The 60,948-nt window shown below is 46.5% G+C and overlaps 2 protein-coding genes across 2 annotated transcripts in view; one reads left to right on the top strand and one right to left on the bottom strand.

Annotated features, from left to right (window-relative positions):
- Window positions 1-389: 389 nt before the first annotated feature.
- Window positions 390-58,511, top strand: Srebf2 (sterol regulatory element binding transcription factor 2). The gene is made up of 19 exons (XM_041671906.1): window positions 390-642; window positions 23,301-23,735; window positions 24,685-24,866; window positions 26,595-26,741; window positions 28,674-28,895; window positions 29,169-29,283; window positions 29,433-29,614; window positions 32,633-32,825; window positions 33,318-33,499; window positions 35,942-36,218; window positions 37,678-37,847; window positions 44,838-45,006; window positions 46,179-46,296; window positions 47,068-47,177; window positions 49,021-49,153; window positions 50,695-50,863; window positions 52,765-52,950; window positions 56,427-56,538; window positions 56,953-58,511. Exons 1-19 carry the CDS (start codon window positions 555-557, stop codon window positions 57,171-57,173), a joined length of 3,411 nt encoding a protein of 1,136 aa, XP_041527840.1. The 5' UTR covers window positions 390-554; the 3' UTR covers window positions 57,174-58,511.
- Window positions 58,512-59,347: 836 nt separating this feature from the next.
- Window positions 59,348-60,948, bottom strand: part of Shisa8 (shisa family member 8) — a 6,171-nt gene continuing 4,570 nt past the window's right edge. The window contains exons 3-4 of the mRNA XM_041672335.1: window positions 60,940-60,948; window positions 59,348-60,751 (exon numbers count right to left, since the gene is read on the bottom strand). The exon at window positions 60,940-60,948 is cut by the window's right edge and continues 138 nt beyond it. Of these exons, the coding sequence (XP_041528269.1) occupies window positions 60,357-60,751; window positions 60,940-60,948 (404 nt within the window). The 3' untranslated portion in view covers window positions 59,348-60,356. The remainder of the gene's footprint in view (window positions 60,752-60,939) is intronic.

Raw genomic sequence — 60,948 nt, 5'->3', positions numbered from 1 at the left:
TGACGTAATGTGCTCACCGCGTAAAGGGGGCTGTGGAAGGTGATGCCGGGCAGCTCTGCATTAACCCTTCTATTTCCGGACTCTCGACGAAGCCGCTTCTGGAGCTGATCCAACGGGAAAGTAGCGGCTCCTTTAAAGCAGAGGAAGGCTGGGTCGAGGGCCTGGCGGCTACTCTCCGCTGGCGCTGGGAGGCCGCGAGGGGCGGAGCCTCGCTATGCAAATCTGAGCTGCTGATCGATGACGCGCCATCACCCCACGAGCCGCTTCGCGCGCCCATTGGCTAAGGGGAGCCTGGTCCCATTGACAACAAACATGGGGGCTCGGGGGGGGGGGGGGGGGGGGGCTGGGGGCGGGGCTGCGGTGGGCGCGGCACAGGGCGGGGCACCCCGCCCCTTCCGTGGAGTCGGGGCGCAGCTCAAACATGGCGGCGGCTGGCACGGGCCGGTGAGGCGGTACCAGGTGGGGGCTGTCGGGTGTCATGGGCGGTGGCGGCGGCACCGCCTCCGCGTCTCCCTGAGTCGGACCTCACGGGGGACTCTGCGCCAAGCCGGGCGATGGACGAGAGCGGCGAGCTGGGCGGTCCGGAGACCATGGACACCCTGACGGAGCTGGGCGACGAGCTGACTCTGGGGGACATCGATGGTGAGCAGCGGCTGGGTGGGAATGCGGGGGCCGCGCGGGGAGGAAGGGGTTACGGCGGCGCTGGCGGGTGCGCGTGCGCCCACCCCGCGACCGCCCCGGCGTGCGCGGGAAGGAACCCGCGGCCCGAGCTGCCCCGGCGGCTCCCGCTTCTTCTCCTTCGAAGCCTGAGCCCGGGCCGTGGCGCGGGGCTCCCGGAGGATGACGAGTCCTGGGTGCTGCGGGGCCTGAAGCGGGACTGGGGGCGTCGCGAGTGCTGCCGGAGGAGGAAGCCACGGCCGCCTCCCTCGCGCGCCCACACGCGCTCTGGTTTGTCCGGTCTCGGTCGCCGGCGTCCCTCGTCGCACCTGTCACTCCCTGCTTGGCCACTGGAGCGGCTTCGGGATTTCCCGGACTGGGCTCCTAGGCTCGGCTCCCCGCGCCCCTGCTCTTTTCGCGGTTGACTGACAGCCGGGTCTCCGGGCGCTCTGGAAAACTTTGGGCAACAGCTGCGAAAGCAAGTTACTGATGGAGCGGGCAGAGTACGGCGGCCTCGGATGGAGACCCGGGCGCTCCTGCTGCCGCTCTGCAAAGGGAGTTGAGCAGCAAGAATTTTGAGTTGTGGCCCCCTCGGGTACAGACTAGGGAGCGGGTGGCCTTTGTTTCGGCAGCCTTAACAGCGAAGTGGACAAACTGGTAGGAGCCCAGGGATCCTCTCTTGCAATTCTCTCCCTTTTCAGCCGCGGGAACGAAGGTTTGGAGAGGGTCCCAGACTTGCCCGCGGTCATCATGCTGGTTAACAAAGCTCAGTTCTCTCTGTTCCCGAGCCAATATTAGTTTCTTTCCACTCCACCTTTGAGGATTTGAATAGGGTAGTGATTTAGTAATTCTCAGTAGTTGGGCGCCTTTGACATTCCTGGTCCCAAATACTTTGCGTTATTTCATTTAGTCCTTGCACAATCCTGGGAAGTAGGTATCACTCTATTTTTTTTTTTTTTTACAGGAGTGTGGTTTAAAGTTCCTTACTTTAGTGAGTCTGGAACTTCTAAGCAGTGACTCAGTTTATTGGAGTGTTATTACTTCTAGAATCTACACCCTTGCAGGCAGATAGGGTGGCTACATCCTCATTTTGCAGATGAAAAAACAGGTAGAAGGAAGAAAGAAGTAACAAGTTGTTTGAAAAAAGATGCTTGCCTCTTTCCTGTTTTGTTTTTATATCATACCCCCCCCCTCCCTTTGGTTTGCCCTTACTTTTTATTCTGGTCATCCAAGCAGTGTGACAAGACCCTGTAATTGAAGTTCCACTTTTGACCGCAGATTCTTCCACTAAGTATTGCTAAACACAAAGATGGTTAACAAATGGGAGGGGTTGGTCCTTGGGACACAGGGTAGCTGATGTGTTTTGACGTTCAGGTGCAAGACACAGTGTCAAGCACACACACACACACATTCTCAATCCTTATAATAGCCCTTTCAGGTAAAGATGACCTTTAGACCAGTCAGCTCCCCTCATGGGTGCTGGAACCGAAGCCCATGTGTTCATTAGCTTACCAGGTGTTCCGCAGTCAGAAAGAAGGAAGCCTGAAACTGCCTGCTGTCAGGGGCCCAAGAAGAAATTCATGTGGTTTTTTTTGTACTTACATTTTATAATGACTTTTATTTGTCTTAATTTTTCAGTATGTTAAATTACCTAGTGGTTGATACTAACGTAGGTTGTTAAATCTGTGTCTAAATAAAACATATGCTCTATGAAGTACAGCGTTAGACCAGTAGTTTCATAGGCCTCTATGCCAGTGTTTCCTTCAAGAACGATAACTTACGATAACTCATGGGCTGGCTTTGGTGGCTTGGTTGTAAAGAGCCATAGAAGATAAGAAGGATCATGTTTTATGGCCATGGGATGGAGGTGAGAGCTGGGTGCTGAATAGCCTGCCTTTGCATAGGGCAGTAAGTGAAAGTGGATGAGGAAGGAAGCTGGGTGAAGGCTCCTTTACCAGGAAGGTCTCACCGATGAGACAGCCATTGACTCTTGAAAGACAAGATGAACCAGTTGGACAGACTAAAAGCCATCGGTCTAGAGGCAGAAGTGTCCCTTGAAACCCATCTGTTCCCCTTAGCATGTTACTAAGGCAAAGGAGAGGAGGGAAAGGACCTTTTCTTCCCATAGTTCTTTGTACCTAACAGCACTTGGGACAGTGAGAAAGTTCACTAAGTATCACTATGGAATGCCTGTATGACATGGGACAGGATACACATGATTGGGTATAGTTTTGAGGGTTTGAGTAGGTCAGGGTGACCAACCATGTGCTCTAGGATGAGGAAGAAGAGAGATTATATGAATGCATTTACTTCTGTATGGAATTGGGGTGGTTTACAACCATGCCTGCCCAGCTCCTCCGGGAGCTATGAGTCTGAGACCAACAGGGTCTCTACTTTCTCATACCTTTCGGGTTTTGTTTCATTTGAGTAAAATCAATGGTCAGTGACTGGGAATGTAGCTCTGTGGTAGGGTGCTTGCCTGGGATGTGTAAAGTACCCAGTGCTGGAAAGACAAACATAATGTGGGTGAACATAGTGGCTCACAATTACAACCTCAGTTACTTCAGAGGCAGATCAGAAAGTTTGTGGCCTCATGTTCCAGGACCAGCCCAAGCAACTCAGTGAGACCCTCATCTCAAAATGAAAAGTAAAAAGAGGGCTGGGGTCTAGCTCAACAGTAGAGCTCCTGCTTAGCATACATGTGGTCCTGGGTTCAAGCCCCAGTACTATCGGAAGCAGAAGAAACAAACAGTTGTAGCAGGACACTGTGTGATAAAATGGGGCTGTCTCACAGAGAGAGACTGGGATAACCTAGTTTAGACTGGGTAGTAGAGGAAGCCTCGTAGGCTATCAGTGCCATTCTCTCTGAAGCAGTGCCAGTCACGATTTTTATGTGACATCTCAGGGTTTTTAAACATCTTTTTTCTTTGTGTGCATGTGAGTTCAGGTTCAGCTGTGCCCTGGTGTTTTGTGGAGGTTAGAAGCACGAGTTCAGGTATCAGTTTTGACTTTCATCTTTGAAACAGGGTCTCTTCATTTGACACTGCATACTCTGTCTGGCCTCCAACCTTCCAAGGATTCCCCTGTCCCTGCATTCCATCTTGGTGAAGGAGGAGCACTGAGATTGCAAACTTGCCTTGCCATTGGTTGTTGGGATTTGAACTTAGGTCCTTACATTTGTGTGACATTTCCCCAGACTTTTTTATTTTTTACATTTATTTATTTGGTTTGTGGGTGCGCATTTGCCCACTCATGGGCCCACATTTGAATGTATGGGACCAGAGGACAACTTTTAGAGTTGATTCTCTCCCTCTACCATGTAGGTTCTGGGGATTGAATTCAAATGATCAAGTTTGGCAGCATTCCCCCTTACCCACTGAGCCATCTTGCTAGCCCATCCTCTTAAAAATTATTTTTGAGAATTCCATACGTATATACAATGTATTTTGATCATATCCATCCACTGAACTCTCCTAAAACCTCCCCATCACATTTCCTTTCCAACTTCACATACTCTTTCTCTTTTTGAATAACTCGATAGTCCAATTAGTGCTGCTCATATGCAAGTAGGGGTATCATCTGCTGTCCCCTGGAGCATGGCCACCTTCCAGGATCCACACTTTCTACCCCATCAGCTGTTTCCTTGTTTATTTACTCTTTGTTTTTGAGACAGTGTCTCACTCTGTAGCCTTGACTGGCCTAGAACTTGCTATGTAGAAGAAGCTAGCCTGAAACTCATCAAGATTGCCTGCCTTTTTCTTTCAGGTCCTGAGATTAAAGGCATGTGCCACCAAACCCGTTTTGTCCCTCTTATTTAAAAAAAAATAATAATTGATGTGATTGGTGTGAGAGTGTCAGATTCTCTGGAACTGAGTTACAGATGTGTAAGCTGCCGTGTGGATGCTAAGAATTGATCCCAGGTCCTCAGGAAGGGCAGCCATTGCTCTTAACTGCTGAACCATTTCTGTAGCCTTGTCCCTCTTATTTTTAATGATGAAAAAACAAACACCTAAAACCAAAACTTGTCAAAGAACCACTTGTTTGGGCCCATCTTGTATATCTTGCTTCAAATTTGACCTTGGCCTCCAGCCTGAGTTCTGCTTCAGAGTAGGGTCTTTGAAGATATCCATGTTGACAGCAGCCAGAAGTCAGGCTGGAAAGATGGCTCAGCAGTTAAGAGCACTAGCTGCTCTTCAGAGGACCTAGGTTCAGTTCCTAGCATCCACATGGTAACTCGCTGCTGTCTGTAACTCCAGTTCTAGGAGGTCCAATGCCCTCATAGTATACAGACATACATGCAGGCAAAGCAGCCATATACATAAAAATAAATTAACAAATCAATTTTTAAAAATAAGTGTGAGGAGCAGCACTGATAAGTGTATAAAAGAATAACCAAGGTACTTAGAAATAAAAGGCTGCTAAAATTTTTTTTATAATTAACATTATGTGTAAGAAAATGGTGAATGAGATCCACAAGGTGAGTTAGGACTAAACTGCTCTAGATACAGGGTTTTGTGGAATTTTAGGAAGGCAACTGTTGAGCATTTCAAAATAGAGATAACTCTTACCATGATTAAAGAATTTCAACTCGGGCTGGAGAGATGGCTCAGAGGTTAAGAGCACTGGTTGTTCTTCCAGAGGTCCTGAGTTCAATTCCCAGCAACCACATGGTGGCTCACAACCATCTTTAATGAAATCTGGTACCCTCTTCTGGCCTGCAGGCATACAGGCAGACAGAATAATGTAAAAATAAATAAATTAATTAAAAAAAAGAAAATATAATAAAAAATTTCAACTCTTTTAATAAGAGTTCCAGGTGTAAGGTGTGACCTCTTTGAAGGGTTGGCCCTGAACACAGAACGGAGGTAAAATTGTAGGGTTCCATTGAGGCCTTGAGCATGGGCCTTTGAGGAAGCTTAGAAGGTCGCTCCACTAGGAAAGCTGCTGGGGAGGTGATGAAATTTAGTCTTAAATGGGTTTAAGTGGGGATTAAGCACAGTGTAGGAAAGGGGAAACGTATTCAGAACTGGTAATGGAGGTTGATAGGAAAGAGGACAACTGAAATGGCTGAAAGAGAAGTGTAGTAAAGTGTAGCAAAGGTGAACAAGAAGAGGTGAGCTTCCCGAAGAGCGGTCAGTGTCAGTGTGGCACAGACACAGTGCTGCAGAGGGCAGCGAGGATGGCAAGGCCATAAAAGGAGTCAGAAACTGGGCAGGAGGTCAACCTGGGGTAGAGGCTTCCTGTGGAAGGGGAGGAGTCCAAAGCTAGACAGCCCAGTCAGAAATGAATGGGTGAGGGGGAAGTAGAGGCAACTGTTCACCTTTGGAGAAGGTTGAAGAACTTTTAGAAACCGCACCTAGGGCCTTGTGCATGTGAGGCAGCCACTCTACCACTGAGCTATATTCCCAGCTCCGTTTCTACATTTTATTTTTAAATGGGCTCACTAAGTTGTGAAGGCTGGCCTGTCTCAACCTGCAGAATAGCTAGGGTTGCAGACTTGTCACCACCAAACCCAGCTTTACTTTCCTGTCTTACGAGTTGTCTGCTCTAAACATTTAATGTAAATGGACCCAGGGCCTGTAGCTTCTTTCACTTAGCACACATTCATATTCATCCATGTTGCAGTGCAGTGTTTCAGTATGGCTCATCTTGCTAACTCCCTTGTCAGCTGCGGTTAGGAAGAAGCAGCTGAGAACATGTGGTTCTCCGTGGACATGTATGTCTGTTTCTGTCCATGTCTCTGGGCTAGACTATCTGCACTGTTGTTTATTCATTTAACTCACTTTCTTAGTTTCCTGGGTTAGTTATTTGTTTCTTGGAGCCCTCCTTTTGTTCGGCCATCTCCTGGGTAAGTCAGCTACTCTTAACCAACCTACAGAGTGATGCTGATGTTCCTGTTCCCTTGTTCTTGGTTTGGGGTAGTGGTGGTGTTTGCTTCCTTGTTTTTACAAAATACACCCAACTTCTCAAGGTAATTTGTTGTTGTTTGATCTTGAGTTTAATATAGCCCAGAACGGTCTCGAACTGTCAGCCAAGGTTGGAACTCCGATCCACTCAACTTCTGACTTTGGACCCCTCCCTTTATATCTGACTGCTCTACTGAAGGTTGACCAAAAGTTTTGGAACCACAGGCATGGCTTAGAGGTAAATTTTTGAGGACTGGCCTGTTTAAAAATACATAGTCAAATCTCATTCCAAATTAATAGTTTGGCTAGGTTTAGAGTTTTAGGCGGAATTTTTTTTCCACAAGGTCTTAACTGTGCAGCCCTGGAACTCACTGTGTTGAAGAGGGGAATGCTGGGATTAAGGGTATGAACCACAACTCCCAACTAAACATAACTTGTTTTGAGAACGGGTCTTGCTTTGTAGCTCAGGCTGGGCTTGTGATATCTTGGCTAGGCCATCGGAGAGCAGCAGTAACAAACACACTGAGAAGCCTGGTGTGACAGGTAGGACAGAGTTTATGTCGGAATTTTGAAGAGGCTGATTGTGTTCTAGCTCCTAGAAGTAGAGAATTTTGATCCTATTGTATAGCACAAGTTGGCGTAGAGCTCATATCCTCCTGCCTCTGCTTCCCTGCGTTGAGTGATGGCATTAAACATGTGCACTGCTGTCCCCTTTTAGCCGTGTTGATGTGCTGGGAACTGAATTGAGGGCTTTATGCCCACCACGCTGCACTGAGCTACAACCCAGCCCCCATCTTGACCCTCTGCACTTTAATTCCAAAAACTCTTGAGATCTTGCTGTTGTCCATACCTTGTTTATTTTCCACATGCTTTAATCTCTTCGTCTCTTCTGGTTACATTTTCTGGGGTTTCTCAGACCACCAGACCAGTGTCCTCTTGAGTGTCCCCTTTCTCTGTTTGACCTCACTCTTGTTAAACATTTTCTGTGTTCACACCCAGGCCTTTGGGCTAATAATGTCCTTGAGCATTGCCTGTCTCTGATTGAAGTCTTTAAAAATGCTTTTAATTTTTTTTATAGTTTTCATACTTTTTAGAAAGTGTGTTTTTGCTTCTATCTCAGTAGATCTTAAGTTATTACCTAAAAAGGAAACTCAAGCAACTGTATGTCAATTATAATTTCCTGGGGCTGGGTGTATAGCTTAGGGGTTCATCCTCAGCACCACGTAAAGCTGTGTGTGGTGGCCTACTTCTGGAGTCCCAGCACCTGAGAGGTGGTGTAGAAGCAGCAGAAATCCCAGGCTAGCCAGGCTATAGAAGGTCCTGTCTCAACAACCAGCAGCAACAACAGAATAACCCAAGTAGCAGACTGTCTAGATCTGTTTGTACTCTTTTGTTTGTTTGTTTTTATTTTTTGAGGTGTGGTTTCTCTATGTAATCTTGACTTTCCTAGAGCTCTTGAACTGAGCTGGCCTTGAACTTAGAAATCTGCCTGCCTTTGCCTCCAGAGTGCAGGGGATAAGTCTGGCTAGCCAGAATGCTTTAAGTATATACACAGTTGTCATATTTTCATGTACAAATTGTCATATGGTTTCTATAGTTGCAGTATAATAGGTATATCATTGAGTATAATCCAGCCAAATTAGACAACTTGCATGTCTTTTGCTCTGTGGAACATTTTCATTATTTGTAATCTCTCATTGTCATAAGTGCTATTGCTGGGAACACTTAGGGAAAGTCACTTTGGAGTTAGTTCCTGCGTGTGTGTTTCCCAGAGAGGAAAAGCTGTAACCTTTGCACTTTTCAGATCTTTCCATTGCTGCAGATTACCATGGTGGCTATTTTATTTATTGGGGGTAGGGAGGCACTACATTTATATGGATCAAAATTTTAAACACATATAAAACAGGACTGTGGAAAGTCTTACTCTGTCTGCTAATCTCCCTAAACTACACCTCCTCAAAAGTAATCACAGGGGCTGGAGAGATGGCTCAGTGGTTAAGAGCACTGACTGCTCTTCCAGAGGACCCGGGTTCAATTCCCAGCACCCACATGGCAGCTCACAACTGTCTGAAGATCCAGTTGCAGGGGATCTGACACCTTCACACCAATGCACATAAAATAAAGTTAAATAAACTGTAAAAAAAATATTTAAAAAAAAAAGTAATCACATAAGAGCTGGAGATTGGTCCAGTGGTGTAAGCACTGTTCTTCCAGGGGACCAAGGTTCAATTCCCAGCACGCACATGAACTCCAGTTCTAGGAGATAGTACCCTCTTCTGGCCTCTGGAAGTAACTGCATACACATGGTCTACAGGCATACATGCAGGCCAGGCATCCATAGAAACACAAATAAATCTCAAAAATAATTTTAGTTTCAGGGGCTGAAGAGATGCTTCAGAGGTTAAGAGCACTGACTGCTCTTCCAGAGGTTCTGAGTTCAATCCCAGCAACCACATGGTGGCTCACAACAGTATGTAATGAGATCTGGTACCCTCTTCTGGCCTGCAGGCATACATGCAGGCAGAACACTGTATACATGATAAATAAACAAATCTTTAAAGAAAAAAATTTAGTTTCTTTCACCTTCTGTTAAACGTATTATAAGGACAAGCAGAAAACAGATGAGATGACTTAACAGATGAAGGCGCTGACTGCTGAGGACCTGAACTCAATCCTCAGAACTCCAAGATAAAAAGAGAACTGACTCCTGCAAGTTATCCCTAACCTCCGTGTTGTGAGTGTGTGTTAATACACACACATACACCCTATAAAAGAAAAAAAAAAAGGTATGGCAGCACTCAGGAGGAGAGGCTTGCAGGTCTCTGAGTTCAAGGCCAGCGTGACCGCTTTTCACCAGAATCTTCAGATAAATTAGGAAATGTCCTTTTGTGTTTTTTCTCATAATACTTTTAAGAAAAAAAGAATCTCTCTTGAAGGACTAGAGCAGTGGTCCTCAACCTGTGTGTTGTCACCCCTTTGCCAGGGAGGAGAGGTGGGGGAGGTGTCAAAACAACCCTTTCACAAGGGTTGCCTTATACCATAGGAAAACACAGATATTTACATTGTAATTCATAACAGTAGCAAAATTACTGTTATAAAGTAGCAATGGAAACTTTATGGTTGGAGTCACCACAGCATGAGGAATTGTTTAAAAGGGTCACAGCATTAGGGCGGTTGTGAAGCACTGGGCTAGAGAGGTGGCTCAACAGTTAAGGACTGTACTGCTTTTACAGAGGACCTGAGTTTGGTTCTTGGAGTCCATATCAGGTAGTCTTTGCCTGCTAGTAATTTGAGCTCTGGGAGTTTGGGCAGGGAGGGGGGTTCTATGTCCTCTTCTAGCCTCTGAGGGAACCTGCTGCACTCATGTGCACATACTCATATACAAATACACACTTACACAATTAGAGTTCTTAAAAATTTTTGTTTTAGTCAGCCTTGAAGTTGGGCTTGGTAGTGCACACCTTTAATCCCAGTACTTGGGTGACAGAAGCAGGTAGGTCTCTGTAAGTTTGAGTCCAGCCTGGTATACTTACGGGTTCTAGGCCATCCAGGGCTTACATAGTGAGATCCTGTCTAAAAAATAATTGGCTTTGGTAGTTTTTGTGAGCTAGTTAGGGGCAAGCTTTCTCTTTATTTCTTGGACAGGGTTGGACTACAACTTGAGATAGCTGTTTTCCATGGTGGTGTTTTTGTGTGTGCATAATACACATACATAAAAATACATAAAATTGTTTAAAAGATTATTTTATTTGTTTATATAGTGGAAGGGCATATGTGGGGGGGAGTCAGAGGAGTTGGTTTTCTCCTTCTGCAGTAGGTTCTTTATTTCAACCATGTGGGCCCCAGGGTTATCAAGCTCAGCTCTTCAGGCTTGGTAGCAAGTTCCTTTATCTACTGAACCATCTTGCTGCCCCAGGACCATTAATTTGTTCTTGATTGTAGATACTGACTTTGATGTTCTCCAGGTATATGTGACTTGTTTCTTTCCTTATTAGTTATTAGCCATCTGCCTTCGTTTGCTTTCTGTTGCTGTGATGAACCCCATAACCAATAAGCAACTTGAAGAGGACAGGCTTACTTTGCTTACACAGCTGGAGCTGGAGGCAGTAACTGAAGTGGAGGCCATGGAGGAGTACTGCTTACTGACTTGCTCCCCTGAGCTTGCCCAGTCTGCTTTATTATACAATCCAGACCTACCTATCCAGGGGTGGTACCACCCACACTGGGCTGAGTCCTCCCACATTAATCAAGAAAATGCCCACAGATTTGTTTACAGGCAGTCTGATGGAGGCATTTTTTTCATTTGAGGTTCCTTTAGCCCAGATGACTGTAGTATGTGTCAAGTTGACAAAAACCTACAGCAAACTAACCAGCACACTGTCCCTGTAGTCACATCTGCATGTTGATCTTCAGATTTTAAAGTCACATGTAGGCAGCAGTCACCATGTGCTCAGCACCACGTCTGTACAGACCTTTTCAGAGGATCCATTTTATACTATAGACTGGAGTGTGACACTCTTGAAAGGCAAACAGAATCCTTGATATCAGCATGAATGTGTTGGCCCTGAGTTCCAGGCACTGTTCACTCTCCTCTATATTGTCTTCTAATACAGTTTTGGTTTTAGTCTTTTCTCTAGTTCTCCAGTAACTTAGGATCTGAGCCATGCCACACAACTAGAAAGTGGTCTGTGTCCAGCTGTGTCCAGTTCTAAAACCGGTGTATTTTTCCTCTGGTCCATGCCACCTTCCTATCTGATGTAAGCAGGCTTCTGGATTACAGAAGCAAAGTAATGTGATGGAATTCAAATAGATAGATGCTAGCTAGATTCTCTGGTCACCTTCAGGGGACATGTGCAAAGTCCTTGGGCAGTTGGAAGTGACTTCCCCTGGGTTCCCTGGTTCTTCTGTGCCTGTCTGTCTGTCTGTCTTTCTAAAGATTTATTCATTTATTTGGCATGCAATGTACTGCTGGCGAGGAAGGCACCAAGTCTCAGTACAGGTGGTTGTGAGCCACCGTGTGGGTGCTGGGAATTGAACTCAGGACCTCTGGAAGAGCAGTCAGTGCTCTTACCCTCTGAGCCACCTCTCCAGCCCTTCTGTGCTTTTCTTTCATGCATAGGGTGGGGGTTGAAATAGCTGTACCTTGGGTGCTTGAGGTGAGCTAAATGCACATAGTGTTTGTTTTTTTTTTTTTTTTTTTTTTGCTCTAATAAGCATAAAAGAATTGAGTGATTGGCTCCAGAGCCCAGGGCATTTTTAGAACAGTTTAAGAATTTTTTTTTTTTCCTTTTGAAAGGGCTTTTGCAAGTAGAGTGGGTGGAATACAGGAGGAGTCACAGTGTGGTTTTCCTCCACAAGACTCATGGGTTAAACTTTTTGACGTGGTGGAATTTTTTTAGAAGATGGCATCATAGCCTGGGTCTCCAGGTAAAAGCTCTTTGGGGAACTCCTGCGTAGAAACTAATCTCGAGTGCTGGCACAGACTGGAATACGGCTCTTTCTGCTTTGCTTTAGCCTTGGAAGTTGCTAGTGACACTCACAATCTTACTTTGTCATCTGACTGGGAACAGGTCTGTTGGGTTCAGGGTCTGGTTTGGAATGGTGATGAAATTCTGAGCTGCAGAACCAGATGTGGAGCCGCATTGTTGCACCCTTCTGCCTAGCCCTGGCTCTTGCCATCCCACAGCTGCAGGGGAAATAAGCTGTTTCCTAAGTGCTAACATTCTCATGAGGCCTTACACTTTACAGAAGTCCTCCTAGGAGCATTTGTCTGTCTAACAGTGTTGTGAGATTGATTCTTGATTTTTATCCCCGTTTTTCATGGCCATTTATAACGACTCTGTAAAAGAGGAAGAAAATGATTTATCCAGTATTTTCTATGCTTTCAGAATGTGCCATTCAGCCTCTTCCTTGCCCTGTGAGTATGAGGTAGGAGATGGCCTGTTGTAGGAAGCCTGGTTATCTAGGAACCTTTTCTCTGCTCAGAAGTTGCAGTGAATGAACACCATCTACTCATCACCCAGTGCTAGAGAGCATTTGAAATTAATGAAACAGTCCCTGTTTTCAGGGATTTTTTTTTTTTTTTTGATTGCTGTCCTCACAGTCCAAGCAGACATCCAAATGTTCACAAGGGGAAACTAACAGGTGCCATCCCAAGAACTCCAGATGTTTGAAGCACTAAGGAAGGAACATAGGAAGGTCTTCACAGGGACTTTGTCCTTTGGCCTAAGTTGTGAAGGGTGAGTGAGCAGATCTGCTCTTGATAAACTAACTGTTAATCTTCTCAGTTTGGGTCAGGTTCTTCTTTACTTCAGTGTCTTTATCTGGCTAGCTTGAACTAAAAGTCAGGATTTGTTTGGGGAGGGTAGTGTGTTTATTGACCAGAGAAGTTCTAGAAAGCTGGGCTTGGGAAATGGGTTGGAACCCAGAGAGGCTCAGGAGCCCCAGGCCCAGCCAGTGTTAAGCTACACAGCAGCCTGCTTAGGACCCCACCCCACCCCATCATCTTAATGATGTGTTGTCTACTTTCCTGGGTCATTCCCTGGTAGGAGCCTTCCTTAATTAGAGCTAACTGTAGGAAGTCTTGTCAAGACATGCCTGGTGGGCATTCTCCAAAGGAAGATCAGGGTGTATGTGGGGGATACTGGCTTGATGGTGGGCAGAGTAAACAAAACAACAGCTGTCTGTTGTGCTTCTACTCTTGATGGTGGCATTAAGGCCTTTTATATTTTATCTGTAGGCAGCTCCATCTATCCCTCTTTCGTTCTATGATCTCTGTACTAGCAACTTGGAGAATATTTCCTGGTGCTGTTTTGTTGTGTCCATCCCGTCCCCCACCCCTGTGACAAATTGTTTTCTTTTCCTTGAACATTCTTCCATCCCTTTAACTCCTAAAACCCTTTTTATCCTAGGTTTAGCTTTCAGTCTTCAGAACATATTGGTTCTTTACTCTCGGGCAGCCTTTTCTTTTTGAGGCATTTGTCTGTTGTCCCCTCTAAAGTTTGTGGGTTTGGTTGAGTTTCTGTCCACGTTGAGATTTTCTTGAACGTGCTAGGCAGGCATTCTACCACTAATACCACTAAGCTACAACCCTAGTGTGTCCTCCACCCCACCCCACCCCAGACACTGTCTTACTATATTGGAATGGCAGCAAATTCACAAACCTCTAGTTTGAGTCTCCCCAATGCTGGGGATTAAATCCAGGGCCTTACCCTTGGTAGGGAGGCACTGGATCTGAACTACGTCCCAGCACTTCTGAGAGTGAAGGGCAAGAACCAATACTTGTTCTTTCTCTCTTTGTCTCCTTTCTTTTTGTCACTTTTCTTCAAATCTTTTCCTTCCTATTTTCATGTCTTCTAAGATAATGAGGTTTCTCTTTGTATCCTCAAAGAAAGGCTGGTCTTTCCTTACCATGCTATCTTAGCCTGAGTGTTGAGATTACACTTCAGTACTTTTGTCCTTGCTCTATACAGGGACTCACACAGGTATTTGCATAAGATCCCCCAAGCTATCAACACATAGTAAACATCATAGACAAGTAAGGAGGGGATGTTTGTGTACAATTTAATGACCTACTTTGCATGTATTTTTGGCCTTAGTTTTAGGGAGATTTGAGAGTGTGATAGTGAATGGTAGAGTCTTGGTGTCTTACATTTTTCCTTAAGGGTTTTAGTGCTAATAAGGGTTGGGGTCCTTTGCTTTGTGGACTCTGCCCCCAAGACCACAGTTCAGGTGAAGTGGTTTGTGACTTACTTTTTGATGGTGGGTCATCTGTGATTGTGAAATATGAGGCCCTCTTAGAGCACAGAATCGTATAGGATCAGTTCTTTGAGTATCTTGCTCAACTTCTACTCTGCTGTTTCAGGAGCATTAAAGAGAGCTGTGTAACACTAGGTGGGGGCAGATAATGAGCTAGGAAAGACAGGAAAGGCCTGAGATGATGATGTGTGCTTTCCTTCCTGAGCTTGGGTGTTCACTCTGCTCACTCATCAATGAAGCACTCACTAGTGTCTGCCCTGTCCTTCTGCTACTAGACTTGGTTTGGTGCGATCCACGTGATAATGCAACCAGAGCTTGATTTTAAGTCCCAGCTCCACTACCTGCTGGTTGTGTGACAGTGGCCCAGTTACTTAACCCCTATGCCTTGTTTTCCTGTCTGAGACATGGGTGATGACAGCACCTGTCTCAGTGTTGGAGAGCTCGCACGAGGAAATCCATGTGAAGTGTTGAGTCCTGCTGTCATATGCTGGTTTTGCTACTCCTCGTACTAACCTGCCCAAAGCCATTTCTTCCGATTGCTGTACTCAGAGTGCAGACACGTCAAAGAATAAGTGGAACATCATGGGGACAGCTCTTGAAACATGGGGTGCCAAGAGTCTGGTGTCTCCTAACAACCTTAGGTACGAACTAGAGTGCCTGCATTGGATTCTTGCACGGGTGGGAACTCCCATGAAGCATTCTAGAATCCAGCTACTGTAAGATGCGCAGTCCTAGTGAGGGAGTTCTTCCAGAAAACCCCAGTGTATATGTCTATAGGGATAACTTTTGCAGTTGGGTGCTTGTAGGGAAAAAGCAAGACTTCCCCAAGAAAGGCTTCCACCCATATCTATCTCTCTTCTCATTTATATGCCTGAGGCTATGTGTAAAACTCCTCTGGATTTAAACTTGTCTTCTTAGGCACAATCAACTCCACATTTAAGCACTTCAGAGCCAGGCAGTATGTAAAATGCCTTACGCGTCAGTACTTGAAAGAAGTACCTCGTGGGGTGATGTTGAAAATTATATAACAATGTGTGTGAATGTGCCTAACAAAGCTTTACAAGCAGAATAGCAGTGGTATCGCTAATGAGGTGGTTTTCCAGTATTAAAAAAAAGACATGATTCTAATAAACATATCCAAACATACACAGACTCATGCACAAACACTGGTAAAGAGCCAACAGTGAACATGCAGCGTCTTTTCAGGCAGCAGACCCCTTTACAGTCTGTGCTTTGTGCCCAGCCCAGCATGTTTACTTGGCTCACCACCACAATCTGCCACTTGGAGGCATTCATTTATTTATTTATTTAAAGATTTATTTATTTATTGTGTATACAGTGTTCTGTCTGTCTCCTTGCTAGCTATATGAGGACACCAGTCTCATTACAGATGGTTGTGAGCCACCATGTGGTTGCTGGGAATTGAACTCAGGACCTCTGGAAGAGCAGACAGTGCTCTTAACCTCTGAGCCATCTCTCCAGCCCCCGGAGGCATTTATTTTTGTGGTTGATATGTAATAGGATCTCAGGTAATGTTTATTCCATGCATACCTTCCTTGGTTTGTTATCTACTAAAACTGAAGGGGGCTAAGGAGAGGCTGCTTTGGAAGGAAAGCTTGTCAGAGCAGATGATCTCCTTTATAGGCTAAGGATTTGGGTAGGAAGGTGTACCTATAAAAAATTACAAACCACCAGGCAAGACTATCTCTTCTTTGTTTCCCTCGATGAGTCAGTTACACACATTTCCTAAGATTGATGGTCTTCAGTTAGCTTGTGGGGAGTTGTTTTTATGATGCTGAAGATGGACCCCCAGGCTTTACTGAGCTACACCACCCAGATCTCTCCCACTTCCAATATTCACAATATTCAATCAGTACCGAAAACAGTATGTGCGTTATTTCCTAAGCACCTTCCGACACACCTTCATTTCCCCTTCACTGTCACTCAGATCTGTAGTACATCTTTCTTCCAAGTTGTAATTCACAGAAATGCAAAATATAAGTCATATTTGGGAGCCAGGTATGGTGAGGCACACCTCGAATTCCGACGCTCATCAGGAGACAGAGGCAGGGGAATCTCTATGAGTTTGAGGCCAGTCATTAGAACAGCCTAGAACAGAGCAGGTTCTAGGACAGCCATTAACAGAGACACATTGTCTCAAAACAAAACAAAATAAAAAAAAAAGAGATAAATAAATGGGCATTTTGGAAACCAGGTAGAGTGACACATGCCTGTAATCTTAGTACTTGGGAGGTGGGGGCTGAGAATCAGGAGTTCAAGACTAGCCTGGGATAAATGAGACCCTTTCTCAGTACCCACACCAAAAAGGAAGGGGGGGTCATGTTATCACATTAAATGAATTTGACTTGAGTTGTAATCACCATCTATACACTTACATAAAATATAAATATTATTTCTAATTAGAAAATAAAATTTGCTTTTAGATAAAGTGTAATGGCTTTTTGAAAAAAAAAATTATTTACCTACTTATTTATGTGGGAGGAGCACACGAAGGTCATAGGACAACCTGCTGGGGATGAGCACATGAGACCATAGGACAACCTGCCGTATGCATTCTAAGGGTCAGCTTGGGTCATCAGATTTGGTGCTGCGCCTCTTTACTCACCGGACCATCTTGCTGGCCCTCCTTTTATATAGAAGAACGAAGTTGATCTCAAGCAGAAGTCAGGATATGGCGGTCTTGCCCTGAGATTGACTGCCTAACCCTAAGCTATGCAGAAAGGGAAGTGGGTGTTTTTCAAGGGTAGATGAGAAACTAGTGAGTGAGTAGTGAAACCTTTAAGAGTTGGAGAGAGTGGGGCTGGAGAAATGGCTCAGAAGTACTTACTGCTCTTCCAGAGGACCACAGTTCAGTTCCAAGCGCCCACAATAGTTTGTTCACAACTACCTGTAACTAACTTGAGCTCAAGGGAATCTGACTGGTCTCTTCCAACACCACATAAGGTAAACACACACACACACACACCTTTAAAAAAAGAAAAACTGGGCAGTAAGTGTCACATGCCTTCAGAGATAGGTGGATCTCTGAGTTTGAAGACAGCCAGGCTACATAGAGAAATCCTGTCTCGGGAAGAAAAAAGAAAAAAAAAAAAGGAAACCAGAGGAATTGGTAGGAAGCTCTGAAGCTTGTTTTTAAGAAATTTGATTTCAACCTAGAGAGATGGCTCAGTGTCAAGAGTGCTTGCTGCTCTGTAGAGGACCTGAATTCAGTTCCCTGTACCCACATGGCAGCCAGCAACCATTTGTAACTAGTTCCAGGGTATCTGATGCCCTCTTCTGGTTTTTCTGGGCATCAGGCATACGTGTGCAGGGAAAAAAAAAAAAAAAAGCCAGCCCTTGCTGTTTTTGTGGCGGACCTGGGTCTGGTTCCCAGTACCTACATGACAGTTCACAACAGTCCTTAGCTAAAATTCCAGGGGACTCAATTCCTTCTTTTCTCTAGGCACCAGGCACACCTTCAGTGCACATACATACACTCATTGAAAACAAACACTCATGCTCATAAAATAAAAAAATTTTTAAAGTTTTAAATATGATTTGAAAGATGATTCTACCAATCAGATACTCAAAGCTGATTGCTATTGGACAGGAGACTGGTTGAACTCAGCGCAGGGTGTAAGAGTGGAGTGGTAGCTGCTGGGGAGGTGTCTGAAAACAACACCTCTGGTGGGGGTGGAGTGGGATAGAGTGTTTTATGCGTGTGAATGTGCTGTTATGTACAAGCCAAAGCAGGGCCATGTCCATGTCTGCCTGTATTGACCTCTTACTAAACTGGGAGCCAGGGGGCTCTCCAGTCCATCTCTCTCTACCTGCTAGTTTTAGGGCAACAAGCACACACATTCATGCCCAGATTTTATGTGAGTGCTAGGGATTTGAACTCAGGTCCTCATGTGCACAGAGGGAGTACTCTTACAAACTAGGCCAGGCCTTTTAAACTTTAGTGCAGTATATATGCAAAGGAATGATTTTAGCATGTTACGAACACAAGCATTTGAGAACCTCTATTTCCCCACCCCATTTCCTTTTTTGGCTTCTTTGGCAATTAAAAAGAATTCACTCATCTGTCACTTAAAAGTTCAAGATAACTAGCTGGGCATGGTGGTACACAACTTAATCCCAGCACTCAGGAGGCAAATACAAGTCATCTCTGAGTTTGAGGCCAGCCAGGGCCACGTGGTGAAACCCTTAATCCAACACATTACGACATGGATGACCTTGGGGTAACCTTGAACTCCCTCTGCCACCTTCAGGTACAAGATTGCAGGCCTGTACCACCGTGCCCAGCTTTTCGTGTTTTTTTTAATCTTATGACCCTGATTCCTCTTTCACATAAGCCCTATGCTTATAAAGATTACTTTTTCAAAATTTATTTCATTTGTGTGTGTTGCATTTGTGTGGGTACACATAGAGGCCAGAAGAAGGTGTCAGAGCCCCTGGAGTAGGAGCTGGAGTCACAAGTATTTGTAAATTGTTCGATATAGGTGCTGGGAATCAAACTCGGGTTGTCTGGAAGAGCAGCAAGTGAGCTCACAACCATCTGCAACGCCAGTTCAGGACATCTGATACCTCTTCTGGCCTCCTTGGGCATGATGTTTTTACACTTGCTGGGACAGATAGATAGGCAGGCAAACACCTATATGCATAAAATGGAATAATAAAAATTTGATCTGATAATATTTCAGGTTATTGTATGTGTACTAGACGCTGTGTGGCTAAGCCATCCAAGATAATTTATGTTGCTTCTAGGTCATAAACTCCATAGAGCAATGAACTTGTGTCTCTTTGAAGCATGAGACTTCTTGAAATTCATGGGTGGTAAACAATGCCTCTAGTTTTGTTTCCTTGCTCTTAAAGAGACAGAACCCAAATGTAGTCTCTTGGTGCCCCAAGCAACTTACCTCTAAATTTCAGAGACAGCTAAGCCTGGGAATATGGTGTGGAAGAGAGTGAGGTAAGCTTGGGTATGCTGGTCCACTTCTGGGAAGCCTTTTTGCCCCTGTGCTCTGTGAACTGCAACTGGAACACAAACTCCATTTTCACAGCTTCATAAAACCTTTTCCCAGGCCTCCCTTTCCAGGTCTCATGGCTCTCTATGGAAATGAGAGCCCATATAATTGCCTGACATAAAGCGTGGAACAGGAAACAGTAAAGAGACATTACGATGCTCCCACACAGTGGAGCGTGGAGCTAAAGAGCATGACTGTTCCTTCCTGGAGCCTATACCTTAGCTCACTGGAGTCCCTCCTGGTGTCTCTGTATGGCGCTCTTCCCCACAAGCACTCATCTTTCCTTACTACTTTGTTGAGGCCTGCTCCCCAGCTCTCTGGAGATGGCATCCCTGGAGCTCATGTGACAGTTAAAGGGTTTTACTTTAAGAAAAAAATCATCTGCCTATATACTCTTAACCTGCTTTGTCAACTAAAACCTTGTGACCTTTGCACACCAGCCTATATATCCACCAAGCAAAGTGTTTTGGAGAGCACTTGATGGAAAACCAAGTGGGCACAAGTGCCTGTGTAGTGGGTGCTCGAAGGGTGCCACTAACGAGGGACTTCATAAGGGCCTGCCCCTTGTAAGCACTTTGCACAAATTATCTTATTACTCCTCAGAGCAAAGAATCAAGTGTGTGTTTCCCAGACAGCCTTCTGTTGTGAGAAAACTGAGTATAGAGAACTAATTTGTCTTCACAGCTTCTCGGGCTGCTGTCCTAAGACCCAGACCCACATAGCATCAAAGCCTGCGTCCCTCCATCAGATTGCTCTTTCATGTTGGCTTTATATTGTCAAAGAGTCAACAAATTGTTAGGTTTCTCTTGATGATTTTTTTTTTAAATAGAAGACTCCATTTAATAAAATCCCAACCCCTCTGGGGAAGAATGCAGTGGAAACCATACAGCTGCCTCTTTGGATTACTAGCTGTTAATTTTCATGTTTACATTTATTGATGTTTTTGTGTGGGGAAAGGTGGGCATGTGCCGCACAGCACACATGTGGGGCCAGAGGACATCCTCCTTGGTTCTTTCCCTCTAGCATACGGATTTCCAGGGATCGAACTCATGCCGTCAGGCTTCACAGTGGCTTTACCCCCGAGCCATCTCTTGATGATTTTCTCAAAGTTTCTATAATCTCATGTTATGCTTGGAATATTTGAGCATTGGATTTGTATTTGGTTCATATTTTGTTATGTTATGCTTGGAATATTTGAGCATTGGATTTGTATTTGGTTCATATTTTGTTCTGAGATTAAGGATGGCTCCTAGTTAAATTGTGTATAAGGAATTGGCCTTAGTTGACAGAGCTGGAATATCTGTCCTCTGCGTGTTTCTCTCACCCACATCCAACAGGCTACTGATGGCAGAGCAGAATGATGAGGTGTTCATAAGTACTCACACTGTGGGAAGTTAGCATGATTGAACAGTTATGCCTCATGGTTAAACTGACTGAATCCTTATAGTGCTGCAATTGAAATGCTAAGCTCCAGTTGCTCAATTTGGACCACACTAGGAATTTCCAGTAACATGCTAACATGTCCCACATATGACTCTCCTACCTCAGACATCTCCCCAAAGGCCCCTCCCTCCTTTAAAAGACTTGAAAAGGACTTGCTGGTAGGGATTTGGGGCAATGAATGGAGATGGTGCTTTCCTGTTTGGGTGGCTGGTTTTGTATTATGATGATTATTATTTGCATTATTATGTGCATTATTGTTTTGTGTGTGGGTACACATTCTATGACACGTGTGGAGGTCAGAGAATGCCTTGTGAGAATTAGTTCTTTCCAACCTGTGGATTCTGGGAATCAAACTCAGGTTGGCAGGATGGGTGGCAAGTGTTTTTCCCCACTGAGTCGTCTTGCCAGGCATGGTGGCAGTTTTGGTTATGGTGTTTTGTTTGGTATTCAAGTCAGAGCATCAGTGGCCAAGAGAATTTGGAGAGAGGGGTTCTCGAACACTTGAACATCTCTGTGGTGACCACAATCACTAACTTCATAGGCACACATTAGATATTAGAAAAAGAAAGAAATGAACAGTGAAGTGGAGATCTGAAAGTAAGTAGGCCAAAACTGAAGCTCCAGGCATCTAGTAAGGAGCAACCCTAAGGACAAGAAGCAGCCATGAGAACCAAGTGGGTCATGGAGTAAGTAGAGTTTAGGTAAGCCTTTACAGGCTTGAGATTTTGAGGGCCAGGGATTCAGGGGTTATAGTCACTTGGAATCTGATCTAGAAAGGAGAGCATGGTTTCCAAGTGCACATGTCTTCTTGGCCTTACTGTCTTCTTTCCCAAAGGGAAAGGACATAGCCAGAAGTCCAGAAGGGCCCTGAAAAGCATGGGATCTGGTGCAGGACCAACTGCTGTGCCTTGGCCTTCAGGCAGGGCTCTGTGATACCATAAGTGAATGAAATAGTACTGCAGAAAACTGGATCTGAACCTGGCTGTGTACTGACAGTCACTGTTACCATGTGCTAGTTATTTCCAGGACTTTATATATGATCTTTGCATCCTTTCTTCCCATAAAAATTCTTGACTGTTTCACTGCTTCAGACATAATAGCTGAGCCTCTTGCCTCTGCCTCCTGGGTGTAGGAATTACAGGCATGTACCACCAGACCTGTGGTTACTAGGCTACCAGTGACCACCCAGACATGTGCCTTGGTTGGAGCAGTGACCAGAGCTTGTCTTTTGAGGATGAAAGTGGTTGAGAAGTAGAGTTCTGGTACAGCTACAGCCCCATTAGCTCAAGCCCTGCCACCAGGAGCATTCCTGAGGCTGGAGGTTGCTTCATGGCCAAGGTGACTGTACTCCAAAGTTTTATGACAGTGACAGCCACCCACACTCTGCTTTAGGGTGTGGGTTATGTAGACCCATCCTGATCCATTTCTGCTTTCGTCTTAGAAAAGTCATTTCAGTTTACACTTGTAATCTCGCACTCAGATGACAGAGGCAGGAGGATTGATGCAAATTCTAGACCAGCTTAAGGCTATGTAGCAAGACCTTATCTCAGAAAAGATTCGATTCTTTTTTTTTTTTTTTCCCGCCTTTCAGACAGGATTTTTCTGTGTACCCTGGCTTTCCTGGAACTTGCTCTGTGGACCAGGTTGGCCTCAAACTCAGAGATCTGCCCTGTCTCTGCCTTCCAAGTGCTGGGATTAAAGGTGTGACATTAGATTTTCATTCCCTATATTTTCTTGTTTTGTGTTACGTTGCTTATGGTATCCAGAACAGAGCCCAGAGCTTTGTACATTTATATAACTGCAGAGTGCCACTCCCAACTCGAATACATCAATTTCTTTTTTTTTTATTTTTTTTTTCATCAATTTCTTAATCAAGTTTAAAAGTTAATATTTGTGGACCTGAGGATGGAACCTAGTGACAAAACACTTGTGTAGCGTGCACCAGGCTCTGAGTTCATTTCCTGCACCTCAAAAGAAGTTACTAAGTAGTTAATAACCTGAACCACATAAAGGAGAAATTGGCTCTCAGTTCAGCTGTTAGTCAAGAGCTCTGAGCAATAAGATTACTCCTCTCTGCCCACAAATTATATACAAATCCATAGGAGTCATTAAAAAAAAAAAACAAGTAAAGGTGCTTCTGTTCCATCAGCCTATTTATTGTAGTACACCTGTCTGTAATCCCAGAGTTTGGGGACTGAAACGGGGATTGTGGAGTTTTGTTTGATTGGGTTTTTTGTTGTTGTTGTTGTTTTGGGTTTTTTTTTTTTTATTTGTTTTTTTGAGACAGGGTTTCTCTGTACCTTTGGTGACTGTCCTGGAACTAGCTCCTGTAGACCAGGCTGGCCTCGAACTCAGAGATCCGCCTGCCTCTGCCACCACCGCCCAACAGGGGGATTGTTTTGATTACCAGACCACCCAAGTCTACTTAGCAAGACCCTGTCCCAAAAGACAAACCTAAAAAGTACGTATTTTGGGTAGCGATAAAATTACTCCTTTTCTTTGTTCACAGAAATGCTACAGTTCGTCAGCAATCAAGTGGGAGAGTTCCCTGATTTGTTTTCAGAGCAGCTTTGTAGCTCCTTCCCTGGAGGTGGTGGCAGTGGCAGCAGTGGCAGCAGCAGCAACAGTGGCAGCAACAGCAATGGCAGAGGCAACGGTGGTGGAACCACAGATCCTGCAATACAGCGGGCATTCAGCCAGGTCCCGTTACCTACCTTTTCCCCCTCAGCTGCCTCCCCTCAAGCTCCAGCCCTACAGGTCAAAGTCTCTCCTACACCACCAAGGGCAACCCCTGTTCTCCAGCCCAGACCCCAGCCCCAACCCCAGCCTTCAGCTCCGCTTCAGCAGCAGACGGTAATGATCACACCGACATTCAGCACTGCTCCACAGACGAGGATCATCCAGCAGCCACTGATATACCAGAATGCAGCAACCAGCTTTCAAGGTGACTCGGGTCAGACAGAGTCATCAGTTGGTTCCACAGCCCGTGCCAGTGTGTAGACAATGCAGATCTACCATCTGAGAGTGATAGAGTATTTCAGTGTGGTCTATCTGGACAAGTTTCTGATCATAGGCAGAATGGTACAGTGACGTGTCTCCTTCCTCAAAGACCTTATGCCCGTTTAGACCTACTTCAGAATCCAGCAAACATGGTAGATGCAGGCTTGTCCTGATAACTAGAGGTGGAGTCCTGAATAAAATTAGGTCTGAAACATACATAGTTAGCCATTAGATCTGGGCATCCACGGACGAGAACCATTCCCTCAACAAATAATTCCTAAACAAGCACTGTGGAGACAAATATCATTTTTCAAATAGGTGCTGCTTCTCTGAATAGCAGCCCTCACGGCGAGCTCTCAGTATATGTTGAGCAAGTGAGTGACTGGAGCACTTGTTCTTTCTGTGGTGTGCTATCTCCAGTGACAGTGGGGAGCTCTGGGTGGGCTCAGGATTCTTTCAGTTTGAAGACTCACGTAGTTTTCTGGTGGGTTTGAGACTTTGGAGGAGACAGTATAGCAGAAAGCAGAGACTATAATCCCAAAGCAGATTTCCCATTTAGAAAGGATAGGAGGCAATGAGACTCTGGGGGGTTGTTGGTTCTCAACGTCTATTAACTCCATTGTGGGTGCAGCCATTTGCCAAGTAACTTCCCTTACTTTCACTCCGGCACCCAGAGTAATAAAACAATTTGTACTCATTCTATCAGAAATTGATGCAGCCCTCACGGGATGTTCCTATTCTCTAAACCAGCTTGTAAATGGCTGTGCACATCTTCTTCAGCAGCAGGTGGGGAGTAGAAGTCATGATGAGACACTCCATCCTCAAGTTATGCTGCAGCTACAGGGACACGATGCATTTCTTATCCATGTAACTTTTTCTTCTCTTCCCCAAAGTCCTGCAGCCTCAAGTCCAAAGCCTGGTGACATCCCCGCAGGTACAGCCAGTCACGATCCAGCAGCAGGTGCAGACTGTACAGGCCCAGCGGGTATTGACACAGACAGCCAATGGCACACTGCAGACCCTTGCCCCAGCCACAGTGCAGACAGTTGCTGCACCCCAGGTGCAGCAGGTCCCGGTAGGTAGCGTGGAAAAAATTCAAGGAGGAACTGGGGGTGACTCTGAGCTATTCTTTGGTAGAAACTCTGGCATGCTAAGAAGGGTCATCAAGAGTGTATACACAACAGCTGGGAGGGCTAAGAAGGGAACCTGGACTGGATATACCTGTGAGTATAGCAGAGACCAGAGTGAGCCCCACCTATAGATACCCTCTGGCATCCTTGGGGAAGGCGGGGATAGTGACTGTATGGTGTTGACACATATGATGGGTCTAAACTGGAAGGAGGGCTCATGAAGTGGCTCAGTGGACGCAGGCACCTGTTCAACCAAGCCTAAAAACCTGAGTTCAGTCCCCAGGACCTACATAGTGGAAGGAAGAACCAACTCTTACAAGCTTCCCCAACTTCTGCACCTGAGTTGTAACCCCCTTATCCTCTCCATATCTTTCGTTTGTTTTCCCTATTCTGCAGTGGATACTAAGTGTGTGTGTGGGGGGGGGGGGCAAATGTGTATTATTTTTGTAATTAAAAAAAAGCATGTTTTAGGGGGCTATGGAGATGACTTAGAAGGTAAAATTACTTGCTCTTGTAAACATTAGGACCTGTTTGACTTTTGTTTGTGTATTTGGTTTAAGACACGTTCTCTCTGTGTAGCTCTGGCTGTCCTGGAACTCACTCTGTGGACCAGGCTGTCCTCAAACTCATAGAGATCCACCTGCCTCCGTCTCCCAAGTGCTGGGATTAAAGGCAAGTGCCACTACCGCCACAGCCACATCCATCAAGTAATGTGTTTGCATCCTCAGTACACAAAGCATGGCTGCTTGTGCCTGTAAACCAAGCTTTGGGAAGGGGTTTGAGACAGGCTATCCTGAGCCCACTGAGAGTGATAGCCAAAATGGAAGCTTCTAGTTCACTAAGAACCTGCAAGACAGTAAGACAGAGAGAGCTCGTGTGTACTCTCAGATAGATGTATGTATCTGAACATACATGTGCATTCACTTCACACATAAAAAAAACAGGCTATATGCAATATAGTATCTGAGCTGTTTTCTTACTAATAAATGAGTCTTTTTATTACGTTTTAAAATACTTACGTTTATGTGCACACATGTGGAGGTGAGAGAACAATTTGCAGGAGTTGGTTCTTTGATGGCATACAAAAGAGTTCCACAATAGTCCTCTGTGTGTGCTGGGACCTGGAACTGAATCCAGCAGCTCTGAGGCCTGCATACATGCTTTTCTTCTGTTTTTATAGTATGTAAAACCATGCCCAAAGTGGGTGGGTCTCTTAAAGGCTATTGGCTGAAGGAGTTCCACAGCAGTTCTCTCTTCCCACCTCGTGAGTTCTGGGGGTCAGAGTCAATTCATCGAGCTTTGGTGACAGGTACCTTTACCATGGAGCCATCCCGCTGGCCACAAATTAATTTATTGTAAAAAACAAACAAAACCTAGGTTTATCACTTTTAGTTCTTGCCCATGTACCTGGCTGTCCTGGTTCTCTCAGCTCTACTTCCTTGTTCTGTCCAGGTTAGCAAGTCTGAAGCCTTTAAACTCTTGAGCTGTCCCTTCAACAGGGGATGCAGACTGCACAAAATAGCCAACTTCGGGAATTGTCTGTAGGGGATTTCCTTTTTTGTTTGTTTTCAATTCTGTGAAAATGTTTCTTACTCTTTTCTGATGAGTCTGTGTAACAAGAACCAAATAAAAAAAAATACAAAAAATAATGCTACTTTTTGTCCTCCTCCTAGGTCCTTGTTCAGCCTCAGATCATTAAGACAGATTCCCTTGTTTTGACCACACTGAAAACAGATGGCAGCCCTGTTATGGCTGCAGTCCAGAATCCAGCCCTCACTGCCCTCACCACCCCCCTCCAGACGGCTGCCCTTCAAGTACCAGTAAGAGTTGCATTCGCCTTCTATTGCTTGTCAGAGTTTTTTAAACCTGCTAAGTAGACATTGGGAGCTTTTATAGAATATGTCAGATTGTAAATATCACTCCACTTTGTTTTGCTTTTTCCCTTGAAGAAATATTGCCAGAGTGTGTTATTAATCTTGGGAACTTGCAAGGGGGTGGAAAAGACCACCAGATGAACCCTGCAGTGGGCAACAGCTCCACATAGAGCCATCATCTCCTAGGTACTATTGTTGCCATGGAGGTTTGACTTCTGCAGTCACCAGACAGGGAGAGGTGTCAAGACAAGGAAAGCTTCAGTTCTGGGATCCCAGCCACTTTGAGTAAAAGATGATGTAAGTTTTGGAAGCACTAGCTTTATTCATAAAAACCAAACTCTAGGGCTGGAGATGTATAGCCAGTTGATAGAATATTTGCTTAGCGTGCATGAGACTCTGGGTTCAAACCCCAGCAACACATAAACGTGTGTGGTGTCACATGACTGCACATGATTCCCCAGCACTAGGGAAGCAGAGGTTGGAGGATCAGAATTTCAATGTCATTCTCAACTACATGGCAACCTTGGGGCTAGCCTGAACTATGTGAGATTTTTATCTCAGAAGAAAAACTGTGAAGAACTGGAAACACCCAGTGTCCATTCCTGGAATAATAAAGAACTCACAATACACCCATAAAATGAAACTCTTGCCAACAATAAGAAAGGGGAGTATTGGTGCATAAGGCAATCTGGTTAATCCTCAGAATGATAACAAAAGAAGCCTGTCTCAGAAATCCACACTGGTGATTCCATTAGTAAGAAGCTCAAGAGAGGAAACATGGTTGTGGTGATTGTCACAGAAGGGCTATAGGGCAGGACAAAGGGAACATTCATTCCCAGGGGATGAGAGGGGACATCCTAACGTGAAGGTTTTTGTCTTGACTTGGGTACTGCATGTTGTATTCATGTAAAACTTCATCAAACGTCTTAAAAATGGTATTTGTTATGTATAAATTATTTTTGTTTTGTTTATTTTATTTTTATATAGGATCTCTCAGTATAGCCCTTAGGTTGGCCTGAAACTCAAAAATCTTCCTGCCTAAGCTTCTGAGGGCTGGAGTTAAAAGCGTTTGCCTCCTTGCCTAGTTGACTTTTTAGATAGAGTGTCACTGAGTAGCCCTGGATAGTTTGGAATCTGCGTCTCCTCCCAAGTGCTGGGATTAAAGGTGTGAGCAGTTACGACCAGCCCAGTGAATTACTTTTAATTTTAATAAAGTAGAGCATGGTTTTGTCTCTTTACTGACCATTTGGATTTGAAGCCATTTATTGAAGAAAATTAGGGCAAAAATTAGTAAGCATGGGAACAGGGAAAAGTAGAAATGAGGGATAGGAGCTTCTGTGGTTGATCTGATTAGTTAAGAAAACAGCTCTGAATGGAAGTGTGAGTTTTACCCTTGTAATCTCTAATGGCCAAACAGTAGAAAGAATTATGGGAATTTACTTGTCATTGAGAAGAGAAGGAATGTGTCACGTACTCAGAGAAAGTGTTCTCTTGGTCCAGTTAATGTAGTTCAGTGAAGTTCATACGTGTCTATTCAGAGGTGGTTGACAGTTTGACAGCAAAACCATAGGTTTTTTTCTGTCACCCCCTAGATCAGAACTCTGAACTGATTAAATCTGAACTGATCTTTGGGTCGTACAGCTTACTGACAGTGACTCTGAGGGCAAGAGAGGAGCCAAGGAACTCTTGATGAAGTCTTAAAGTTTTTAGGGACCTATTCTCATTAGCCCAGGAGGTATCAGACTATACAGAGCATTTCCAGCTGACACCCCATATGTAGGAGCACTCCCAGCTGATACCCCATATGCAGGAATAAGCGACTTTTTGTTATGAGGTTACTTTATTTAAACTAACAGGATAACTCTGCCCTTGTTCTAGACCCTGGTTGGCAGCAATGGGACCATTCTGACTACAATGCCTGTAATGATGGGACAAGAAAAAGTTCCTATTAAGCAAGTACCCGGGGGTGTAAAGCAGCTAGAGCCCCCCAAAGAAGGAGAGAGGCGGACAACACATAATATTATTGAAAAGCGCTATCGATCCTCTATCAACGACAAAATCATAGAGTTGAAGGACTTGGTCATGGGAACAGATGCCAAGGTAAGTGCCAAGAAGAAGGTAGATTGGTGCCTCAGTGTTGCCTCTGTCTTTGTCATGGGAGTTCAGGGAAGATGCAGGCAAAAGCTGAATGGACACCAGAGTGAGTTAGAAAGGAAAAAAAGTTTCAGAGTTAGGGTGAGTTTTGTCCCAGTTAGCCACATTTGAGCCAGCATTTGACACCCCCCGCTGTGCTCTCACTCACGAACTCTGGTTCTGCTCTCCTGACTCCAGCATGCACTGCTTTAGCTGTATTTCCTCTCTCTTCCTTCCCAGATGCACAAGTCTGGCGTTCTGAGGAAGGCCATTGATTACATCAAATATTTGCAGCAGGTCAATCACAAGCTGCGTCAGGAGAACATGGTGCTGAAATTGGCAAATCAGAAAAACAGTAAGTCTGCCTTTTGGGAAAGGCCTATCAAACCTCACAGTTGTTTGGAGAAGTCCTGTGACATAACTGAGGACTCAGATGTGTACGAGGCCCCATCCATTTGGGATTTTGTAGAAATGAATCGTTTTCTACGGGGGTTTTCTTTGCAGAGCTCCTGAAAGGCATTGACTTAGGCAGTCTGGTGGACAATGATGTGGACTTGAAGATTGATGACTTTAATCAGAATGTCCTTCTGATGTCTCCCCCGGCCTCTGACTCGGGGTCCCAGGCAGGCTTCTCCCCTTATTCCATTGACTCTGAGCCAGGAAGTCCTCTGCTGGATGATGCAAAGGTATGAGTACCCTCAAAATCACTCATTTTCCCTAAGGCAACAGCGGCCACAGAGAGGTGACTGGATCAGTGGAGAGGACCAGGAATTCTGTGATATTAGCTACATCTAAAGGGGCAAAAACTGACAAGTGCTGCGTGCGTGCCTATAATCCCAGCACAAGGGAGGCTAAGGCAGGAAGATCTTGAGACGGCAGCAAGACCATCTCAAAAACAAACAAACAAACAAAAAATCCAAAAAGGAACAAGCTGCCTCTGGATGACACAGACACTCAGATTTCAGGTCCCACAGAAAGCCCCGACAGAGAGGAATGAGTCCAGATCTTGAATGAGCAGCTGTCAGGCGGTGGGCTCTGGGAGTTGCTGGATGTGCTCCATTACTTCCTCTGCCCATAATGGGCCTAGCAAGACCACTTTCTGAGGCTGCTCTGCTAGTTTAGAGTGAGGCCGCCTCTGGCTGCTCTTCCCGGAACAACTACAATTTGCAATCTAACAGATAACATTACGCCAACCCAGGGCTCTTAAATGGTCCCTGAGCAACAAAAAACCCGTGGCAATTGAAGTTTTGTCGAATTAGTTAGAAAAGGCCCTAAGCTTAATGACTTTCTTGGGACCTTGGGAGACTGGATCCTGTACTGCATCTTGACATTGGCATTCTTAACTCCAAAAGCGTATAGTTTTGTTTATTTGAAAGTTATCATGTTGTTCTAACTGGCCTAGAAGTTGCTATGAAACTAGGATGGGCCGGGCAGTGGTGGCGCACGCCTTTAATCCCAGCACTCGGGAGGCAGAGGCAGGCGGATCTCTGTGAGTTCGGGGCCAGCCTGGTCTACAAAGGGAGTTCCAGGACAGGCTCCAAAACTACAGAGAAACCCTGTCTCGAAAAACCAAAAAAAAAAAAAAAAAAAGAAACTAGGATGGCCTTGACCCCCATCTTCTTGTCCCTCTACCAAGTGCTGGGAATGTAGGCATTGCCAGTGCCATCAGTGTAGGAGCTGCTAAGGAGCCATAGCAGGACTTCATGCATGCTAAATAAGCATTCTGTTTTCTTTCTTTCTTTCTTTTTCTTTCTTTCTTTCAAGATTTGATCTCACTGTGCAGTCCTAGCTGATTGCCTGGAACTCTCTATGTTCTCTATGTAGGTCAGGCTCACCCAGCATTTTTGGAAGCATTTTTGTAAATATGATTCCGTTCGGCAAAAGTAGTCCATATAACATAAAATTTTGAATGTGTGTGTCAGGACTAGGGAAAAATCTTGGCTCCAGTCCCCTTCCTCACCCCTTGTCAGTTCCCTAGGGCCTGTGCTTCCAGTTCTGTCTGCAAAATCAAAGAGACAAAAAAAGCACATTCCAGTTTTTGTTTTTTCAAGACAGGGTTTCTCTGTAGCTTTGGAGTCTGTCCTAGAACTTGCTCTACAGACCAGGCTGGCCTCGAACTCACAGAGATCTGCCTGCCTCTGCCTCCCAAGTGCTGAGATTAAAGGTGTGTGCCACTACCACCTGGCCACATTCTAGTTTTAATAAGCAAACTCAACTTCAGCATTCTCTTCCTCTCTGTGTTTTCCCTTGCCACCAAGGTGAGACGAGCTGCTCAGCTCTGCCACACAGCTGTCCCTAGTGTGAGGAACTAAAACCTTTGAATCCATGAACAAGCAAACCTCCCCCTAAAAAAGTTACACTCTTTACTGTAAAGCATGGTTTCCATCATTATTGAGGTGTGGTGTGAACACAATGAAATAGTGCTAGGCATGCAACATTGAGCGCCTGAGATACAGAACCTGTGTTAAAAACCCAGATAGAGCAGGCCAAATTTGTAATTCTCTCTCCAGGACTCTTAGTTTGTTTTTTAGCCACAACATTGTTGCTCATGTACTCTACACAGTGGCAAAAATAACAAGAGACCCTGTCTCTAAAACAAATAACAAAGACCCTGTCCTCTCTGTAGTCAATGGGAATGCTCTTTGATGTAGTGGGGGAGCTATGTGCTGTGTTCCTGCCGCCCGGCTCCCGGCCGCCTGGCTAGCTTATGCCCCGAAATAACAACACACAAACTGTATTCATTTAAACACTGCTTGGCCCATTTCTATTAATGTGTGTAGCACCACGAGGTACGCTTACCAGGAAGGTTCTAGCCTACATCCATCCTGGGTTGGAGCTTCATCGCGTCTGCCCTCGAGAGTAGAGGCATGGCGTCTGAGCTCACTTCCTCTTCCTCCCAGCATTCTGTTCTGTTTACTCCGCCTACCTAATTTTCTGTTCTATCAGGGCCAAGGCAGTTTCTTTATTTAACCAATGACCTTCCTCTATCACCTTGATCTCCACGTCTTCAACCCCAGTATGCTCTCTGTTGTTGTAGAGATCCATTTTGTAAGAAAGTTGACCTGGCACTCGGGAGGCAGTGACAGGCAGGTCTGTGAGTTCAAGGCTCATCCTGGTCTATACAGAGAGTTCTGGGCCAGCCAGCAATATACATTGTGAGACCCTGTACTCCTTACTTTTGTTCTGTGGGATATACTCAGTCAGCAATAAAAAGATTCCAATGTTTGAGTAATAGTTTGAATTGTGGACTTCTTAGTTTCCTTCTGGCTTTTTTTTCTCTCTGACTTAATGATTTTGAATTTAAAACCCACAGTCTGTTTCTTGGTGTATGGATAAAAATAGTGTTTTAGGTACTTTTCTCTTGATGTGACAAAACACCATGACCAAGGTGACTTATTGAAAGAGAGGGTTAGAGTCTATGATGGCAGAGCAGAGAAAGGCGTGGTGGCAGGAACAGCTGAGAGCTCACACCCCGATCTACAAGCAGAAGGCAGAGAGCACACTGGGTATGGTGTGAGCATTATGAAATCCCAAACCCACTCCAAGTGGTGACATACTTCTCCAGTAAGACTTTTCCTTGTACTCCTCCCTAAGCCACCAACTGGGAACCAGATATCAAATGTCTGTGACTTCTGGGGAGCCCCCACAAAGTGCTGCATGAACACAGATGGTAATCATGCTAATCCTGTGTTGCTGTTTTCAAGGTCAAGGATGAACCAGACTCTCCTCCTGTGGCACTGGGCATGGTGGACCGATCTCGAATTCTGCTGTGTGTCCTCACCTTCTTGGGCCTCTCCTTTAACCCCTTGACTTCCTTGCTTCAGTGGGGAGGAGCCCACGATGCTGAGCAGCACCCATACTCAGGTTCTGGCCGCAGTGTACTGTCATTGGAGTCAGGTAGGTGGGTTCCCTGATACTGCCTGGGTTAGGCGGATTGCTGTGGCGAAAGGACCCTGTGTAAAACTGCATGGTGTATCCGCCTAATCAAAATGGGGTTGGGCCTCCTACCCACTTGCTTCCATCAGGGGCTGGCCTAAGTTATGCATAATAAGTCAAGCTTTAGTTTAGCTGGGACAGGCAACTAAAGCAAATCCAGAACCTGCTTAGTTACTGTGGAGAGGGATTGGGAGAGATGGGGGAAGTGCCTGTTTGAGGGACTATGTGGCATTATGTCAGGTGTGAGTTTGATGTCCTAATGTCCTTAATCTGAGGTTTGTGTGGCACTCAGTTCCACATATAAAGATTTCTCTTTAGACTGTACAATTGTCTACTATTTCTTCTGAAAATGATGCAGAAGGCTCTTTGACCTCACACTTATGGAGACTGTCAGGAGCCTTGGTGTTCACAAGGGGCCTGACTGGTAGTCTCAGTTGAGCTGCCCCTCTGTAGGTTCTGGGGGCTGGTTTGACTGGATGATGCCGACTCTCCTCCTGTGGCTGGTAAATGGTGTGATTGTCTTGAGCGTCTTTGTGAAGCTGTTGGTCCACGGGGAGCCAGTGATCCGCCCACACTCACGCTCCTCAGTCACCTTCTGGAGACACCGGAAGCAGGCGGACCTAGACCTTGCCAAAGTGAGTTCTGTCATCCACCTTTCTTCACCTTCCTCTATGCTGAAACAAGAACTCAGTGCATGTTGTTGTATGAAGTCCGGTGGCTGGTGCTGGGGTGACTTGTAACAGGCCCAAGCAGTGGTGGATGGTGCACCTGTGCATAAGTTATCTGTGGACACTAGATGAGCTTTGTCTGTGGTATGGCATACTGTGCTGTGAGTCTCGGTATAGGTGGTGCTGTCCTCACTAAGGACAGGCAAGCAGGTATGGCAGGACCTTTCAAGCTGATAGTGCCATCAGTAATGTATTAGTCACTTTCTTTTTGTAACCAAGTACCTAACAGAAGCAATTTAAGGGAGAAGTGTGTGTGAGCTCTCCCAGGAAAGGCTGGTGGTCACGGGGCAGGAGCTTGTGGTATGGTATCCTGACATCTCGGCAGATGAGGAAGCAGAGAGCTCATCAGTCATCAGGAACTATAAATGGAGATCACTTGCAAGATCTGCCACTAGCACCCCGCTTCTGTCTGCCAGGCCTTAGTCCTGAAGGTTCCACAACCTTCTAAAGCTGGGGACCCAGTGCTGGACCACATAAGCCTTTGGGGGGAGGTGAACATTCACATTTAACTCTTGACAAGTAGAGGATATATGTGTCAAAAGTGAAGGATCTATCAAAGAGAGATGGCAGTGAAGGCTGGAGGTGTAGTGGTCCGCCTTTGCCAAGTACTGACTTTGACTTGTAACTGAGTTCAGTTTTATTTGTGTGTGTGTGTGTGTGTGTGTGTGTGTGTGTAGGTAGGTATACAGGAATGCACACGAGTACAGGTGCCCACAGAGTCAGAATCCCTAGAGCTGGAGTTGTAGGTAGCTGTGAGCCTCCTGGCGTGGTTGCTGGGAGCTAGACTCTGGTCCTCTGGAAGAGCATCAAGCACTCTTAACTGTGTGCAGTCTCTCCAGTTCACTGATGAATCAGGGCTCAGGGAAGATTTTTGAGCAGGAAAATTAGCTGATGGTTTTTATTTGGAATCAGTATAAGGAGAAGTTATGGGGAGGAGTCTGTGGCATCTTATGACCCTGAAGGAGTTAAACATGCACACTTTGGGAGTCATGTGACAGAGAACAGTCCTGAACAACAGTAAGCCAGTGTTTACTCTCCCTTTAACAGGCTGTCACACCTCAGTTGTAGTCCATTGGAGTCTGCCCACAGCCCTGGGTCCTAAAACACAGATGTGATGCTAGGGGTGTTCACAGGACTGTCATAGAGGCAGGTGTAAAGGTGTTTCATGATGCCTTTCTGGTGACTTTGTTAAGGATAGATTGGGAAATATGAACGGTACAGAAACAATTTAGGAGGTTCTTAGAATAGGTGCAATAAGAGATAAAAACCTGGAATTTAACACTTCAGAAAGGTAGACGTGAATAAGTATTTTGAGATGTAAAGTAAGTAATAACTGTGTTAACTCAAAGGTGGAAGAACCTGGAAGTCACTAAGGGCTCTTTTGAGGTTATTTGGAAACACTCAGATGCCCTTGTATTTGAGCAGTGACCAGGAGGCAGGCTGCAGGACCAGAACAAGTCAGCTTCCCTGAATGGGAGACTGCATTCTTGCAAGGGAAGGGTTTTTAGGGAGAGCTGGACTGATTGAGACAAAGGAGCAAAACCAAAGATATCCTGGAAAACAGTGAGTTTTTTAGGGAAAGAGCTTCTCATAGCCATTGCTAACCTCTCTCAGTCACCAGAATCAGCAAGGTGCCATAGACTCCTTTGGGGACCCTCAGCTTGGCAGAGATCCCAAATTGAGGTAGTTTAGCAATTTAGCTATAAGTTGTCCTTAAAGCTGTGCTTCTTGGCCTTTTACAGGCCACAGAATCATAGGCTACAATTCCAGAGCTGTGATTGAGCAACTCTGAGGTGGGGCTCAACAAATTTCCAGATAAATTCCATGTAATTTATCTAAAATCTAGTTTCTACCTTCTTTATAAAAGCTGCTGTGGCAGCCGGTCAGTGGTGGTGCACGCCTTTGGTCCCCTCACTCAGGAGGCAGAGGCAGGTGGATCTCTGTGTTCTAGACCAACCAGGTCTACAGAGTAGGTTCCAGGACAGCCAGAACTACACAAGAAACCCTGTCTCAAAAAAGAAAACAAAACAGTTGCTGTTTTGAAGTTGCTGGAAACTGCCAACATTTGCTCAAAGACAGAACACAGTCCTATTTCATTTAGTAAAAAGGTCAGGGAGTTCATCAGAATGTCTGTGGGGATTCTTTGTTGGGGGTGAGGTTAGAAGTGGATTCTTTTTATGTTTTTGTAGCTTCCCAAAATTTTTCAGAATTTCTTTAATAGAAACTGTGTTTTATTCTGATAACAAACATGCTTTATTCTGATAACAAGGTTGGCAAAATAGAAGTGTCTGAAAACAAAAAGGCCACGGCCAAAACTAGTGACCATTATTACCTCTTGCTGCTTTATAGGGCGATTTTGCGGCTGCTGCTGCCAATCTTCAAACCTGCTTATCAGTTTTGGGCCGGGCACTGCCTACCTCCCGCTTGGACTTGGCCTGCAGCCTCTCCTGGAATGTGATCCGGTACAGCCTGCAGAAGCTGCGCCTGGTACGCTGGATACTCAAAAAAGTCTTCCAGCGCTGGCGGGCTACCCCAGCCACTGCAGCTGGCTTTGAGGACGAAGCTAAGAGCAGTGCGAGAGATGCAGCCCTGGCCTATCACAGGCTGCACCAGCTGCATATCACAGGTAAGAACGGAATTGTTGCCTGGCCTGCTGCCTGGTTGCACACCTCTCTTCCTTAGTTTGCTTTGCCAGAGTTCCACCTTGATGGAAGCCACTTTTACTTGGCTGTACCAGCCGTCAGCCTGTGTTACACAATGCTATAGCTATAGTTTACCATTTCTGTCTTTCTTTTTTAACTTCTTGATTTTATGTATATAGATGTGCACCATATGTGGGCAGTGCTTTGTGAGGCCAGAAGAGGGCATCAGATCCCCTGAAACTGGAGGTACATACGGTTGTGAGCTGCCATGTGGGTGCAGAGAATCCAACTCCAGTGCTCTTAACCACCGAGCCCCCTCTCTAGCCAATTTTTTGTTTACCATTTCTAAGACAGATATCATTCACAGTGACACTTCTAGATTCTTCAGCCTGGCCAGGAGGCCCACACCTATAATCCCCGCACTAGGGAGGCTCAGGAGTTCAAGATTATCCTTGCCCAACTTGTGCTCTCTGAGATGCTGTCTCTAAATAAATAAATAAATAAATAAATAAATAGTCAGCGAGGTGGCTCAATTGATAAAGGCACTTGCCACCAAGCATAACATCCTGAATTTAATCCTATTGATTCCCATGACAGGAGAAAACTAACTCCCTCAAGTTGTGCTCTGACTTATACACATGTGCCCACACACATGCACACATAAAATAAAAGCTTCAGGACAGCCATAATGGGTCCTTGGACCTATACCAGGGGCACTTTGTCCTCTGATCTCGTAGTATAGGCCTTCTACCTACTAATCCAACGTGTGTGATGGCATCGTTCAGTTTATATTTTCCCTTCCTGTGACGCATATGGGAGGAGGGTGATGAAAATAAAGTCCATTTGGTTTTTATGTTGTGTTTTTATTTTCTCCCTTCAAATACTTGGAAATTCAGACCTTTGTCAACAGAATGTGGCCATGCCATTGGCACTGCCTTGGAAAATGTTGCACCACACACCTCTGAGTTCTTTCCAGTGGCCAGCAATCCTAACAACTGCATTGTCACAGAACCAGAGCCGTGTCCCTGTCAGCTTGAGAGGTAGACGAGCACATAGCTAGTAACTTGCTGAGCCTGCGTGCCATCTGACCCCGTGATCACAAGGGTTACTCTTTTCCCCTGGCACCTCATAGATTAGTTACTGTGCTCACCACTGTGGCAGAAATGGGAGGAATCGTTTACTTTGATTCACGGTTTGGGGAGTAGGCAGAGGGGGTTTTCAGCCACAGGTGGAACGCTGAGTCAGACTGGGTCTGGAGCTGTGCTTTAGCCCTCAAAGACCCCTCAGTAACCTCCCCAGACAGCACCACCAAGTGGGAACCAAGTGTTCAAATACGCGAGCCTGTAGATGACAGTTGACGAATAAAGCCCTAGGCTAGAGGGCCAAAGAGACTTGTGGTTTGGAGATTCTGTCAACACTAGTGTCTGTCTCTGCCTGCCCTAGGGAAGCTTCCCGCAGGATCCACCTGTTCAGATGTACACATGGCTCTGTGTGCTGTGAACCTCGCCGAGTGTGCCGAGGAGAAGATCCCACCAAGCACACTTATTGAGATCCATCTGACAGCCGCCATGGGGCTCAAGACCCGATGTGGAGGCAAGCTGGGCTTTTTGGCTGTGAGTATCCTGTGATTCCTGTATTAGTTTCTTTCCCCATCACTGTGGTAAAGCAACCTAAAGAAAGGATTTATTTTAGGAAGGGTGTGGTCCATGGTAGGGAGGAGGAATCAGGGATAAACCAGAGCAGGACCAGCCTATAACCCTCAAAGTTACCTCTATATCTCTGTATCTGCTAAGTAGGCCCCATGTTCAAAATTCCACCACTTCCAAAACAGTGCCACCAGCTGAGGACCAAGTATTCAGACAGTCTGTGGGCGATATTTCATCTTCAAGCTGTAATGTTTCTGCTGAGCACCTTCCCAGCCTGGAGCTAAAAGGCAGTATGTGCTGCACCACTTCGGGGTTGGTTTTCACTTGCTCCTCCACGAATACTTAGAGCAGTGAAGAAAACGCATCAAGATGTTCCCCTTGCTGGGTTTTCAGGCATAAAGCCTTCTGGGGACATTCTGGTGCACTAAAGTAAAAGTTTCAGTTTGTAGGTGTAGTCCCCTGTATGTGGGATTCGTGTTTTCCATCTCTTGTCTCTTTAGTTCACCCAAAAACTATTGGGTGGCACCTTGTGTTGCTCTTGGTACCATAAACCCAGAAATAAAAGCTAGGAGCCCTCTGCAAAGAGCTCAGGTCAGATGCAAGGTGGAACTGAAGTTAGGAGGCACGGCCCACTTGCCTGGCAAGGTGCCAGCTTGGTGTTCCCAGCTGGTGGATTCCCAACCCCTGTTATCAGCTAGTCTGTGTAGCATCTGCTGAGCTTAGCCTTTCTCTTGCTCTAGCAGAGATGGGTGCATTTTACTCAGCGCTTTACTTTGCATAGATAACTGAACGCATTAGATATGTGGAAAATGGAATTGTCTTATCTCAGCTTGTTGCCAGTCGGTAATGAGGTGATATGCTGCGAACAAACCAAGAACACGCTGTGTGGTAACACGATTCATTGCTTCAAGTGGACCATTGTAGTTTACAGGACAGAGAACTCACGGAAACTCTCCACTGTCTTTATGACCATAAATGAGACATCCTTTGGTTGATTTATTCAGCAAATCCTACCTAACTCCTGTTCTGGACCAGGTACTCCCTGAGGGGATAGTACACAAAGCAAACGATCTAACAGCAGCCCCACAAGGGTTCAGGCATTCAGAAAAACACATGGGTCCATGCTGACACAGGGTCATCTTGTCACTCTGAAGGCCCACTTAGCTTCAGCTGTTGCTAATGCTAAACTACAGCTACCTTTAAAAAGGATTCAGCCTGTTTGAGAAGCACACATGTGGCAGCTGAGGATCAGGAAAACAGCTCCATTGTAATTGTCTCCAGAAGCTAGGGGCTGTGGCATACCTTGTTGAAGCAGGAAGATCACTTGTGCCTAGAAGTCCAGGGCTAGTCTGGGCAACACAGCAAACCTTATCTCAAGAAAGAAAGAAAACCACCCTGCCTGTAACTTCCTCTCAGTTGGCAGTTTAGTATATAGTTCCTTAGAAGTTCCTGCACATTAACATAGCATTATAATCCCCTGTGCGTAGTTGATTCTGCCTTAAACCTTGGTTTACCTCTTGATTTTTTTTTTTTTTTTTACTTAGAGGTCTTGGGCATCTTGTTCTGCAGAGGTAGTTAACCCTGCTGAGGGATGTTTGGAGTGCTTCCTCTTGTGTTTGCTGTTACAAACTGGTAGAGGGGGAGTATTTTTATATTGTCACCCATCTCTGGGCTTCCTCATACTAAATCCCTAGTGACATCTCTAGTGACAGTGCTTCTGATGTTGCCCAATTTGCATAATCAATAAGGTCAGGGAGAAGAGTGATGGGTGGCTAGAATGACTACCCCTTTCTGTTTACTCCCTTCTGGAGCAGCTAGATTAAGAGATGCAGACGGTAATGTAAGCATTGCATTGTTGTGGATCAGATGGAAAGAGATCCTGATAGTCAGGAGCCAAGAAATACTGAGTGTTACAGCTGGGTGAAAGAGTGTTCTGGCAGTTGGGAGCTAGGGAATGGCACAGGTCACAGTAAATGTAGCAGCTTATAGCCCTGCTCTAGGGAAAGGTTTCCCCAATGTAACAGCTCTGCTACAGCAGGAGAGAGCTTCCCCCATGAAGTAGTGGTTAAGTAGTTACCACTCGGCTCAGGAGTTCCTGAGTGTGTAGCAACTCCGTTCTGCTCAGCTCTCTCCACCCCCTACCCCCACCTCCCAATCTGTGGCTTCCCTGGTGAAAGTATTATGCTACTAGGGGAAGGCTCCCCCAGCGAATGTGTTACAATCTCACCCTGCGTGGCTCCAGCAACCGACAAAAGGTCTTCATCCAAACCTCATTCAAGATTTGTTGGGAGGGAAGAATTAAGGAGAGTGGTTGCCTCTGCCAGGGTGGAAGAAAAGCAGCTGGAAACTGATTCTTAGGGCTTCTTAGGGGCGGGGTTTTTCCAGGGAGAAGAGGAATTGGTAAGCTCAGAAATTGGTTAATTTAGCTGGTCAGGGGCAGAGATGGCTGATTTTAGAGCCACTGTGCTTCTTTCACTGGCCTTGTTAAACTTTTTGGCTCCAGTTTTGAGGCCAGGGCTTATTTCTTTCACTGACTGATTCTAGGGCCAAAGTGTGTTTCTTTGGCATTGGTTTCAGAGTCAGGGTGGATTTCTTTGGTTCTGGTTGGGTTCAGGGCTAAAGCATTTCTTTCACTGGCTCAGCTCTTTGAGCCAGGGTGTCCTTTCACTGACTCTGGTTTCAGGACCAGGGTGGGTTTCTTTGGCTGGCCCTTTTTCCCTACAGGTAGACACTTTGATTTTGGTAATTAGATTTAGTTAGCAAATGAGCCAGGCATTGGAAGCAAACAGAGGGCTCACCTCTGAAAATAGTTTAGACTAGAAGTTCCCAAACTTTCTGTCTGTGGCACTAACGTTTTTATGGTCAGTCAGTAATGGCAGTTTGGTTTTGTTTGTTCAGTGGTTAGTAGTTCCAATACCCTAAAAGTATTTATGTCTTAACAGCTTTGTGTAAAAAGAGCATATATGCAATTGAAAGAAGAGATGATGTCTTTATTTTTTGTATATTTTCGAGACAGATATTTAAGATTTATTTTTATGTGTCTGGATGTTTTGTCTGCATATATATATATATGTCTATGCACCACGTTACATGCCTGTGAGCCACTGTGTGGGTCCTTGGAAAGAACATTCAATGCTCTTAGCTACTGAGTCATCTCCAGTCCTTTGCCTCAGTTCGTTCGTTCGTTCCTTCCTTCCTTCCTTCCGCCCTTCCTGCCCTTCCCTTCTTTTCTTTTCTTTCTTTCTTTCCTTCTTTGATTTGTTCATTCCTTCTTTCTTTCTCTCTCCCCCTCTCTCTTTTTCTTTCTTTCCTTTCAATTCAGAGTCTTTATCTACCCCTGACCTTGAACTCAATACGTAGATGAGGCTGAAGTCAAAGTCACAAAAATTTGACTGCCTCAGCCTCCTGGGTGCTGGGAATAAATGTGTGTGCCACCACACTCAGCTTGCCTTCACTTCTTAAGTATGGCTATTACAGACATGTTCCACCACATCTTAGAGTCAGACTCAACACCATTCCCTGTTCCCTGCTGATTTTCACATACTAATTGCTTTTTAGGACAAGATAAGACAAACAAAACCAATAGCTTCCTAAAACTCATCTTTGCAAAATATGTCATTTAAAGGAAGGTAGTGTGGTCTGGCTTTTCCAGTGCAAATCTGGCTTTTCCACTCTGATCTAGTATTTTACATAATGTCCACATGATATTGAATATTCGTGTTTTCATCAAAAATTTTATATCTTACTTGGCTCCCCAACACTTGATGTGGCACTTAGGGTACTTGACACACAGTTTGTGAACTGTGATGGGGGAGTGGAGTTGGGCCTGGTCCAGGAGTACTGGAAAGCTCTCAAGATCTAAGCAACCCTGGGCTCCTGCCTGGCTTCTCACAGCAGGCAATTAGCAGATGAGCTATAGAAGAGGCTTCTGTGCTGCAGCTCTGGAGAGGTCTCCTGTCTATAAAATTTACAGGGAAAGTGGTTTTTTAATTAGGAACAATATAATTGGGCTTATAAAGCTGAGAAAATTAAAAGAACAATAAAAATTATTTTCCCTTTTAGAAGCCAAGTTGTACTGTCTATCCTGGATTTATATTTCTTATTAGTTCAAACTACTAAACTCAGGTCTCCCCCAACCCTCCCATGGAGATTTGTTATTAGCTAGTACTTCTTTCTCTTGTTTATTTGGTTTTTGGTTTTTTGAGACAGGGTTTCTCTGAAACAGTCCCAGCTATACTGGAACTCGCTCTGTAGACCAGGCTGGCCTCAACTCACAGAGCTCTCTGCCTGCCTCTGCCTCCCAAAGTGCTGAGATTAAAGACCTGTGCCACAGCTGCCTGTAACTCCAGCTCAGGAGACTCCAACACCCTCTTCTGGCCTCTGTGGGCACTACACTCATATGCACAAACACAAATAAAATCTTTAAAAATTCTTAATGTCCTGCCAGACATAGTGGTACACGCCTTTAATCCCAGAACTCAGGAGGCAGGGGCAGATGGATCTCTATGAATTCAATGCCAGCTAGAGCTACAAAGCGAGATTCTGTTAAAAAAAAAAAATTGTCTCCTACAACATGATTTCAATATTTGTTTTTTTTTAAGTTCAGCTTTAAAATTTATTTTTATTTAATACTTTTCTAAACGATTTCTATAGCTTCTTCTTGCCAACTGACCTGAGAGACTCTTTGTGCTTCTCCTTGTTACATTTGGACCTCTAAGAACCTTTTTCATTTTCTTTTGGGACAGCTGCCTTACCTTGTTGACTAGCTCTTTGACCTGGAGAGTCAATTGTTGGAAGGTTCTGGGATGCAAGAGGCCCCAGAATTACACAGCCGCGCGCGCGCACACACACACACACACACAGCCTTTGTTGTCCCGCAGTGATAGTTATTAGTTCAGCTTCAGTGAGCACTTTGAAGGTCTCAGCAGGTCACAGAGTTCTGCTTTGTTTGCTCTCACAGTACCTTGTTGTCCAAGCTGGAAAGTAAGTAAGAGACTGTGTCACTGTCTGTCTGAATCTAAATGAAGTGCTCTCCTGGTCCCATAAACTGCCATGAAAATGTCAGTCAGTGTCTGTAGAGCAGTTTAACCAGGCAGCTGTCCCCATGCTCCCCTTCGGAATCTCCCCATTGCATCCTGGAGTGGCTGTGCTATTTCTGACTCTGGCATTCAAGTTTTTTGAAGCTGTTGCATTAGCTGATTGCTGCTTAAAGTCTATTAAAGGTCAGAACCATCAGACTACCAGACCATGAGATGGATGCCCTCATTGTGCCTGAGCGGAAAGGGGAGGTTCCCAGACCAGCAGCCCCTGAGTGAGCTCCATGTATGCTTCTTCCCATCCACCTCTGCTCAGCTCCCTGTTCAGATTGAGTCATTTTTATAGATCAGAAACCATGAGTTTTAGAGTAGAAATTTTATCACTCAGAAAATGACAGAGCTCAGTGTCAGGATTGGGGGAAAGTTTCTAAAAACAACAAACAGTCTTGTCCTTGAGTGTGCTTTACACTGGGTCCTGCAGAGTTTTCCCAGCTAGGGCACTGGTGGTTTGTATTCCCAGAAGATGCTTTCAACATCTATTTGAGACACGGTCACTCTGTAACCTCCTGACTGACCTGGAACTTACAGAGATCCTCCTGCCTCTGCATCCCTAGTCCTAGGATTTAAGAAAGGTGTGCACCACCATACTCGGGTCAATGTCCCTTTCTTATGAAACTAGCCTAGATGTCTATCAACAGATACTGATAGGATAATGATAGCGTGTACACACACACACACACACACACACACACACACACACACCTGTAATGGAGTTATTCAGCTATGAAGGAAAACTGAATCATGAAATTTGTAGGAAAATTGATATGGCGTTTATATTCAACAAAAATTATTCTATTAAGCAAAGTAGCATGGCTTCAGAGAGGTGAGTCCCACGTTCTTGTTCATCTCCTAGTGGGGCGGGGGGTGAAACTAGAAAAGAGACTGGGCAAGCAGTGTTCGCTAGAACATACAGAAACAGGAGGCTACCACAAGTGGACAGGTGTTGGGGGGGTGGGCAGAAACTGAGGAGAATCAACATGCTCTGTTTGAAAATGCCTTAATGAAAGCTGATCCTTTGTATGTTAATTTGAGGCTGGAGAGGCAGCCCAGTGGCTAAGAGTACTTTCTGTTCTTGCAAGTACTGGTTAAAGGCCAAGTCTCTGGTTTCCAGCACCCATACCTGGTCAGTCTCAGGAGTCTGGACACCTCTTCTGGTCTTAGGGATACACACGTGGGTGCACATACTTAGCACCCTTAGGTTTGCCTAGGGGAAAAGAAGCCCCTGTTTGGTTTTACCTCTCAGGTTGGGGCTCATGCAGCTAAGGCATAAGATTCTTTGTAGAGCGTTTTCAGAGTCACATACGGGCACACAAACATGAAATGGTCCTTGGCAAGGCTCCTGCTGCCTGGCGTGGTACTGAAAGCTGCTCTAGGTGTGCACAGACTTTCCACATGCAGCTAAGAGCTGACGAACTAGTTGAGCAACACAGTTTACCTAGAAACACTCTAAAGGACATGCAGTTTAAATCACCTGAGAAGTCCCATGGTTGAGGGGCTGCTTGGCTAGGCACTCGCAGGGTCACAGATAAAGTTAGAGACTTCGGAGGCCCCTTCCTACGTGAGCATCTGTTGAAAACTAGCATGTGAAAGAGAAGTAGACTCTGGAAGGTTCAGACAGGCTCAGCTGGACAGGATGTAGCAGGAACCCTGCTGCATGTACCTTGGCCCTGCTCCCTGGTGACAGGTTCCCCAGAACCAACTTTGCTGCTTTCTCGTTTTCATGAGGGGATCGTTTCCAGGGGTTCGTGCAGAGCTTGTCATCTGTTGACCCCCTTTCCCCAGCATTTCTTTCTGGTGACTGCACAGTAGCTGCTGTCAGCATTCTGCTACCTTGTGTCACTCCTAGTCCTTTTTTCCACAGAGCTACTTCCTTAATCGTGCCCAGAGTCTGTGTGGCCCAGAGCACAGCACTGTCCCTGACTCCCTGCGCTGGCTCTGCCACCCGTTGGGTCAGAAGTTTTTCATGGAGCGAAGCTGGTCAGTCAAGTCAGCAGCCAAGGAGAGTCTGTACTGTGCCCAGAGGAACCCAGGTGAGTGCTGTCTCCACTGCTCAGAGCTGGAGACAAGAGAGACAAGAGACCCAGATGTCTCCATCTTAATCAGTGTTCTTTCCTGTCTTTTTTTTTTTTCCACAAATGATTGGGTCTCATAAATGTTAAGTAAGTTTCCTGAGGTCAAGCCTCCTCAGAGCCTGTCTGTAACTTAGTTCGGCTCATAGCTCTGCTGTGTGGGGCAGTCAACACCTGTGGTCACTATATAGTAGGGCCACACATGGTAAATTCTGATTAAGACTAGCTGTATTCTTAACCCCTGTCTGAACTCTCGGAAGATGGGAAAGGTGTGGGATTTGCTGTTCCCTGGCCTCGGGGCCTTCTGGTCCCATTGGGGAAGCAGACAGACATATATGGAGCAGCCAGGGAACAATAGGCGGCAGGCAGTCATCAGGGCTCCGAATGGTGACAGGGACAGGGCTCCAGGCATCAGAAGGAGAGGCAGGCTTTCTGTCCCTGGCATGTGACAATGATTGGAATTGACTGGCCCAGACTTAGAGTGCAGAGGCTGGCAGGGTAGACTCACACAGGGAACTGTTGCCTCGTGTTGTTCTTGGAGAGGCTGTGAGACAAGGAACCATACTCTGTGAGTGCAGAATGGATGCCAAACAGGGTTTTTTTTTGCGGGGGGGACCTTTTTTTTAATAACTGTTATGCAGTATAAGGATTATGTTTGACACCAAAAGTCAAAGAATAAAAAAATGAAAGGAAAAGTAACCTCAAGTCTTCTGGCAGCCTTGTCACAGGGTAGACCTGGGGCTATCTCAGGTCTTCTGGCCGCCTTGTCACAGGGTAGAGCTCTATAGATCTGCACTCCCAGAACTAAGTTTTGTCACAGAGAAAATGTCCAGAAACATTCCCCCTCCTCTCAACCGCATCAGGCTGGTGATGCTATGCAGGCCTACTGGTAAAGGGACTTGTCAGCCATTACAAGTTTGCAGTGCCCTTTATGAGTCAGCTTAGTCACAGCATAGCTAGCATGGGTTCTGCAGTAGAGAGAAGTGGGCTCTTTATAGTCAGGAGTGCTGCAGAGCCCCTGCCACCCTTTCCTTGGCTAGCAGTTGTCACAGAAACAAAAGGCCTCTGAGATGTGGTGTTCACCTTTTTAGTTTCTTACAAGTAAGACCCATTTAACCCTTCTTTCTGTTCAGCTGACCCCATTGCTCAGGTCCACCAGGCTTTCTGCAAAAACCTTCTGGAAAAAGCCGTGGAGTCCTTGGTGAAACCTCAGACTAAGAAGAAGGCAAGCGACCAGGAGGATGAGAGCTGGTAAAGTCCCCAGTCTCCTCGGGCAGCATTCCTAGACCAAAACTGTCAGCCAGGAAATGGAGCTCTGATTTAAACCCCACATTGTCCTTTTTCACCTTTTACATCCTTTTTCCAACAGGGGCGGTTGTCAGAGCAGGTTAGAAATTGGATGAATTCGCTTTGCTTTTGGGGACAGAGAGCAGTGAAGTGTTGAGAGAGACAGGCGTGAGATATGGAGAGCTCACCAGGCAGGCCCATCTGGCCCAGAGTACTTGGAGACCCAGCTCTGTGTGAGCATGCGGTCTTTAAATTCTTATATAGTTACTGAACATGGCCTTTCTTTCACAGATGAAGACCTGGTAAACAGAAAGGTATTAAAGTTACTCACACAAGGCCTGGGCCCTGAGGGAGGGGCAGTTCTACCTATGCAGTAGGACATTTCTGGAAGAGTGTGGCATTAGTATCTAGTCTGGAGGAAGAGGAGTCAAGGGTGTCCACTATAGAAGGATACTGGCCTTCAAAGTAGACGGTCCTGGTAGACAGAAGAATATCAGTGCTGCCTAGAGATGCTTGACAGAGGCTGGCATGCCAAGCATGTATATGGTATGCATGGGCAGAACTGGGTGATTCTGGGGTGGTGGGGAAAAGGAGCCACAAAGGGCCATTCATTCTTGGCACTGGATCTGTAACAGCCAAGCTTAGAGATGTAAGAATTTATGTGTTATGTAAGACCGTACATAAGTATGGTCTTTCAGTATGTTATACACATGAGACCCTTTCTTTTCTTTTTAGTGAATTTTCCAGTGCCCTAGAATATTTGAAATTACTTCATTCTTTTGTGGATTCTGTGGGGTTTGTGACCCCACCATTCTCCAGCAGTTCTGTGCTCAAGTCAGCCCTTGGTGAGTATCTGTGGGTGGCTCTGTCCAGCCCTTTGCCCATCTGATGTGGACCCAGAGTAAGTGAGGAACATGTCCTGAAGCCTCCTCCCTGGTCCTTGGTCCTTATCTGTGTTCTCTAGGCTGCCCAGCCCAGTTATCCCTCATGGGCAGCATTCTTTGAGCGGAAAATAATGGAACAGTGAGTGGTGGAGTACCCCACTGGGGCCCTGGCCAGGTAGTTCATGTCAGGACCTTTTTCAGATGCACAGGACCAGGAACAAGAGTGAGTACCTGGGGCTGCTGGGTTTTTACCCTAACCACAGAAGCCCCTGGAGCTGGGTCCTAATGCTTCTGCCTGTGAAGACTCTTGTCTGTGCATCTGTGCCACCCAGCTCCCCCACTGCCTCAGGTGCACACTCCCCTGCTGACTACAGAGCTGAGATTTCTCTCTCTAAACTGCCATCAGAATGACAGCACATCAGCTGCCACTTCTCAGCTTCTAAAGCACCTGAGGGTAGGGGTTGCCAAGCTACCCTCTGCCCGCTCTTCCGAGGGAGAGAAGTGTGGACTCTGTTGACTTCTGAGTTGAGAAGAGTACGTGTTCTTGCTTTTTTTCTGTCACTGGCTGCCCCTCACTGGTCTTGTGAGATTTGTGGTAACAGAGTTTTACAATTGAGAACCTGGGGCTCATAGAAGGAAAACTGTAGCAATGTAAGCATAGAATGGATCTGCTGCTATACCTCTTTAAGACCAGTCCCTATTAGACCTTACCTTACATTTACACTTAAGAACAAGCTGAGCCAGGAATGGTGGTGCATGCCTGTAATTCCAGCCCTTGGGAGACAGAAGCAGATAAATCTCTGAGATTTTGAGGCTAGCCTGGTCTGCAGAGTGAGTTCCTCTGTTCAGATACCTTGCCTCGAACTAAACAAACAGAAAGAATAACAAGCTGGATGAGAATGGAGAGGTAGCTCAGTCCTTGCTGCTCTTCCAGAGGACCCTGGTTTGGTTCTCCTCACCAATATTAGCTTACAGTTACCTGTAACTTCAGCTCCCAGGAGACGCAGTGCCCGCTTCTGAATTCTGGGTACCTGTACTCATATGCATACACCCACATACACATCATCTAAAAAGAGAATAGATGTTTAAAAGCAAACCAACAAAACATTAACATGTTATTGCACATCTGTAATCCCACACTGAGACACTGAAGCAGGAGGATCACCACAAATTCAAAGTTAGTTGCATGCTGAGATCCTGTTTAAAAAAACAAAACCGGCCAGGCATGGTAGAACGTACCTTTAAATCTTAATACTTGGGAGGCAGAGGCAGATATATCTCTATGTTTGAGGCTACTCTGTTCTTCAATGTGAGTTCCAAGCCAACTAGGGCTACATAGTGAGATGCTGTCATTAACTTTTTCAAAAATCTAGCATTTAGCAGGGCAGTGGCTGTGGATGCCTTTAATCTCCACACTTGGGAGGGAAAGGCAGAGGCAGTCAGATCTCTTGAGTTTGAGACCAGCCTGGTCTACAGAGCAAGTTTCGGGACAGCCAGGACTACACAGAGAAACCCTGTCTCAAAAAATAAACAAGTAAAAATCTAACATTAAAAAACATTTTTGTTAAACTTCTGTTCAAACCAGTGTTCTAATGATAGAGTACCAAATACGAGATTAATGGGTTAATAGTATTAAACATTTTAAGGTTCTTGATCATGTAGGAGGCTAACCCAAAGATCTTTACCCATCACCACAAAATAAAGATGACTCGTGCTGAGTGAGGGTCAGGTCCTGTGACCAGAGTTCCTCAGACTTGGTTCCAGTGTGTACTAATGGGTGCTCCCTGCTGCTGTTCCCATGCAGGTCCAGATATCATCTGTAGGTGGTGGACATCTGCAATCACTATGGCCATCAGCTGGCTCCAGGGAGATGATGCTGCTGTGCGCTCTCATTTTACTGAAGTAGAACGAGTCCCCAAGGCCCTGGAAGTGACTGAGTGCGTGAGCTCCTTGATTGTTCATCTATTCCTCTCCAAGGGAATCTTATGTGAGGTAGCAGAAGGGAACAGGTCCGGACAGCCATGTTGATCTGGGGTCAGAACTGGACGACAGATGGGAGCTGGAGGAGGGGCAAAGGAACCACAGAGATGTGATCTGGGTCAGCAAAGGCCTCTCTCTGTGTTCTGTATAGCTCTTCAGGAGCCCGATCAGCTATCACAATGATTAGGCTGCCTCTTCCCTTCTGCTCCATAACGCCATGTAATATAGAGGAAATGAAAACAGCATAGCCCCCTGCAAATTCAGAAACACCAATGTGGTGTAGCTGTGGCCACTTCAAGGAAGTCCATCAACTTGTATGAACTCCATTTCCAGTTTTCTTATAGCTCCTCTCTATTCCCCATCAGCCCTGTCAGGGGTAGGTGTGTGTGTGTGTGTGTGTGTGTGTGTGTGTGTGTGTGTGTACGTGTGTGTGTGTGTACGTGTACACGTCTACTCAAATATGTGCTTCTCATAGCACACATAAAAAAGTCAGAGGACAGCTTACAGAAATGGTGTTTTCTCCTCCACTCTGTGGGTTCTGGGGACCAGAAGGCCATTGGGATTGATGGCAAGCACCTTTCCATGCTGAGCCATCTCTCCAGCCCCCAGCTTTTTTTTATTACTAAAGTACCTATAGCATGAGGCATAGCCAGATACTTTGACATTCTTTTTGACGCTTGTATCTGAACCTTAGATATGTCTAACAGTTAATGATAAGCGACCTATCTGCTGATAACCTGGCTGTTTGTGGTTAGATTTGGCTGCTTTATAATTTTATAAAATTATAAAATGCTATAAGGCAAAAAGTCCACCTGGGGTCCTGTCTTGAAAGCCAAAACACATTTCTTGTCAAGTAGAATTCTACCCAGAGCACAGAAGGGCTGAAAAGAGTAGGAGTAAGCAGTTCAAGCTGTCCCAGTTTCATTTAAGTGGCCCTATTTTTAAGTCTCCATCCAATAAATACCCAGTCCTGTACCTGCCCTGCAGTAGCTCTTCCACCTGAGTGTGTCTTACTTGACTCACCAGGAGTCTCCAAAGCTCAACAGGTAGGTTATCTGAAGTCACTTGGCCACTGAGCCACAGAACCTCAGCAGATAGCAAAGGTGCCTTGTAGGCATCCCTACCTTGTTCTCGGCTGTGGGCATCCCTACCCTTGTTCTCGACTCTTCTGCTGTTGAGAACTGATGAGTGGGAACCCTTGCTACCCAATGCCACCACGTCCATTCTCTCCTCAATCCAGAGACTTTAATAACAAATCTGGGTCTCTGGTCACCTCTAGCACCAAGTGAAGGAGTACTGGACAGGTAAAGGCTTGACTTGGTTCAAAACCAGTGTTTTCCATCTGATGCTAGCTACAGGATACCACTGTGACATTATTACAGTGACAACAGGTAACACAGTGATAGAGGATGTGACAATCCCAATCTTAGGCTCATCCATCTGTTTGTTACCCAGCTAACGTGCTCTTCCCGCTCTCACCTTCTGGTTACTGCTCTAGGAGTCCCTTGGTGAAGGCTGTCTTCTATGCCTGTAGAGCCATGCACGCCTCACTCTCTGGGAAAGGAGATGGGCAACAGAATTCCTTCTGTCATTGTGAGAGGGCCAGTGGTCACCTGTGGAGCAGTCTCAATGTCAGTGGAGCTACTTCTGATCCTTCACTTAACCATGTGAGTGGGACCTTGAGTTTGTCTGTATGAACACTCCTGCCCCAAGTTTACCTAGCTGTTGGGTTGTCTATGAGACACAGAAGCCAGAATAGTAGTTCCCTTCCCAGAATGGAGTCTACTGGGGCAGGCATATCTCCTGGTTCCTGGAGCAAATGTGTTTGCACCTTCCCCTCTCCTTGCCTCCCTTAATCCCAGATTTTTCTAGCTGGCAGCCTCCTGTTAGCCTCAAATGAACTGGCCACAGCTCTACATTTGCTTCAGGTAGTGTGTGCTACTATCTCAGACTATAGTTCCCTAAGAACTGAGGCAGCATACAACTATGGTACCTCCATGGTCAGCCGCACAGCTCCGCGGGCTGCTGGGGTGCATTGTAGTTGCATTGCATGTTCCTGCAGTACCTGTGCAATGTTTCCACAGTGCATCCCAGAGGCCTGCCCTGGCTTCCCACTCTTCTGTGGCCAGTGGGCTTATCACTGGAGAGGACCCTGGTTTGAAGGCACTGCTAAAGGCTGAATCATCCTGGGAGAGTGAGAAGGATAGAATGTCACAGCTGGGCCCCTAGGAAATGTGTGCTGTAATTCCAGAGAGGAGGGACAGGGACCTTTTTGGAAGATTAGAACTAGCTGCTCTCTGAGGTTTAGTCCCAAGTGGCTGGGCTGGATTTTCAAGGTAGTGGTTGTCAGCAGGTGTGGGTGCTTTATTGAAGTCAGGATAGCATGTGAACCTTACAAGGATAGGTTTTGTAGATCACATGCTAGATGGCAAGCCACTGTTGGGCTTCCCGTGGGTCTCCTCTGTGTATATCTTCATGAGGAAACCATTGTCAGCCGTATTGAGGAACTAGAAAGGCTTGTAGTTGCCATCCTTGGAACTGTGGTTCCTAGGTAGCAGTTCAGGGTGGGAGAATGGGCCTAGAAAAGCGTGGTCAAAGAGCAAGATCCAGTCCAGGCTACTTTGACACACACAAAGATGCTGTTCCACCATCTACAGCTTAGAAACGCCAGCTTTGGTAGGAGGAGTGTTTCTCATTTGCACTCCCCTGAGGCCCTCCGCAGCCATAAGATAATGGCCCAGGGTTAGGGCCTTGTGCAGGGATGGGGCAGTACAGGTCTGGGCTGCATGGTACCCCAAGTCCGATGCCTGCAGGAAAGGAGAAACAACCTAGGTGAGATGAAAGTGGCCTGCAGGGAATCCGTGTGATCCATTCAGGGTCTCTCTCGTCTTTCTGCTGCACATGGTACTATTGGGCTATTGGGAGCAAGTAGGCAGGAGTAGTAACCTTGTCAGCGGTTGCAGAGTACATCCAGCTCATGGCGTGCATGCAGAGTGCTGTTTCCTAAAATGCTCATACAGCTGTACTGCCATTCCCATTTTATAGATGAGGAAACTAAGGCTTAGGTTAAGTCAGCATGCCAGGGTCGTGTAGCTGCTACATGGGAAACCTGGGAGTTCAGGTCATTGACTCCAGCCTGATTACCAGTGTTCTGTTTTCATGATGTTCCACCTTCTTGTCCCCTTCTTCCTTCCCCCTACCTTCTTCCTCTAGGCTTTACTGCTAGAGGGGGAAGCCTTGGTTCCTTTGGGTGACCTATCCTCCAGACTAGTCATGGGAGTTTCCCACAAGGTGCCCTGAGACCCATACTACCTGTGCCCTGCCCCTTTTAGGGCTTTTATTTTCTTACCTGCAGAATGATGAGAGCAGACCACCTCTCTCCTGGGACAAGAATTAGCATTCTTCACAGCTGTTCTTTCAACTCCAGCCCCTGGGTTTTGCACCTGGGTTCAGGCCCTAGAGCTACTGAGTATTAAGCTGATGGAAGCAGGCTGTCTGGCAAGGTGCCAGGATTCTTGCATTAGGCATAGGCCAATCACCTGTCTCTTCTTTTTGATTTATTCCTTAGGTGGTCCAGCTGCTTACCTGTGACCTACTACTGTCTCTGAGGACAGCACTGTGGCAAAAGCAGGCCGGCACCAGCCAGGGCCTGGGTGAGACCTACCATGCATCAGGCACTGAGCTGGCTGGCTTCCAGCGAGACCTGGGCAGCCTGCGCAGACTGGCTCATAGCTTCCGCCCAGCATACCGCAAGGTGAGGCCTAGTAGACTGGTGGGGTGTGCAGATTAGCATCTGTAGGTACTGAGCTCCAGGTCCCTTCATAGGCATATGTTGAGAAACTGGCTCTCTGAAGTCAGCCATATGACCTGTCAGGCACCTACTGGAACCAACGTTAAACTGGGTGCCATGTGTTCCTTTGAGTATTCCTGTGTGCTCAGCCCAGAGCCATGTGTCACCAGTCAGGCACGCAAGAGCGTTCAGTGGGCAGAGGAACAACTGAGGCATTCCCAGTCCTGGCCACAGGGGAGCCTGACAGTCATAGCTAGTTGTCAGGGGCACCCTTATCCTAGAGCCTCATTCAAAGTGAAGTTCACCATGATCTACCGCTAAGTCACTTGGGAACTGCTTTCCCAGCAGCCCCCGCTCTGGCTGCCGATAAGCCTCTGAGGACTGCTGCACAACCGCACTTATCCTAGACGCAGGTCATTCCTTCTTTATGTTGCTCATTAGAATAATATACTGGGCATTTTCTTTTTGTTTTAAGCAGAGTCAGTATATTGCCTAGGCTGGTTTTGAATTCCTGGGCTCAAGTAATCCTCCTGTCTCAGTCTGCCTCAGCACCTTATATATGGAATTACAAGCACCTACCTCCAAGCCTAGGTTGTATTAAACATTTCAAGTTGGGGGCAAGGGGTTGGCTAGAACTTGCTATGTCAACAGGCTTACCTCAAACTTGCTGAAATACATCCGACTGCCTCCCCAATTAGGATTAAAGGGTGCACCACCATGCCCATCATAAGAGCATATTTAAATTTTTTATTTGACACATAATAATTGTACATATTTATAGGTTTTATATATAATACATATATTATAAGCTAATATGTACATAAGGTGTAATAATCATAATTGGCATGTCCTTCGGTTCATTTTTTGCTTTATTAGAGTATATTAATTATACATAATGGGTTTCATTGTGACATTTCCAAGTGTGATACATATGGATAGAATGTACTTTGCTCCTAGTCACTCCTGTTGCCCTCTTCTTCCCACTCCTGCAGCTCCCATTCATCTCCCCGGCTGTTTTTTTTAATGACCCAGTGATTTTCATCAAGTTTGTTCGTAGGTTCATGGGACTTTACCATTGGCTACACCGCTGATGATAATGTCTGTCCATCTCCCATCCATCAGTAACTGCATATAGATCCTCACAAGAGAGCTGACACCTCATGAGCTCCATGACAGGAAGTGGGTGAGCCTAGTCTGTGCAGAGCTCATGGAGGCTATTGTAGCTTCTGTGTGTTCCAGAGTCGAATCTATAGAGTGCACTGGCTAGGTCCTTCCCAGCAGCCAGTGTTCCACAGCATTGCCTGCTTCCTCTGCTATTGCTGGGGAAGGAATTCTTTATCCTAAGGTATAGCCTCGGGGTTGTACTGACCGCTCTGTGCAGCAAGCCAAGACAATTGGCATAGTAGAAGGATACAGTCCTCAGAGCCTTGCACTGGCTGCAGGGAAGTAGCCGAATGGATAGTGTGCTTGCCTGGAGTGCACAGATCCCACATCAGTCCCCACACCACTTGACTCTTCTAGTGTGAGGGCGCACACCTACAGTCCTCGCACTTGGGAGAAAAGAGCAGAAGGATCAGGAACCCAAAGTCACCTGGGCTACATAGTGAGTTTGAAGCCAGCGTGGATTCCATGAGACCTTACCTCACCTAAAAACAAAAGGGGACAGTGTGCCCCAAGGTTTAGGCCACATTGACCTAATGGAATGCACTCAGGAGACATCAGAGACCTCCATTAAAATGCCCTCCCTTGGGCTAGAGAGGTGGCTCAAAGGTTAAGAGCACTGGCTGTGGTCCTGAGTTCAGTTCCTGACAACCACATGGTGGTGCATAACCATCTATAATGAGATCTAGTGTGCGGGCAGAACACTGTATACATAGTAAATAAATAAATCTTTAAAAAAAATGCCTCAGAGGCTTGCATGTCAATCTTATGGAGGCATTTTCTCAGTTGTGTTCGCCTTTTCTCAGAGAACTCCAGCTTGTCTCAACTTGAAAAAAACAGATGCGCTCCCTTCATGCCTGTTGTTGCTCAGGAGGCTTCAGTGCCCCCATTCCCTCCCAGCATCACTGAGTGGTATCACTAGCTACTCCAGAGGCTGGAGCAGGAATATTGCAAATTCAGTGCCAACCTCCACAAAAACCATATCTCAATGCTTAAAAGACTGAGGATACAGCACCATGTGGAGAGCTTGGCAGGCATGTGTAAAGCCTTAGAAAAACAAGTTAGAGACCTAGACCTGGGCCTCCATGCACCAATGATTCTCTTTACCTAAAAGCTGCTGGTCTAGGCCAGAGAGATGGCTCAGCAGGGAAAGACACTTGCTATCAAGCTTCAGGGCCTGAGTTCAATCCCCAGCACCCACATGGTGGAGGGAGAGAGCACCCATAGTCATCCTCAGAGCACGTGCATAATGTGGCATTTTCTGCCCACACTCACATACTCACACACAAAAAATAATTTTTTTTTTCAGCAGGCATGATAGCTCATACCTTAATCCTAGCACTTGGGTGGCAGAGGCAGGTGGATCTCTGAAGCCATCCTGGTTTACAACAAGAGTTCTAGGACTACACAGTGAGACCCTGTCTCAAAGTCAAAAAAAGAACTGCTGACTTATCCCAGGAAACATGTGCCAGGTCTGACCAACCAATCTACAGCCCACATGTGACAAACAAGAACGAATGGCTCAACTCAAGATGATAAATTTAAAAGCCAAGCATGTAATCCCAGCACCCAGGAGACAGAGGCAGGTGAATCTTTTGGATTCGAGGCCAGCCTTGTCTGCATAGGAAGTTTCAGGACAGCCAGGGCTACAGAGAGAAACCCTGTATTAATAAAAAAAAAATCACAAATGAGATTTCTTACATGTATGATCTTTTGCCAGTGGGAAGTGGGGGAAGGAAAGGGAAGACCAGCCTTATTGTCCGGTTCTTAGGCATGACCCTGGTAGAAAACAGTGTTGTATTGCAATGTCAAACGGTCAAATAAGACTGTGAGTCTAGACTCCATTCCTTTCTGAAGAAATAAGATATTGAACTTGATACCAGCCTGGCTGTCCCCCCTCATCCCTCTCTCTTCCTTTGTCCTTTTGTCTGACTGGAACACAGCCTTCAAGGACAGGGCTTCACCCTAACTAGCTTGCAAACCCTAGAGAACACCTCAGGGCTTTGCGGCCAGCAGGAAAAGCTACCCCTTGCCTCTGGCTCATCTAATACTGCTCCTGCCCAGCAGCTGGCCTGTGCTCTGTCCCCGTTCCTATGGTTCATCTAGGTTTCTAGCTTGGCTTGAGGACAAGCTACATTGCTTTCCAGGAGCAAGAACGGCAGGGTGGTATGGAGAAAAGAGAGGAGGCATCAGGTAGCGGAGGAAATTGCTTGGGAAGTACCTACTGGGCTTAGACAGGCCAGACCTTAAGAGTTGACTGTGGTCCTTGTACCTGCCAGGTGTTCCTGCATGAAGCCACTGTGCGCTTGATGGCAGGAGCCAGCCCCACACGAACACACCAGCTACTGGAGCATAGCCTACGGCGGCGTACCAGTCAGAACACCAAGCATGGTGAGTCTAGCAGCTCCCTTACCACAGGCCTGGTATAGCCTTGTGCTCGGAGCAGAGAGGATGGAGTCCTGGCATCTGGGGAAGTGCTCTTCACACTTGACTCTCTTGGCCACTTAGTGGGAATGAAAGGAGCTGGCACTTGTCTCTGTAGGCAGCAGGAATGGTGTTAGCTGAGTAGTCGTTGAATGGGGCTTAGGGTGTCATCCAGTGCAGGAACAGGGTAGAAGTTGCATAGGTTCTAATACTCAGCCCACAAGTGACTGTATGGAATTCCTGCCAAGTTCATCTGCTGTCCTGTGAGGAGGACTAGGGAAAGAGCAGAACATACCTCCTCACAGGATGACGGGGTGAGTTCAGCAAATGAGGCCACATCAAGTCCTTGGGACAGTGCTTACATAAATCTCATTCCCACAGGAGACGTAGACACCTGGCCTGGCCAACGAGAGCGAGCTACTGCTATCCTGCTGGCCTGCCGCCATCTTCCCCTCTCTTTCCTGTCTTCCCCAGGCCAGCGGGCAGTGCTGCTGGCTGAAGCTGCCCGCACCCTGGAGAAGGTGGGTGACCGACGTTCCTGCAATGACTGCCAGCAGATGATTGTCAAGCTGGGTGGTGGCACTGCCATCGCTGCCTCCTGACCACGTACAGGCTTGGTCCACCTCTTTCCACCTTTGTCCCTTTCTCCCAGGACCTTCCCTCTGTGTCTCAGACTGTCTGCCCATCTGTTTTTCTTCCTTCTCCAAGAGCTGTGAGGATGAAGGAAAGACTGACTTTCTAAGCTGTACCTGCCAAGGTTTTTGGATCGTTTCAGGCCGGTAGGACCATGGGCAGAGCTCCTTACAACTGCTGTGGTCTCAGCCCAGGTGGCCTGAGCAGGAATGGGGTGATCTCCTCACTTGAAAGCAACATAGGGTGCTGCCGAGCCCCTTCCCCAGCCCTCTGGAGACTCTTGAGTGTCTCCCTCTCTGCCTCTTCGTTTTTTTGTTTTGTTTTGTTTTTGTTTGTTTTTTTATGTTTTGTTTTTTGTTTTTTTTTTTTTTTATCAGGCTTTCTCTGGGAACTAGGTCTCTGTGCACCAGAGAGCATTTTGCATTCTGGACTTATCTAGCATGCCCCTTTTTATACAGGTGTTTTTATATGTGTGTGCTTGGGCCTGCCACGATACAGGGCAAAGTTGCTGTGGCATCTTTATTTCTCTCCCTGGGTCTGCATTCCTCCCCTGTGCCTGACTAAGCCTGTTCATTGTTTTCTTGTCATTACAAGGGACAGCCAGGGAAGGAAGGGAGCCCAGCCCTGGGAGGTGGGTGGGAGGCAGGGGCAGGTCTAGGGATGGATGAAATAATGTTGGCATTGTTTTTTAATTTTTTAAAAAATAAATGGTATCTTATTTAATTGTCCTGTTCCTTCCCACTCCTCCACCCCCTGAGATGGCAGCCTGAGCTCAGGGAGGCCCAAGGGGCTGGACAGGATGAAGCCACCATTGGGCCTGGGATCCAGGGGTCTTTCTTCAGCATGATTATTTGTTCCTTCCTAGCTCAGCCTAACTCCTACCTCCCGTATAGTGTATTTTTATCCTGAATTCCTGTCTGTGAATAAGCCAGAGTGACAGATACTGGTCCCAAACCCTCCCCAGCAGCAAGCCTCTTTTTCAGGGTAGGAATCAGGTCTCTTGCCTTGGGATGGGGGAGTCCTAGGAAGAAGAGTGGTCCTGCTTTTCTGGACTGCTTGGTCAGGGCTTCCTGAGAGACTTAAGAGGAATTCTCCCACCTTGTGCTTCTCTTCCCTTCAAGCTGGTTGAAGCAGAGAGCAGGCAGGGGTGGGCCCTTCCTGTGCTTGGACCCCACCTATCCTATCCTCTGTCTCTCCCCAGCTATCACTGTAATTTATGGCCCCCACCCACGGGGCAGCCCAGCCTTTATGTCTTGTGTATATACTGTGCCTTTTCTCCTTGTTGGGGGGGTGGGAGGGTGGTTTTTCACTGAACAGGGGATACACCTATGTCTTCCTTGATGTTGACACATTCACCATGTGCTGGACATAGGTTATTCAATAAACACAGATTGGTACCACCTAACAGGCTGTGTGAGTCTGTAGTATACCTCTATAGTCTCTTAACCAAGTGACTGGCTAACGTGGCCAGCAGTGGGCTGGGACTAAGAGCAACCAGGTGGCTGCAGTCTGCTGGTCCTTTGCTGCCCACAGGTGTACTTGACAAATCCTAGGGATGAGTGAGGGTCTGGGATAGAAGGGCTATCATCCAAGTTCCAGCCCCTTGCTTGACCATTCAGCTGGCTGGCTGGTGGACAGTAGCAGTTCTTTGTAACTCGAGGTGTGAAGTCACTCCTCCATTGGGTGGGCCACTCCTTCATTTCCACTTATTGCGGGCAGGGCCCTCCTAAGCAGCTCAGCAACTGATGGCCACATACAAGTGTGGTTTCTGCATTTCCCGCCGAGTCACTGGTGAACTGACCTCTCGCCCCCACTTGCATGTATGCAGACTGGGATAATCCATACCCTTGACCTCGGCACCACGGGCCCGTTGCTCAGATGAGAGTGATGGATGCTCACGAAGTACCAGTGTGCAGTGAGCACTTGGTGAAGCTGTGGGGGGGGGGGGGGGGTGCGACCACGTGCAGTACTCGGGCCTTGGTAGAGGCAGAGTGGAGAATTCGCCTGAGAAGGAGCCTCAGGCTGACCTGTTTGGTGTGTGGCTGAGTCTTGTTATCTGGCCGAGAAACAACTCTGAACCACATTGTAAAGAGCATCAACAGCAAAGTACACCGCAGAGGATTCGAGCAGCCAGGAGGCACAACTAGCACATTTATTCAAGTCAGCATTTCGGTAGTGACCACTGCCCTTGGCCTAGCCCCAGTGAGCAGATAAGGCTCTTGAGCAGAAAGGTCATGCTTGGCAGCCAAGACCTGCAACAATGTGGCAGGTGGCCTGAGTGACCGACCACCTTATCTGCAGACAGCCTGTAGATCTCTTAGGATTAGAGATGACAACAAATGATAGCAGTGTGCCACCCTTTGGAACACAGGAAGGGCTGTAGCTAGGGTATCCCCACACATAGCAGAACCTGGAACTGAGGAATTGGGGAAGGTGCAAAGAGGCAATGACAGTACTCTGGGCTTCAGCTAGTACTGGGAGCTTCTGGCAGGAAGGGGGTAAGAGAGCTAGCAGTGCCAACCCTGTGTAGTGGGAGTAACCCCAAGGGAGGGGCATTGCTAAGCTCCCATCCTGGGAGGAGGCTAGGCTCCTCTATCCTGAGCACCAGATGTCCATGTGGCCCGCACCCATTAGGGGGGTGGCCCTGGGCCAATCTGGTCAAGCAGCCTGCAAGCTAGGAGCCGGCCCAGGGCCAGACTATGTCCATGAGGATCAGCTAGGCCGAGCTAACTGAAACTTGAGAGATCAGCTGTGGGGAGGGGAGGGGCTAGCCTCTAGAAGAGCACATGGACGCTCTCCCCTGAACCCAGATCTTAAGACACTGAGGCCTAACCGCTCTTCTATGGCTTGCTCTGCTCTGAGCAATGTTTGGCATGAATCCAGCCATCCTCTCTGGCCACTTTTCTCGGGCTTGCACTGCTGTCCTGTACAGTCAATGACTGACGATCCCCTTGAGACAGGAACCACATTAGAGGGTTTATTTACACAGGTAAGGATAGCCCTGCATTCCCAAGGACAGAACACATGGCCCTACTCTTTTGGCCCCTTAGCCACAGGCTCCAAATGTCCCCAGTCCCGTGTGGATCGAAGCCAGCACTGCCACTCCACGACCTGGGGCCCCAGACCCCACAGAAGGCTCCAGTGGTTCCATTTCAGACAGTGACTTCAGCTTTGCTGTTGGTGCTTAGGTGCCGGGGCCCTCTGCCGACGCTGCTGTAAAAGGTGGTAGGCTGTGTGCTGAAGGCCTCAGGCAACTTCTCCACGCTGAACTGACGCCGTGGCACGTGGCTGGGCCGCCGAGGTGCAGGGGAGACATGAGCCGCCAAGTGGCCACGGGGGACCGGCCGCGTGGGGCGGCCCGCGGTCCAGGCTGCATAGGGGACCGATGCGACAGGGCCGGTGGGAGGTACGTAACCCGGAGGGGCCCAGGGACAGGCTTCGAGCAGCGCAGGCAAGTCCTCCGGGTTACGCGGGCCCCGCGCTGGAAGGGTTCGTGGGGCCGGCTCGGTAGAGGGAAAACGTTGATAGAAGTCCTGGGGTGCAGCCTCTGCAGGGTGGAGGGGAGGAGACAGGGTCAGTCGACACAGCACTGGCTTTAGGAGACGGGTCAGCTGCTGAGGAGGGAGTCGATTGGCTGCTTGGGGATGTCCTGAGCTCGGATTGGCCAAGCGGGCTGCTCTTGAGGGAGAGAAGGTAGCATCTCTGGGGAACTGGCGCCAGCAACATGCACCTCACCTGTGGCCT

Source organism: Microtus oregoni, unplaced genomic scaffold (assembly GCF_018167655.1).
Source record: "Microtus oregoni isolate MIOR12 unplaced genomic scaffold, Mior012 000022F_ref0000154, whole genome shotgun sequence".
NCBI classification, from domain to species: Eukaryota; Metazoa; Chordata; class Mammalia; order Rodentia; family Cricetidae; genus Microtus; species Microtus oregoni.
Note: the sequence above shows the minus strand (reverse complement) of the source record. Positions and strands in the feature narration are given on the sequence as shown.

Bases quoted from the DNA above. Each gene is read 5' to 3' on its own strand.
- Srebf2 (XM_041671906.1), top strand. From the start codon at position 555: ATGGACGAGAGCGGCGAGCTGGGCGGTCCGGAGACCATGGACACCCTG. The intron at 643-23,300 runs GTGAGCAGCGGC...CTTTGTTCACAG, and splicing joins GACTCTGGGGGACATCGATG to AAATGCTACAGTTCGTCAGC. The intron at 52,951-56,426 runs GTGAGGCCTAGT...TGTACCTGCCAG, and splicing joins TCCGCCCAGCATACCGCAAG to GTGTTCCTGCATGAAGCCAC.